Consider the following 60,948-nt stretch of genomic DNA (forward strand, 5'->3'; position numbering starts at 1 on the left):
CTTATCAGAAGGCTAATTAATTACTTTATTATACTATATTATTCTATACTATGTTACATTATATTATGTTACATCTAAACTGAATCTGCCAAGCACTCAACTCTGCTCACACTGCCCAGAATCTCGTGGCTGTCACTCACAGTCCCCACACACACCCACACACACACACCTGGTCCTGACAGGCCAAGGAAATAAAACACCATCACTGTGGGTAAACAATCTCCATGTTGCATTCTGCTTTGGCACAACACAGGCACAGCAAATGATAAGAATTGTGTCTTCCCTTTCTCTGAGGTTCAGAGGATGTGAATCTCAGAAATATTCTTGGGAAGAATTGTGCCTTGCTTTTCTCTGTGAAGAGAAATAGGGTGACATTGAGCCATCCTTAAAAGACTTCAGTGTCACCCAGTGCCCAGACACTGCACTGAATGCAGCTGCCATGGGTGGTGTTCTGAGGTCCCCAGGATGAGGTGGAAGATGAGAATTTGACTCCAAGTTCTGAGAAGGCTGATTTGATATTCTATTCTATTCTATTCTATTCTATTCTATTCTATTCTATTCTATTCTATTCATATACTAAAACTATATTAAAGAAAGAGAAGGATACAGAAAGAAGGCTAGAAAAGAATGAAAAATAAAAACCCATGACTGACCAGAGGGTCTGACACAGCTGGCTGGGATTGGTCACTAAGTTAAAACAATTCACATGCTGGGTAAACAATTCTCCAAATCACATTCCAAAGCAGCAAAACAGGGAGAAGCTGAAGCTTCCCAGGAGAAGAAATCCTGGTGAAGGGATTTTTCAGAAAATATCACAGTGATAGTCATGGGTGGCTCAGTGCTGGTTCCTTACAGATACCCACAGAGATGCTCTTTGCCTGGGGATGGCAGAGACATTGATCTGTCAGGCCACAGAGTATGTGGGTCACTGTATTTTCTCTGTCTGGGCTGCAGGAATTGACTGCTTGGACAAGGAGAACACGGCAGCTGAGAGCACTGTGTCAAGAATTGCTCCCGGTGCCTGAACAGTCAGGTTTCAAACAGCATAAAAATGGCTTGGACTGATATCTGTCCTGTATTATTTCCATATGTTGCCTCTGCTGAAGGGAAAAACCAGAATATCTGCTAGGCCTTTGGACAAGGCAGAGGAAGAAAATTGGCTCAGAAATCTTTGCCACCTTTTTCAGTATTAGATGAAAAACTGAACCACACTTCCTAAGTAGGCTGGCCAAGCTCAGATGTGATGAGGTATTAAGTAAAAAAAAGCTCAATGTAGGCAACTGAGAAATTAGTTGTGTAATCTAAATATGCAGTCTTTGACAGTACTGGGCTTTTTGCTTTGGTTTTTGGTTTTTGGTTTTTGGTTTTCTGTGGAGGGGTGAGGGTGGAGCATAGCACATTTGCTCCAAAAGGTATACAGAAAATCAGATGGAAATTTTTTATCTCCTATATAACTTATAATTCCACAACTGAGTGGATTGACATTGACAGTTCTGCATAATCTTTTGAGTATAAGGAAATGCCAATAGTCTGTCCTGAAAATATTGAAGAGCCATGTATTGAAGAGCCTCTTTCCCCAGTTCCATGCCTACAGGGTATTTGTTATGTGGCCTAATGCAGACAGGCACCAGCATGCAGGGCATGGACACCAGGGCATGCAATAGTAAACATGCAATTATTTTCATTAATACATGTGTTTAAACAGTCTCATTTAATGATGCTGTGAGCACCTGTTCTGTCCAGGAATGTGGCATTTCACGACCCTAAAGGCCAGACATGTTGGGCCTGAAGGGCTTCCAGGGAAGAAAGAATTGGAGATTGGTGTTGAACAACACTGGTGAGTCAGATCCAACACGCAAACATAGGAAAGACATCCACATATTGCCAAATTTACTCATAAATGCTGTACTACTCATTTAAGTAAAGTTATAAAAATATATGTCTGAGCAGTCATTTTTGTTCTTTTTTCTCAAGTGGTCAGCTTCTAACAGTTTTATTTTCTTAAGTGATTATTTTAATAACCAAATGTCTCTTGCAACACCTAATTCTGTCTACAAAGGCATGTGTTTTTCAAATTCACAAGGAATTAATTTTTTAGAGCTTCTGGTTGCATAGACCATTGGAATTCTTGGCCTTAACTCTCTTAAACAGACCCAGTTGGGCAAAACCCGAGAAGCAATTGTGTATGGATACTCAATCAGATTTTTTAACATAATGGCCAGGATATGCTTAACAGAAATACCAGAAACTGTAAAAGAGTTACAGCTATTCCTGGTAGCAACAGTAAAACTTCAAAAAGCCATTCATCTACCCTTGTCCTATAATTTCATCTTCTCTTTCTCCTTTGTGTATATATCTCAGACAAAATGCTAACAGTAAAATCATTCCAGACATGTGTCTTCCATTAACTTGTTGAACTCAAGAAACTTACAATGCTCCATTAAAATGATTTCCCCTCTCCCTAAGATGCCCTGTCACAAATCATAGAGCAACTGTAAGCATTACTAGCTTATTCCTGAAAGTACTGTAGTCCTGAAAAAAACAATGAAGATCCCCTTCCAAAAAGAGAAGTTCAATTCTGAACTTTAGCTCAGAGGCATTGCAGGCTTCTGCTCTAAATTATCTTAGATGAATTTGATAGCCTGGGGTTGTGTTAGTAGAGATTGATTGAAACATTAGTTGGGTTTAATCCTGCTGCTTGGGAAAAAGGAATATAAATTGGAAGCACAATGGTAGCCCTGACTGAGATGATCAATACAGACAAAGGTCTCCCAGAAATCTGAGGTATTACATTTTACATTAAATTATTCAATAAAATCTGTGCCAAAATTAATATGATCCATATCAGAAGGGAATGATTAATGTTTTTATGAAATTTTACTTGAGCAAGTTTAAGTTCATTTTTCAAAACTGTGATCACACTTGCTATTTTTATATGGCTCCTTGAAAGTATTTCCCCAGAATCAATCCCATGAATTTTCTTTTGTGTGAATGCAATAGAACCTTCTAGTTAAAAAATGATGAACAGTAATTAGGACATAAATTATTTAAAGGTCTTGTAGTTTAAGCAGACATAAAAACTGGCAGGCAATTAAATCCATGGTGAACTCCAGGGGATACTGGTGGAAACAGGTGGAAGCAAGTATTTTATGAGATCTTAGGACAAGCTTAGGGCTCAGGAGATGGTGACATGTGGATGAAAACTGGCATTTTTCAGTCTAATGCTGGCTTAACAAGATGTATAGGAAACCTTATTACACTGGGGTGGATGTCCCCTGTGGGCCAGAGTCAGGCTCCACATTCATAGCTCCAGATGGGAACAGCCAGCCCCCCTCTCCCAGTTTTCTCTGGCTTCCATCCCTTTATATGCGCAAATATCTGTGCTGTGCAATGGCTTTGGAGCCTGGCTTCACAGCCACTGTGAAACCAAGTGGAGCAGAGAGCATCCTGAAAAATGAGCAAGGCTTGCCAGCATCAAGGAATTTAGAGGAGGGGATTCTGTGGCTCTGATGCTTTGTACCTACGCTGCCCACATAAAAGCAGGAAACTTAGGATAAGTAAATATTGCCGAAATCTCTCTGCCTAATCAAAAAGCAAACCTAATTTTAATATTTTACAGCAAATGATGTTTTTTAATATTCATTTTTTATGAATATTATGTTTTTATGTTATCTTTTTATGTTAGAACATCTATTATTTTAAATTTCATTTAAAATTATTTTATACTGACTTATATTTCTTTTAAATAAATGTTCAACCACAAATCTCTTTTTATTAGCTGTATGAACATACAGTGTGTACAAATCTATACATTTTTATTCTCCTTACATATGTTTTGCATTTGCAGTAAACAGCAGGAAATCATAGGTGTGGTCAAACAAGCTGGGTTAATAAATGTATACATATTTAATATTTTCTTTATACATTGAGGCAAAGGTTTCCTTAAGCTGCCTGCCTTTATTTGTGTGAGCAAGATGAAGATGTGCAAGAACTGACTACAAGATACCATGAAGCTATACAATGATTCTCTTCAGATTGCTAAATCTGTCTTGTTATTTTAGAATATTTCAAGACATCATCACTTGGTGGGTTTGTTTGTTTGTTTGTTTTCTGATCCTGGGCCTGCCAAACAACAAATATAACACAGATCTTGCAACTACCTTATGTGACAGCACTTTTGAAAGTATTATTGAGACTCTGCTGGATCTATTACTGCCTTAATGGTTTTTTGGTTTTTTTTTTTCATGCTCCCAGGAGAGTGGAAATTGCAGCTCAATAATACAGGTTTTTAATTACTTCTTAGCACACCAGTCCAGTGAGGTTGTAGACCAAAGATGGTTGTTCTTTTCTGAGCAGGTGGAACACTCTAAATGCTACACAGAAGACTGAAAATTCAGCCTGCAGAAAAATGGAGACTTCAGCAGTTATTCCTATTCAATTTAGGGAAAATGTATCTAAAATTCAGAATTTCTTAAATGAAAATCCTGGGAAAACAAATATTTTGAAACATTCTATTTTGTTTCCACTCGGTGTGTAAGAAAAACCACAAACTTTCAGATCAGAAGTGCCAAAACAGGTTGCTTTATTCTTGACACCTCTTTTGACTTTTAACTAAATGATATTTCAATGAAAGCAGAGTATTCCAGCTTTTGGCTGAGAAAGGCAAAAATATTTTCTTTTTCTTAAAAGACAGTATTATTTCTATTTGGTTTAGTTGGCCTTGCTAAAAAATCCCTTCTCTGTCATGTCCAGACTCTGCTATTGGAAGCAAGCTGAAAAAACTTTGAGTCTGACTCCACAGAAAGGCTCTGTGGCAGGTGTCTTCAAAGGACTGCATAATTTCTCTGTATTTATCAGTTTCTCTGGGTCTGGATTGAAGGCACTTGAGACAGTAATTCATGTTTGGACTCAGGTGTTTATTATTTGTTATCAGTAAAACAGTCTCACTCTGTGAGTTCTGCAGCTTTTCATTAGAAGGCACAAAATGGCCAACAATCTCTTGGTACAAGGTCTTTTAAGACTAAACCATCCAATTAAGAACTGACACCTGGATTATTTTCCCTTTTAACCCAATAACTGATCCCACAGAGCCCCCAATGTGGACTTTTCTGCCCAATTACAGAATGCCACCCAAACCCATGGAGAAGAAGGAGGAAGAAGCATGAAGGAGAAACCCAGGATGACACCCTGTGCCCTCCATCTTGCTTCCATCCACAACATCCTAAAGATCCCAAACCCTCAATTTCTCACCCAGTGATACACCCACACTACTCTCTATAATCTATTTCACACTTTGGTGGATTCCAGTCTATCTTGAAGTCTGGGAAACTTTCTCCATGAATGAGGGTCAGAGTCAGTGCTGCCCTGGGGGGTCAGGGCACCCCAGAGCAGACAGAGAAGTATTCCCTGTGGTGCCCTGGGTTTCCACATGTATTGTTTGTGCTTGCCTGCCTACAAAGCTGCAGTCCTGAAGCATCTCTGTAGAACTCTGCAAATAATGAACTTTCCCTCTGTAAAAACCTTTTACCAGTCCTAGCATTTCTACAGCTTGCTGCATATCAGACATCCACCCTGGAAGGCAGATGTGATAATACATCAGAGGCTCTGGACTCAGCTCTGGGAACACCCAAACTGGATGAAGTTCAGGTCTCATCTCAGGGTGACCAAGAAGAGGTGGAACCCTAATGAAAGTGGTATGGCCTAAGCCCATTTACCTTAGGAAACTGCAAGAGGCAGCACTGAAGTTCATTTGAACGCCTTCTTCTGAACTGTCTGCATTGAAAATGGAACCATGCTTAGCAGTTTTGCTGAAAAAGAAGCCTTCTGATTCAGACAGTTCTGTGAGAGCTACCAACTTCTATTGAAAATAAAATGCCAGTTTCAAGTCCCCATACATCTGGAAGAAAGCTGGACAGCATAATGTAATGGCATTGTTATGGCCCAGAAAGTTAAAAGTGAAGTCTCATCACAGGCAAACAGCTGATTAACTAATATTTGACTCACAAAAATTTTTACTTTTTTCCCTGAAAACACTCAGTTTTTCGTGCTTGACTAATGCTTTGTGAATGCTAAAGATTAAATATTAAATTCTGGATCCTCTGATTCTGTATGCTCAAACATTGTGCTAAAATGCAATGATCCTTAATTTGGTAAGGGTTCTCAAAAGTAGTAATCCTTCCTTTAGCAGAACTGCCCTGGTCCATTTCCAGAAGGCCTCTCCATCTTTGGAGCCAAAGGTGTACTGGGCCCCTTTGAAAACTTTGCTGTGTTGCATAGAATATTCTTATACTATACATGTCTTTGAAGTATGTTATAGCCCAAAAACATTTAAAGTCATTTTCTTTGTGTTTTGAGGTACTTTAACAATGATAAAATCGATGAGGACCTGTAGAAGGGCAGATTTAGGCACTATACTATGCACTATACACATTGAATTGCACAATTTCATTATACAAAATAACACTGTAAGCTATTAGGGCACTGTTTCCTGTTTATAATCCACATCTGATTTCTGTACTGCAGAAACAGACTTAAAAGCTCCAGAACCCCCTAAAGAATTTATTATTTTTAGGTCTTTGGAGGCTTTGTGATCTTTAAATCCAGCCATATTTCTTTAACTAAATCTGGTTGTTTGTAACTGTTAGTAACAATGAACTATTTTAAATACCTAAAAAAAGCTTTTAGTTTGCATTACAGCTCAGCACAGCATGCACAACACATAGCTGAGCAAAAGTAGTTTTACCACTCATGACAACAGTCCTATATTTGACAGGAATTTCAATGATAAAGTCAGTAGGCTTACCAGCACTTTTATTTCTTTGCTGTAAAATCAAAATACAGCTAAATACACAGATAAATAATGCTTACTATTGCTGGGGAAACAATTTCCTTTTCAGCTTTTTATACATTGCCATAAATCTTAAGATATAGTTTTCAGAGTTGCACAGGGTATTTGACTATATCCTTCTTATTTAAATTGCAAATGAACACATAAATGCCAAAGGCCTGGATTTTTAAAGCACCTTGAGGGACTGCTAATCTTATTCATGATTCTTTTTCCCATTTAGGGAAGAAAATATTTGAAGTTAGGATACTAGCAGTGGTGTCCAGAAATACCACAATCTTGAAAGTATTTTTCTCTCTGTAAGACAGAAAAATATCTTAAAAGTATATACTAGTGACTAAAAAGCCTCATTTATAAATTAAACAGTGGTCACTACATTGCTAAAGCTACTATAGCCTGTAACTGTGATTAGGACCCCCTACACTAAGAATTGTACATACAGTGTAGAATAAACCATACCCCCAAGAAAGCATAAAATCCCAGAAATGAAACATGAATGAAAGCATTGCCCTGATAAGCTCACATATGGGATACTGCATGTACTGCTGTGGAGGCTCCGAAAGCACCACATATTAAAAATACTTATTATGGCTTCATCCTTTGTGCCAAGATTTACTTCATTTGGGAATTTAGGTGCCATGTAAAAAAAATGTTTACTTTAAAAATAATGAGCCATTTTATTTCTATTTAAGAGGAATCCAATAAGTTTGACATCTTCACTGTTCAACAGAAAGCCATTTTATATTCAGTTCCACTTAGAGACTACAGTGGCAAGGGTTCCTTGGGTCTCATGATGCCAGCCTGGCAGATCCTAACTTGTTTTCTTTGCCAATGTGTGGAAATCACAAAGTTACCTGGGACTGGCACACCACAAAAAAAGTCAGGCTTAGTGATGATGTGCTGTGCAAAGGCAGAAATAGTAGACCAAGGAGCTGTAAAATGCCAAGAGGAAATCATGATGAGAAAGACATAGCTTGAACTCATGTCATTTCTGGGAATTAAAAAGATGACAGGCATACTGATGCATTGCTTCCCGCAGTTCAGTCCTGAACTCTCCATGGGAATCAAGCATTGCAGCTTTTTTTTTCTGACTTGAGGCCAATCTTCTTTCAGAACAGAGCAGAAGCAGGTGCTCAAAAATTAATCTAATAACTCAGTATTAGTATTAAAAATTAATCTAATAACTACTACTAATGTAGGCTACAGACTTGAATTCCCTTCCTTCCTTCCTTCCTTCCTTCCTTCCTTCCTTCCTTCCTTCCTTCCTTCCTTCCTTCCTTCCTTCCTTCCTTCCTTCCTTCCTTCCTTCCTTCCTTCCTTCCTTCCTTCCTTCCTTCCTTCCTTCCTTCCTTCCTTCCTTCCTTCCTTCCTTCCTTCCTTCCTTCCTTCCTTCCTTCCTTCCTTCCTTCCTTCCTTCCTTCCTTCCTTCCTTCCTTCCTTCCTTCCATCCCTCTCTTTGCTTCCCATTTCTCATTCCCCTTTCTGTTCCTCTCTCCCTCCCTCCCTTCTGTTTTTAGCCACCAGCCAGTAAAACCCTGTACAATAATCCATTGTCAGCATCTGTTGCCTTTGCTGCCCCAAGCTATGCTGAACAATTAAAAATTCATGGAGGTCTGCAAGAGAGAAGGCAGGTTTGAGACAAGGGGAGAGCCTACAGTCCAGAGAGCATTAAGTCAGGGAGGGTGAGATTTGCTACTCCTTTCCAATCAATAAGTAATATAAGAATTTAATTATTTATTGAAGTAGATATTAGGAACCTGATGTCTCTTCTCCATGTGACACTGATATGTTACTATTTCTGGTCCTCATTTCTGGAGTGAATTATTTATATATATAAACTGCCTGTGAGACTTTGAGTTTATTTATGTGGTGTCACACATAAGGGGAAGATTGTTCCACATTCATGTACATTATGATGGGCTCTGAGATCAGCACTACCATTTAGGAACAAGGCATTGGAATCATAATATAGAGATGCATGCTATGTCCAGTGCTCAGCAAAGGTCAAAAAGAAAATCAAACATTTGAAATTACATTAATAGGAAAAGATAATGAAAGAAAACAGTATTAAACCATTGAATACATCCATGGTTCAATACCAGAAGTGTCATGGACAGTTATGGTCCTCTGACCTCACAAAATATATACTGGAACTAGAAAACCTTCAGAGACAAGGAATTCTAAAGAATAGAATGACTCAAGCAGACAATGACCTTCAACATGGAAATTAGGGCAGCTAAATCAAGACAGAAGTCTTCAAAATCATGTGTAGGATAGTGAACTGTCATTTGTCTTATCCAACATAAGAAAATCAGGACCATCATATTGGGGTGGGAGAGGCTGACAAAAACCAACCAAACAAAAAACCCGAAACAAACAAAAAAATCCCAAAACATTAAAAGCAAGAAGGAAGTCATGGTTGTATTAGGCCTGTGAAATTGTTTGCTTTAGGGTATCTTGGATGACAAAATGTATTTTGCCAAGAGGAGACTAACAAGCATTTGGGAGGGAGATTAATTGATGATAACTAAGTGGACAAATACCAGCAGGCTTTGGGAATTTTCCAAGCTGAAAATTGTTGGAAGCTAGAAGAGTATGAACAGGGGAATTACTGCATATTCCTGCCTTCTTTGAGCTCTTCCACAGGAGCTCACTTTTCTCCACTGTTGGAGTCGAAGCAGTAAGATGTGGTCTGACAAGGACAGCAATTCCTGTCCTCTGTGATCTTCCTTGAGCATGGATCTGCTTCAGGAGTAAAGACGAAAGAACTGGAAAAAATATCCTCATAGCCAGAAAAGAAAGGGTAGATGTCTTGCATCACACTTCAATGACCTTCAGAACATGCACAAGAACACACAAGAAGCCTATATAACTCTATGGAGCTCAGTTTCAATCTTTCAAATCTCAGAATAATTCTTTAGTCATTGTCCAGCAGAGTTTGTTGCTGAAAATTCTGTGGAATAAATGACATAATTTTGTTACCTGATAATTTTGTAGCCTAAAAGCTAACAGCAGTAAAACTTTCTGGTGTACACCCATTGATTTGTTGAAATATGTGTAGGTCAAATGATTCATCTTGATCCTCACAGACGTTTCTCATACTCTTGAAACTCAGAGGATGCACTTGGTTATTTAGAGATTAAATTTTTTTTCACCACCAGAAAACATATGGGCAAAAAAGAGAACAGATACTGTTGTACCTGCCAGTCTGAATCAGCAATTATGGAAAGCTGCCTGCTGTTACCATACTTGGTGTGGACCTGAAATCCAAATAAAGGCATACACATTGATTCCAAAGCACAAGCAGACCCAGTTTTAATAATTACTTGGTGAGAAACATTTGGAGCAAGCCCTATTCAGTCTGAAGATTAATTCTTAGGAATTCTGCCTTATAAATTCACTGTAAAAGAAAGCCAAAGACTATAATTTCTTTAGCAGAATCCAGTTTACTAAAGAAAACAATAATAGCATCACATTGTGGATGTGATGTCGAGAAGCCTGCATGAAGAATATTTCCCAAAAGTATCTTTTTCCTTTTAGAAGTAATCTCACATGTTGCTAGGACTAGAGATAAACTTGTGAATCCAGATGTGTACTCTGGTGCTCTTCAGACAAACACATTGCATACTCACTTCCATTACATGATCAAGCTTCATCTTAAAAATATTAAGGTTTCTTTCCCTCAACAACCATACAGAAAATTGCTTTAGTATCTTGTTGGTCAGATAGTTGGACAATTGATTAACTTCTATTAATATAAACTAGTTTATAATTTAATCCTTATCTTGCACTGTTTCAGGCTTCAGACACTTCCCAGATTTGTATTGCTGCTAAAGGATATTGAGATACGATAGATTTTCAGATTTCTACAATGATAGAATATATTCCTAAACATCAGTAAGTGATGAAGGGAGGATCCCATTTACACTCATTTTTAACATAAACACTTAACCACTTTCTTCCTACAGTCTTTAGTACCTTAATGTTCACTGTGGCTGATTTGAAAATCTTGTGTTTTTTATAATCTTTGTAATCTTCATGGAGATTCCAAGATATATCTCTGTAGTGATCTGACTGATATTATTTTTTCCATTCTTTTAAGAATTAATTTTTCACTAGGTGTAAACCAGTTCTTGTCAACATACAGAATCAACACACAATTTTAAAATACTTTAAAAAGTATTTTAAATTTACTGACATGCCTTCTGGTTTGGGTTTTTTTGTCAATTCCCTACGAGTTTAATGTTTAATGATAACTATAATTTTTATTCTGGTAATTTGTGTCTGTCAATCATTCAAAGAGCTGGAATTAAATACTGATTATATCTGACATGCCAGTAGCATTTCCCCTTCACTGAGGGTTCTCAGTGTTGTTGTTCTTATTGGAGGACCTCATCTTTATTATACTCTCAGGTTTTTGACCAACTTATAAATTCTAATATCCTCAAAATTATCCTTGAATATCTCATTGCAATAGTAAATAGTTTGTGTTTTCTTCATCAAAGTCATTATATTCAATTTCTTTCACAATCTGCTTTGTGGTTAAGAAAGAAAGGGGCAAACCTCCAGAGGTGTTTTTCAAGAGCAGAGGAGGTTTTTCACATTGCAAACTGGCAGTGACATTATGCAGTGCTGTAGGAGGTGTTCTTTTCATGGACAATGCCCTGGTGGCACACACCAGAGGAGCAATGGCAGCAGCAGGGGCAGCTGAGGTGGTAGCATGTTTTTAGTGGATGAAACACAAGAACTTGCCAAAACTGTGAGAATGTGACCCACAGGAGAACTTGTTGCCAGCTTCTTCTCTTTTCTAATTTTTTCTCTTTCTTCTTCGTTGTATTTGACATTTCCTGAGACTCAGTTTTGTAACTCTAAGTACCTTATGGTGATGAACAGGAGAAATGGGGCCTGCTCTGATATGGAAAATAGACAAAGAAAATATGCCAAAAAAAAGTTTCAAATACTGGAAAAAGCATTTGTGTAGTGCTTATGACCCTCCTTGTCTTCAGTTGCTGGTAGAAGCTGAAGCTCTCCAATTTTTGCACAGTTGTTTGTACACAGAATAAAATACTGTTAATTTCTATCCCTAATTAGAGTGGCTTTATTTTTCTTTCCCAACCTTTGCTTGAAAAAGAATATCAGCCTTGGCTCTTTGTAGAGAGCAGCAAAAGGCTACCTATGGACTTTGGTGCTCCACATGCTGTGAGCCATGCCAAAGCTCAATACCTGCATTAGTGGAACAGGACATGTGGGGACATGGGTGAATAGGTGGCCTCCTTCATCTTCTCTCCCAGCTATTTCCACACATGTAAGCAAATATTCAATGAAGCATTTTTTATTTTGTCTGTCCTATCATGTCACACACCAGGCATTTTCTCAGATCAGCCCAAATGAGAAGTTTAGAGAGAGTTTTCTAATAAAAGATTGCTTCACAGGTGAAGACCAGAGCTCTGTTCTCAGATGGTGAAGCAAGGGCTATCCCTTAGGTTGAAATGCTATATTTTGTTTGAATAATTGGGAGGATTTTTTCACACATGTTTAGGTTGTCACTGAAGACTAAAAAACATTAGCTAATGAAAGTTATTACTTCCACATTTGAAAAAAACCCCCAGAATTTCAAAATCAGATTAATTCTGCTGTTTCTCTGTGACTGAATGAGTTTATTTTAACACATGCAGATACCTTTTTACCATGTCTGTCAAGTGCTTTCAGGCCTATTTTACAAAGGAAATAATTGGAGGTTTTTGTTACATTTATTTTCAAGGTATGTGCAATGCTCTTTGCTCTGCTAAAGAAAAAACAATTCTGTCCTAAAATTTTAAAATCTAATTAATCATTTCTGCTCATTTAACTAGTTATGTGCAAATGTGTTTTCACTGTTACAGTTGTACAGCTTGAGAAGTCTTCACATGATTTTTTTCTCTGCTAACACTTTCACACCTGATGAAATTAAAGATGTACTGTACAAGGACACTTATCTAAAAATTATTATCTGTTAATTGTGTGCATCCATGCATGCCTCTTTAAGGAAATGCTCTGTATCTCTGCAACAGTTTCTGACTATCATGTGATGCAGGAATTACCATGGTAACTGCTTGGAGGCATTTTTTATTGTACAGCACAATGAGAAGGTAAGAAAAGCTGTGAAATTTGGTGGCAACACAAGTTACTGCTACCCTTGGTTTGTGTAGTAAAGACCTTTTATCACTCACGGTGATAAAAGTATTGCTGTTATCTTAGGATAGAATGTTTCTGTTCTATGCATGAAATCCAAATTAGGCATATTTTATTGCAAAATTAATTTGATTTTTTTTTGTATATTTGTGATTTATGGCTCCAAGAAACGCATTTGCTTGCTTTTAAGAAAGAGAAAGTGAAGAGGTCTTTTGCTCATTAATCTCAAGGATAAACTATTAGGCTTTCTGTAGTCTTCTGCAGCATTTGTATGGAAATGAATATCTTTCTCAAGAAAGGAATTCACAGACTCCTATTCCTTAAGGGAAATATTTCATGTTTAATGCTCTTTAAGAAATATGAACACAGAAAATTCAGTAAAATTGCATTTTCTTATATAGGATTACCATGCTTGATAAAGCATTTTTCTTTGAAATGCTACATTTTGAGTGAGAGGTGTAGAACCTGAAATACAAGTTGATTTTTAGGAGATAATAGCTGTATATGCCCCTAATAATATAATTTTAATATCTTGTAAGAGTTGTTTTGTGTGAGTGTTACCAGGACAGAGCAGCAGCCTGTGCATGTAATCTCATTCACTGGCAGTTGTTCTGATCCCTCAAGGAGCATTTGTTACTCACTCACTCCATATCTGCAGAGCTAAGCTCAAAGAGGTTTATTGAAGGGCCCAGTGAAATCTTGTTTCTTGCAATTCACTGCTGAAAGGAGAACAATAAAAATATAAATGGAAAAACAAATCTGTGCCTTAGAAGGGAGGCTCCAAAATGGAGATAGAGAAATAATTTTCCCCATTACATTATTATTTAGAACTGGTTTTAAGTCCTGTGAATTGTTGAACATACTCAGCACTCACAGCCTGATGTTACAGGAGTCCCATTTACAGAAATGAGTGTAGAGAATGTACTTCCCTGCAGCTCTAATGGGTCAAGCGCTCTATGAGAATCAATAATTAAATTGGACTGAAATTAATCAAACTTCAATCCAATTAATCCAAATATGGGTCTATATTTACTTCTTCCTCAAAAACATAGTTTTCTAGTGCTAGAAACTGGGAACTGTCTCTAGCTCTGCCTACCACATAAATTTGTCCTGGTCCTTTCAGTTTGCAGTTTTCTGAACTTAGTTTTTCCAACCCACGATAAATGCTGCTTTCACAGTGATTTGTGCTTGTACTGGTGTTTCATATCAAGATTGTTACAATTTCACATATGCTACTTGAAGGATATTGTCATAATAAAATTTAAATTTCACAGGTTCCACAGTTGCCACATCTGAAGCTAGAACCATTGCCTCCATGTAAATTCTAAACAGGCGAGGGCAAAGAAAATGAAATAACAAAATATTACAACTTGCCTGAGTTTCAACAAAGAATTCTGACATTAAAAGTAAACTATCTTTTGCTCCCAGTGTTTCTCCCTGTCAATATCAGAGTCTGCCACCTGCTAGATTGAAAAGCCCCACAAAGCTGCATTATTTTCCAGTACTGAGCCATGAGCTGATGTCACTCCTTGTATAAGACAATAATCAACTGAGTTTTCTCATCAGTTAGTTCCAGTAATGAAATTATCTATGTTCACAGTACTCACCGGCAATGCACAGTAACTGCCTCTGCTCAAGGGGTCTCTACTCTGTATTTATTTCTGTGAATTTTTTTTCCAAACTTGCACTGATTTTTATTTGGAGAAAAAGATTTTACTATTAGTTTATTAATATATGTCTTCTTCTCCTACTTAAGTATTGTTAGAGATAGTGACCTAAAGGGAAGTATTTGAGCATCAAGTTGCATACCCTATGTGGTAATGCTCTAAAGGGAAAAAGGAAGCTCCATGTGTCTGATGTTTCCTACAGTATTGATCATTCTCTCAGTCTGCAGATCCTCTTGGGAGGTTCACAGTGATAAAAGCTTCTCTGGACAGAAATGCTTTTACTGAATATTATAAAACACTGCCAAAAAAAAAAAATTAAAAACTACCAAACAAAAATATATTAAAATTACTGTTTAAATAGTGATTGTTTTAGGACTTAAAATATTTGAAAAAGCAGAACTTAAAATACCTTTAGAGCTCTTAGCAATGTTGTTCTTCTGTACATTTTGTGGGCAAAATCAGCACCACATGTATCAACTGATCCTTAAAAAAACCTTATCATACATGTATAGAAAGATATACACACTGACATTCCAGAAGCATGTCTACCTCATCTATTTCCTAAATGTCAAGTGCTTAATTGAAACATTCTTTTAAGAACATTTCTACAATATATTTACTGTGTATCTGGTATCTTTAAAAGGAAAAAGGCGAGAAAATCTCATATTGTGTGAGGTTTTAGCAGACTTTGCCTTGTACATTGTCAGGGGGGAATAAATCCTTAGACAGTATGTTAGTGCCACTAAAAATTACAACATAAAATTCTGTATGTTGTAATCCTGAAAGGGGCTCAATCGGAGCCAAAAGGCATTCAGCTTTCTTCATGTCTTGCTGAAGGAACTGTGCTCTGCCAAGCTAGGTAAGAAATGGCTGCTTTGCATATGTTCTTCATCAGATGACGAAATGATAGAAATGTTTCCTGATGATCTCACAGCATATCCTATTTCCCAGTTTTGACAGTGGCTTCCAGCAGTTTCTACAGGTTCTCTGTACAGTATCTGATATGGCTGGAGTGATTGTGCATATCTGTTTGCACACTGTCCATATAGTAGAACTAGTTGGCTAATTATGACACTTTTCAGTATTTTTTCCTGAAAAGAAAAGATTGCAGCAAAAAATTAGGATTTTATAACAGTGCAGGCTTTGGGTAGAAAGAATATAGAAATATATATATATATAGAATATAAAAAAAAAAATTTATGAACAAAGGAAATTAATTTGGTCCAAAGGTTTTCCTCTGTGTGTAATTAATCTACTTCCTAATAGAAAATATTCTCAGAATATTAACAGAATGTTTTGGGTTGGAAGGAACATACAAGGATCATCAAGTCCAGCTTTTAGTGAATGGCTCCTACTGAACTCACAACCTTGGTGTTATTAGTACAATACTCTGACCAACTGAGCTCATCTCAGGGCCATGACATATCACATACTAGTGACATTTTCTTTTTTATTATTATGTTTCATAACCTTTTCTAAAGATTGCTAAATGTTATTTCAGGTCCAACAATATATATTAAATATGTAATTTTGTTTTTACATATTTTCAGTCTGGTAATTCTGGAATAAGAACAAAAGGAAATCACTTAATTGGGGTGGCATTCAACCACCTCAAGTAAAACATCATCCCCTTTTCCTAGTAACTCGCTAACAATCATCTGCCTCAGCCAAAACACATTTGTCAATTAATGGAACTTTTAATTAATTAAAAGTTGGTTTTAATTAATTAAAAGTTGTTTTTTCTTCATCTGCATGAACTGTTTTCTGTGTAATCAATTAGCCAATGATCTTTATAAGAACACCAGTGCTACATTAAAGAGCACCCAACCAAAACTGAAACAGTGATGTACATGTAACAGCATAGCTATGCCATAAAGATCTCCAAGATGCATTTTGGAGATACATGTCTCAAGCTAATAACCTTTCATGTTTCTCCATTTCATCTGTATTTTGTCCTCACATCTGCCTCCACTGGGAGCAGTATTCATATTCCAAGCCGTGGGGCAGATGGTAGACCCTTCCCATTATTATGATTTTATTTTTAAAAAGGCAGCTTGCCATAAAACATGCCATGTATTTTAAAATTCTCATGTGAAGGGAGTGATGAGTAGCAGATACAGGTTTGAAGACACAGCTTTTGTAAGGAATCCTTAGTTCTCCCTCACTGCTCCAGTGACTAATTCTTTCTCCTCCAAATGCCAGATTTGTTACATGAGCAGAGCATATGACTAGGGGGACAGGGAAAAAGTCATGTATGCATGCTTAACTTTGGTGGTGAATATAAAAAAAAAATAGATTGCTGTTTATTTGCAAGGCCTTTTTGTGCCGGAGTCCTGACAGAAATATTTTGAAATGGAGAAAAGGGAAAAAGATTTGGTTTAATAAGCTTTTCTGATACAAGCAGAAACAGGTGTTCATGAGAGAATAAAAATGAAACTCATACTTGCCATATTTGATGTTGAATTCTGTTTAAAATTTTCACTCAGGCAAATATTTTTCTTCTGAAAATCCCAAAAGTAATTAATTTTTCTGAAAGGAAAATCTTAATAGTTGCCATGTCAAGCTCCCATCATAGAAACAGAGAATGGCTTGGGTTGAAATGTCACCTAGTTCCAGCCCCCCTGTCGTGGTACTCGTTCTTAGTATATGGAATTCTGTATCTAATCAGCTTGACCCAGAGTGAGTAGATTAGCAACCTTCAGGAATCAGAGATAAAGGATATGAGACACAAGTCAAAGTATGCAAAGTGTGAATAGCTAGAAGTACACAACTAGACTTTGGACAGTTTGGCACATCATGTTGCCAGCTCTTCTTTGATGTTATCAAATATTGTAGCCACAGTGCTATTTTTTGTACACTCAGAAAATGGAGCTACTAGCTAGTAGTTAGTAGGAGCTAGTAGCTAGTAGAAAATGGAGCTAGTTTAAAAACAGGTGTTTGAAAAAAGAGATATTGTTAGCTAAAAGATGGGCAGGCAACTCAGAAATACCAGAGAAAGATAGAATACAAAATTCATACTCCTGCAAACATTTCATGTTTTATCTAAACAAAGGGCAACACCTTCAAACTCTATACTTCATCACTATATTGGTTGCTGTGAGATAAAAAAATATTTTTATATTCTCAGTTACTATTAATTTGATATTCAGTATTTTTCTCAGTATTTGGATGTCAAACTACTCTTTGTCAGGTGTACAGTATGTACAATTTTCCCTCTTTGCTCAGAACCATTCATAATTCATTGCCTGAATTTGACTAACTGTATCTCTCATGAATTTACAAATAAGTGAAATTTCTTATACTCTAGTGGCTCCTTGTGGAGTTGCCTTTTTCAGACTAAACTGCGCATGATTCACTGTTTGTTTAAGGGGTTTTTCTTCTACATTTGCTATAATGTATATAGAAGTTTTGATTCTTAAGTAAATAGCTAGGAAAAATGGCCCAAATATTTGAAGACAGAAGTTCTTTATAAAGTAGTTCAGCAGTTTCATGATATATATTTTTAAACTGATTTGTTACTTGGGGTTTTCCCTGACTTTTTATTCATTGTTTGTTAACTCATTAAAAAATGTGCATAAATGAAATCTTCCAATATTTAAATTACAGATGTATGGAGCACTTATACTTATTAACCTGGCCTGAGTCACCAGAATAGAGTAGAGCTGTTCTATCAAAGTTGCATGAATATCTCTTTGCAACTCTGCTGCTTTGTTTCTGTCAACATCTCCCCATCCCCTTTTGCCCGTTTCTGCAACATACAAGAAAAAATGACAATATTCTTTCACAGAATAGAAAGCAAACCTTTCAGAAATTGATAATTACTAATTTAGAGAGCTAAATCTATATGCAATACTTAAAACCTCAAAATTTTTGAAAGTATCCAATGAAATATTTGGGCTCCAGAGTCGCATGTACAATCACTACATTTGTCTACTGAAATTTTGAAAAAAGATGCTCCACTTCATTGTACTCCAAGGCACAAACATTTATCTGTGTGCAGAGTTCCAGCTCCTGAAGACTCTGCATGGAAAAGATTCCATGGGTGATGGAGACCACTATGGCTGCTCTCACCAATCACAGAAAAGACTGACATATGGACAGATTAGAGGCAAACCTTTTGCTGTCCAAATGGTTCTTTGGATTAAGGAATCAAATGAAGCCGAGATCATAGATCTGGGCTGGTGATTGCACTTTGCAGATTTGGTCTGTTGGGCAGTGAGTCAAGGAGCACAAGTTGGGAACTGGGCACTGCTGCTCTCATAAAGATCATATTGGCTAATTGATTACACTGAAAACAGTTCATGTAGATGAATAAAAACCAACTTGTTCCATTAATTGACAAATGTGTTTTGGCTGAGGCAGAAGATTGTCAGCAAATTACTAGGAAAAGGGGACGATGTTTTACTTGAGGTGGTTGAATGCCACCCCAATTAAGTGATTTCCTTTTGTTCTTATTCCAGAATTTCCAGACTGAAAATTAACAAGCCATTAAAAAAAACCAGAAGCAAAACTCCTCATAGATATTAAATAACTGTATTTCTTATTTCTGGCATGATTGAGAAGATGCAGCTGGATTTTGGTGATAGGGTGCATCTGATTGATGGCAATAGAGCATTTGTAACTGCAGCTGATATGGGGTCTGTGTTGTAAACTTTAGTAATTTAATTTATCACAAATTGCTCTTAAACATCACAATTAAAGCTCTCAAATTAATGCCCTATAAGTTAATTACAATTTTTGTGTTTTGATCTTGTTTTCTATTAAATATGCAGTCAAGGCCCTCCGGGTACATAGGCGCTGAGGAAATGTAGATCAAGCACTAGGACACTGTAGTGGTGAGTACTACTGAACTGTAATCATGGAAAATAATAATTCTGTCTTCAAATTAGGATTTAAATGGGCTGATGACACTGAACAAGGAAAAGAAAACATATTCATTAGTTTATGCTATTGCTTTGTATACTGAGTGACATGGAGATGACATGAAAAACTATATTAATTCATTGTGCATTTTTTCATCATATATGTGGAAAAGAAACCAGTCAAGGTTGTACATGCAAATTTTAATTCTGATGTTTCCTGACTGCTAGCACTTGCCTTTACAGTCTTCAGTCTTCACACACACGCATATAAGCATACAGAGTAGTAACCAGAATTTCCAGTGCCTCTGTTGCACATGCTCAATTTGAGGTCTGAGCATCATCTGGGGGCAGCAGAAGACAGGAGGAATTAGAAGGTGGGTTTATTCTTCTGTCTGTGGACTTTAACCTCCTTTAAAGCCTCAAGGGGAAAAAGCGAGATTTTATTTTCTTTAGATTATAATAAATTCAACAACACTAAGTAGTAAGGCAATTGCAAGTGCTAATGCAAAGGGCATAAGGTGAGTTCAACTAGAATTAATAGAGTTTTGAAATCAGAACTGCTATTTCATGTAGGCATTTTCATTTCTTCCATTTAATACATAAATTATGTCATATTTTTTGTGCCGTATCAAAAGTTTTGGAGGATTACCAAAGAGTGGAGGATTACCTGAAATATGTTGCTTTTAGAATCAATTAAGTTGGAAAAGACTTCTGAGATCATCAGGTTCAGCCTAATACCAAACACCACCATGTCATTCCACTGGGAATTCCATGGAGTAGAATGACGTGTCATTTCCAATATGGAAATAGAATGACATGTCATTCTATGTCATTCCATTCCCATATTTCCACATGGAAATAAGTTCCACATCCAGTCTTTTCTTAAACACCTCCAGGGACTGTGAAGGTAGGATTGGTAAAAGAGGATCCTCCTGAAAGATGTAAAGTCTAGGATTGCTTACTTGGTAATGTGGCCTGCTACAGGTTAGTTCAAATCATGGGATCAAATCTTAATGGTAAAGTATGCCTGTATTTTCTAAGTAAAGCATTTTATCTTTTGCAAATATAATATCAGCATCTTGCAAAATTTACCCCAAACTGTGATAACTGTCAAAGTTGCTACTGACAATCTATGTTCTTTCTACAGATAAAGACTGAGGAAAATGACATCTGCAAACCAAAGTGTCCTTTCATGAATGCCTTATTAGGAATATGATGCTGGTTTTTTGTCATACATTCTATTGATCACAAGAAAAACAGAGGCTTAATTAAATTTGTTTTTCTTACCGCAACAAGATAAAAAATGCTTTTGAGATTAAACTGTAAACTTGTTCTTATTAGTGCCCAAAAGCAGATCAATAATTAATCTCTATTTCTTCCTGTACTTTGTTGTTAATGGCCACACACACCAAATGAAGTGAGGGACTGCAGTATTTTTCCTCAGGAGATCCACATAATTTCATTTCAGATGTCACCAGGTGGCTCCTGCATTGTCCATTCAGGCAACAGAGGCAAAGCCACATTGTCACACCAGGCTTCAACCTACTCTGTAAACACTTTTTGTTCATACATACTGTAATGTATGCTCATCAAAAAAAGGTTTTTAAAGAAATTTTAATTCCTAATAAAAATTACATGGACCTCTTATTCTGGAAGTGAATGAAGTTGGCCAGAAGAGTTTTAATATGTGACAGGTTTATACCCTGTTATTAAGATAGTTAAAAATCAGCAATAGAATTTTACTAATTGATTTTATTGTCTTCTCTGATGTTTGGTTTTGCATCCTGTTTTGATATTGACATTTAAATCTCTCCTCTGAATCATCTGGAGTAATCTTTTCTGTCCTGTTCTTTCTCACACCTTCCTTTTTCTGCATTTCTTTGTGAGATTTTTGTGAGATTATTCCAGGAAGAATCACATGCTATGAGATTTCATTGTAAAGGAAGGGAAGCCAAAGCTGCTTGAAATGAAAGAAGCAATTCCACAGGGAATGGTTAAGCCATGCTACCAACATCCTGCTGTTAAGAAACTTGTTTATGACTCCCTGTTTCATTTTTATAACATAATCGAAAGTGATATATTTTCAAGATTAAATCAACCAATAACAAAATAATAAATTAAGCATTTCCAGGCAGGGCCTTCAGATCACTTGTTAGTCAAACCAGGAGGCTTTTTTTCTGATATTTCTCTGGGCCGTTTAATTATTTATGGGATTGTCTTTCTTGCATGACTTACCTTTTTTACTACCGACAGAAATTTAGGTGAGCATTAAGGCATATTACCTAAGTGATGCTGTAACCAAAACATCTGGAACATCTGTCATTTGGGCACCATGGCAAGTGGAGATGGATACATCCCTTGGTGAGCAAGAGCCATACCTTGCCGTCTTTTGCTCTGTGTCACACAAACTTCTGTTTTCTTTGCTTCAGGTGCTCTCACCAACTCATGCTAAGTAGAGACAGGAGATTGCAGAAGATCAATTCAGTGACAGAAGGATTTGAACATTTCTTGGAGTATGAGAGACTGATAGCTGAGGCTCTGGATTCACTGCAGCCACAGCCCCAGCCCAGGGGAACTTCAACACTGTGAAGTCCTGTGAAAATAAATCTTCCATTCTAACAGACAATTAACTAATTCCAGGGGGTTTGAATTTGAGGAAAATATATAGTAAGGGCCTTCTCTCTATTTCTTCTCTGTTAAAAGAGAACGCAGAGTGAATTCTAGTGAGCAGAAGCACTGTGGAAACTCTCCTAGGTGGTGATGACAGCTCTAGAACAGAATTTCAGAGCTTGCCCAGTGCCAGTTTCCAGCAGTGCTCAGTGTGACAGGGACAATTCTGAGGAACTTGGGTTATCTTCATTGTAGTGACATCAAAACACATTGCTTCCATAGGAGCAGAAGTGAATATTTTGGCAGAGGAATAGCACTTGATTCTCCAAAGTGTCATAGTCTGTGCAATGTAGTATCAGTTAGGGAATTGATCTTAAATGAGTGCCAATAGTTAAATGTTAAATAGTTATTGTTAAATATTTTTTATTTAACATTATGATAAATACATAAAATAAAATAAATATATATGTTTTATTTAGCATTAGAAATGCTGCTATTTCAACACAACTCAAATTATTTCAGCTTGTATGCTTTCTGTTAAGTAGTTTTTGTGTCCTCTCAAATTAAATTAATGCACAAGAACAAATAAGCCACTGATGGCCCAAAGGATTCTATTCTAAACAAAAAGTGGAGTGTTTACATTTAGTAATATAAACAGTGAATTACTGTTGCATAAGGCTGGCCTTGTATGAGCAAGTTTCTAGGCTAATAAAAATATTCTAAGGCAAGAATATAAATGAAGTAGAAAGTGCTTTTTAGAAAACTACCTTTTCTTTTTACTTATATGAAACACATAGACACACAAAAATGTCCTTTAAAATAATTTGCCTAAAAATTAAATTCTGATTTCTTGGATTTTCATTTCTGTCTTTTTCAAAACTGAATGGCTTCACTATATAAAAATGAGAGAGAAGTGTCTATAATTGGGTGAGTATGATTGAGATATATGGAAAAAAATCAAAAGTATGTTTGCTCAAACACATATTTGGGAAGTAGATTTAATGTATATCATTTTTAATGTATTTCATTTTCAGGTTATTTAAAATGAGCCAAAAAAATTTAGAGTTTTGTCTGAAATTATTATTATATTTTTATAATCATTATTATATTTTATTTATTTTTTATTATTATATTTTAAAATTATATTTTATTGTCACAATAGGACACAAAATAAAATGACGCGGACACTGGACCTCCAAGATAAGAAGAAGGGAAGTTTACTTTCTGACTCCAACATTTATAGACTTTCAAAAGTGACAGTGCATTGGAGGATGAAAGTGCCACCCCTTCAATGACACTGGACAAGACAACAGTCCATCAAATTTCTCCTCCTCCAGAGGGGAATAATTAAATTAAACAATAATAATATACATAAAAGTGAGTGAGAAAGTTCATTACAAGAATGTAAACAGCAGAAGGCTTAGAAGAACTTAGAAGAACTTAGAAGAACAGGGTGACATTATTATTATTATTATTATTATTATTATTATTATTATTATTATTATTATTATTATTATTATTATATTTTTGTAATTAAAGAGCATACATCAACAGTATTTTAATGTTCATGCAGTGGACAATACTGTCTCACAAAGCTCAGCCACTTCTTCACAGTCCCATCACACTTGCAGTCAAGAAAAAGCCACTGAGAGCCATCACCTTCAGGGTTCCTAAGCAGAGGCAGATGGTCAGTGTTAACCCTACAGTGCTGTCTTGCGGTTTTTTGTGTGAAAAAAAACCCATACATACACGTATGTGCCAACCAGCATCTTTTATACATGCATTCATCATATATATACACACACTATATATATATATACACATATACATATATACACATACACGTTATGTGTATTGCACATCACATGCATCACAGTTCATTTGATGTTTCCTCTATGCAGGATAAACTGTTTGTGCTTTATTGACTCTATGATCAGACATAATTCCACAGAAAAACACAACTGAGAAGAAAGTTGACCTTACCTTTACTTGATTCAATTTTAATTCCACAAAGCAACATTTACAAAAAAAGAAAAATATTGGAATTTTCTAGATTGAAAATAAAAAGAGTTTTGTTGATTGTTCTGATGTTTACCTTGAAGAAAATTGTCATGTTATCCTCACAAACTCTTTTAGTGCAGGCCCATTGGTGGCATCTAGCCAGTGTTGGCACACTCAATGGATAATACAATGAAAACTCTAATTAAATGGCAACATTCCAATCTTAACAATGCAATACTTTATCTTTTATATGTTTCTCATCATTCATTTTCTGCTTCCAAGCATTATTTTTGAAGAGGGTGCAAGTGCAAGATGCTGAGGGCAGTTAAGGTCTGTAAGTGTCCCTGTGGCCCTGGCACAGAAATGTGTCAGACACAAGGCTGGGTGCCACAGAATGTGGCAACTTCTGAGCCCCCCTTAACCTCCGGAGAGAGTGACCAGATATTTAGGTCTTTGTACTCAGGTTTTTTCTCCTCACTGTCCCTTCCCTTTCAAACCATTCTATGATTCTCTGTGAAAAACTGAGGAATTTTGTCGGCTCCTCTGTAAGCTTTTCCTCAAGTTTCTTACAATGCTTTATTTCCTGTAATTTCTAACTTATCCATGTATTTAATGTCTGACTTTAAGTCTGTTTTATCCTTATTTTTTACCTACTTTCTTACAGATAAGAGCCTGTCACAGGTTAAACCGTTGCTAAAAATGTAATTCTGTATTGTTTTCTGTATTGTTTTCTAACCTCTCACCTGTGGTGTTTGAAAGAAACTGTTTCACCTGAACCAAAAATTGCAAGGATTATATGTTTCTAATGTTAAAATTTTACCAATGAGACATTTGCCAACAATAATTTTGAACATTAATTCCCAAACATGGCAGATTTTGTCTAAGCACTTGACTCAGTATAATTAAGCACACAGGCTTCTGTAGAGGCTCATAAGTAAACAGAAAATACTTTTCATTTTTGCTGTGCTTGGGGTTACAGCTGAGTGAAGAGACATCAAGCAAAGCTACAATAGCAACATAAGACACACTAGCTGGATAGAGAGGACATCCATAGATAACTAATTAAAATATCTGATTGCAGTTCTAGGTCCTTTAATTATTTACTCTTACATCTCCCAGCACAATGAAAATTATTAATGCAAAAGACACAAATTTCAGGTAGGTACAAAAGCAGCTGCTGTTAAGTAGTTAATCTAGACTTATACTGCTTTATAATAGCCTTTAAACTGCTTCACAGATTATCATGAAAGGAACAAAGCATTTCATCTCTCAGAGGCAGCAACTGAGACTGATGTTATCTTTCTTACGGTACAGCTTTGAACTGTGACATTTATTCTGACTTTCACCCTCATTCCTATTCCTAGCTTCATGCTGAAAGAGAATTTAATTCATATTTGCAGATATTCTTTTGTAACTTTTATTCAACCTTTACCTTGAGGCTTTCTTTTTCCCCTTAGGCAAGTTTTTTTTAAATTTGATCAATTGAATTTCATGATCACTTTTGAAAGTAAAGAACACTTTATGATAGCTTTATCTCTGCAACAAAGAGTATGTGTTAACAGGAGGGATCCCACTGAGGGAGATTCAAATATTTTAAGACTTGTCAATTTGACTGATACTGTCTATATGGAATCATTTGAGGACATGAAGATGAACATCTGAGGTGTTATTCTAGCCCATCTAAATGCAAAGTTTCCCAACAATTTAAATGGAGCCTGGATTCCACCCCTTCTTTTTACTTACCTCGTTGAAAAGATAACCAAGCAATAAATAAAAATGTGAGGAACAATTCCATTTTTTTTAACATATTAAATGAGCAGGGAGTACCAGATGGGGAGGAGAACAGAAATTGGTGACAAGACCAAACCATGAAGTGACTGTAACCATGGTCTGATTGACAAACAGGGGGGATTTGAGCTTCTGAGATTTCCAAAAGGGGAGGACTACACCACACATGTGCAACAGGCCTGCAGAGCAAACCTTTGAACCTCTGCAGAAAAGAAACCTCTGAGCAGAAAGAGCACAGCTCAGAAGAGGCTGAAGAGGTACATTTTAGCAATGCTACTTTATAAAAAATGAAGTGGCAAGAGAAAAACATAAACCTATTTACTGAGAAGAAATATAGGGGTTTAGATGAAGGGTCATGTCCCCTCAACTCTCCTTTTTCCTAAAGCAGACAGAGCTGCTGATGCTTGTCGTTGAAGCACCGAATTATTTTCTCCATTTCCCCCTTCTTCCTTCTCTGTCATGTTCCTGGTAATTGCTTCCTGCATTTTCACATGAATAGGAGTCTGTGAAGAAGCAAAAACCTTAGGACCTATCATGCTCCTTCTTCTTCCCAAAAGAATGGATTCTTCTACTCTGCCATTGAAAGAGGAAGTGAAGGAGACAAAGCAGAAGCAGAGAGCTAAAATAAGAATGTGGAGATTCCTTGAGTAATGTAGCACTCATAGGCAATTGTTAGGTCCTTACTGAGGTGTAGCTGGCTGAACAGTGCAGTGTCTAATGCCTAGATTAAAGTCTCTCCTTTGTTCTACATAATTCAAAGGTCTCAAACTAAGAAAAAAACCCTGCCTATATTTAATGAAAGGAAATTATTTAAATAATTCTAAGATAGAGAACTTGTAAGATTCTGAAAATTAAGAGGAATTGATTTTTAGTTAGTTTGTATTTTCTGAGCTGTCCATTTACCCCAATAAATACAACAGTAATTTTGAAGCCCCTTGTTATCCTACTTATCCTACTTTTGAATCTTTCAGGTGAAAAGCACTGGGCCTGTTACTGCTCTGGTTAGTGTTCTGAAGCCTTTTGCTCAGTTTGATGTTTCTGAATTATTCTACTTGGTGAAAGAAAATTATTGAAAAGCAAAAATTTTATTAGAAAAATACTTATTATTTAATATAGGGTTTCTTAAAGTTACTGATTGCTGTGGGGTTTATGTAAAAAATGGATGGAAAGTAGTATGTTTCACTTAAGGAACCTTGTTAGATAATCAAGAAACGGAAAAATTCCATAAACAGCAATGTGTACCTTTTAATTTTCTTTCATTTATGCCATCTTTTTCACTAACACAGATTAATCTGTCCTTCCTGGGTTCACTGCATCTCTCACACTGATCCTCCTGCTCCTTTCCCTTGCACATCTATGCCAGCCATACTTCTGAGAGCACAAACATCTGCAGACAGGTGCCTTCTCACCACATGGCTGCAGCAAGAACAGAAAATGTGAGAGGTTGGGTGTGGAGCAGAGCTCCCAGCTGAGACACTCTCTCCATGTCAATAGCAGAATTTGTTCTGCAGTCACTATAACTGTAGTCATCTACATTAAAACACATTTAAAAATTACAAGAAACTCTAGTGGTCCTTTTTATATAAAAGGATAAATAGAGCATTTTATTAACACTTTTTGCAGCAACAAAAGTGACAAAGTCCACATCTTTTTCATTAAACACAGCAAAAGCTATGGTCACGTTTTACATCACTTTGAGGCACAAAGCAAAATACTTCTTTTCTTAAGGTCAAGGTATGATTTGCATTAAAAAAAAAGGAGAAAAAACAATCCTCAAGTTGTATATTGCGGTAGCAGGGTTTCCAATCACTAGCACAATACAATGAACAGACCAAGAATCCAGAATGGATTGTTACATACAATAATATTCATTTGGTTGAATTAAGAAATGGATCATTGTTGTCATTTTAGAGTATTAAGAAGTGGTCTGGTGTTGCTAACTTCAGTTGGTTCAGTTTGGTTCAATCCCAACAACCCCAAGTATATACAACAAGCTAAATATAGGTTAATATATCATCTAGAAGGTTATGCACTTCATAATGCATTGCACTTATTGCTTGGTACACTAATGTTTCAGTCACTGTTGAGTTATGCTCAAAGGACAAGCGTGATGCTTGTTGGCTTCTTTCAACCCAACACTAGTTATTTACCACTTTGGTTTATTGTGAGATTTTAGGTTACTCATATTCAGTGTCCATTATTATTACTAGGTTTGATTGAAAGACAAATACATCTTTTATTTCAGGGATTTCTAAAATAACAACATTTTCTATAATTACAGTATCTTCAATAAACATATCTATGTATACAATTGTGGCACAATGTGTAAAAATATGAAAGCTATTAAGGGAAGAATAAGGGTTAAATTATTCTCTGTTTCTTCTATTGGTTTCAAAATATCCTGCAAAACAAATTTATCCTTTTTATAGGGCTATTTGTTCATAGTAAACTTCTCTTTGGAATTTTGTAAAAGACTATATTCTTTTCTATGTTATATTGGGGTATTTTTTTATCTTTCTAAAGACACGAGTAAAAATTCAGAATATACTGCAAAGACTAGAATAATAAAGCTTGTATTTTGATAAAAGGATTTTCCAGACTGCCTGAAAAGTCAGACTCAATATTTTATATTGTTTTTATATTAGTTGATAAATGCAGGGAAGAACATGACAACGCCTATATTTTCATGAGATTCTGTAAAGGATAGAAATAAGGATTTGTGCCCAAAACATTCAGTATAAAACTCCTAAATAATTCCTTTATTTATCACAGAGTAGCCTGCAGCATGTAATCACCATAAACATACAATATGCCCTATTTGTTCTTTAGGCTTGATACAATTACCAGTAAGGGAACTGGATCAATCCTCATCAACACCTGGGACTCAACCTTTCTTCTTCAAGAAAGCTCTTGTCCTAGACTAAACACACAACTCCTACATTGCACTGAGTAAATGTGTGTCTTTAACACAACCTCAATACAGTGTAACAAATATATAAGTGCATTTTTAATGATCAAGTAATTTTGGCTTCTAAAAAGAGCATTAGATGTGCCAACTTGGTTGCTTAGTTGTGCTTTAATCTGTAATTATGAGTTTTAGCTCTTGTATACTGTAAAGTATCTACTTGCCTCTATAGTTTTGACCAGTAAACCCTTAAAACTCTAATGTTTATAGAACAAATATAACTTAATGAAAGTGATAACATCACAACTCATACAGATTGCACTTTGATGTATTTTTTTTACAGTAAGACCTTCCTGTTTGATATGTGTTTACATGTTTATACCACATTTTATTTCTGTGTGCAAACAATCACAATGAATTTAATCACAAACACTACAAAATATACCAAATATTTAGGTTTGTTATGAATAATCTCTTTCCTTGTAGTTGTATGAGTCTTGTACTTCCTCTTGTACAAATTCCTCTTTTTTCTCCCAGCCATTAGGCCAGCCACCATTGACCTGGGTTGTAGCACCGTAAGACTTGGTGGTACCATAATTTACATAATTCTGAGTAATGTCCCCTGTCTCCTCAGCAAGTTCATCTTCATGAATAAAGCCACATTTCTCTTCACTTGTCTGTTCAGGGTCTGCCCAGGGCTGTTTCTCTCCCGAAGCAAATATGCCATAGAAGATCACACCTCCATAGTGCACCAAAGCAGCAATGAGGAAGACATACTGCCATTCTTCACGTGTCTGTAAAGAAGAAATTAAAGCAGAAATGAGGAAGACATACTGCCATTCTTCACGTGTCTGTAAAGAGGAAATTTGCCCAATCAGAGTAGCACATAGATTTACCTAATTCTTCTGAGCTGCAAGATTTAAATTATGGATTGAGGTTGTGAGAGCACAGCTAAAACATTCATGTGTCCATTTCAGAAATATTTATATGCATCTTTCTTTGAAAAATTTATCAGCCTACAAAAGCATCAACCTAATGGGCATATAGTGAAGCATGCCTAAAATTTGCATCCCTGGATGCAAGTCCCAGATTCCAGTATGGATATCTTGGCAAGTTGTATTATAGAAAGGTCTTTCTCTTGAAACCAGTTGTACCAAACTGGAAGATTTGAAAATGGTATTTCCATTTACCTTGTTCTTTGTCATTGCTCCAACAATTATAGGGCAAACCATTCCAGACAAGGTCCCGACTCCATTAGAAATGCCCATTAAAATGCTAGCATACCTTGGGGCAATGTCTAAGTGGTTGACATTGAATCCTGCAATAGAAAGGTCAGTGAGTGTTCACACCAAGAGCAGAGCAGTACTTCAGTTGAGAAAAGTGACATGACATTTTTACTATAACATATCTGGGCTGCTTAATTGCATTTCATTATCTCTAAAAGACTTACAATGCTTAAATACTCCTAGAGAGACTCTGGGTTTTCATTTTCTTTTAAGAAAATATTTTAAAGGGATACCAGGTTAAATTTCTCCCAAAACTGCAGTTTAAGAAAACCCCAAAACCTCCCAGCAGTGTCTGTGTGGAGTAGAGAACTCAGTAGATATTTAGGTAGGGAAAGAATTTGCATTTCACAGTCCCTTCCATGACCATTTCATGCTGTAAATAGCATGTCTGTTCTTCTTCCAGTATGTAACATCTTCTCTTCCTATTGCCCACATTTTTCTTTTTGTCACACAGACCAGCAGAAGGGAGTAATTTTCTATTCTTCAGTGTTAAATTGGAGAAAAAACCAGTATCTATAACTGAATTACTAATTGATTTTGAAAGACATTTACTTGTTCTCTTGCATTTTCAGCAGCACAATTCTGTTGAAAATGTATGCAGTAACTTTTTAAATAATCTAAAGAGACAGAATGAATTGTTCACGAAATAAATACTTAAATAAGTGAAATCAGAATCCAAACCTTTGGATACAGATGGTATAATGGAAAGGGCAGGCAGTATGATATGGTCAGCTTGGGGAAAGTGCAACACACTTCCCAAATTGTACAAAAAAAGAATTATACCTTGCAGAATGCGTGACATTAAGGACAGATTTGATTAGAGGAGATTTTAGATGTTTGGCACAAATGAAAGAGAGCCTGTTTGAGACATAAGGAACCAGCATGGGAGAGGATACTAAAATCACAGTGGGAAAACAAGGGGAGGCCAGGTGACTTGTGTTTGGGACGGGGAAAGGCAAGGGGTTGATGAATCAGCAGGAAAGGGGAATAGCTGAACTTTAATTCAGAAAAGAAATCCTAGTAGTTAGGCCCCAAATAATATAATACTAACAGGCCCCAAATTAATAAGATAATACAATATTAACAAAGAAATAACCAGTATACAGTGGAAAAAAATAAAAGACTTCTATTTAAACAAAATTATGTAAATCTAGGTATCATTATGTAATACCAGTCCATTTGTCTTCTATGTTTGATTTCAAGAAAAATCTGTCATGTACATTAGCATCTTAATGAGAAGAGGGTCTAATTTACTGCAATGAACATGGAAAAGATTGAAGTATTTGAATAGAAATAATCTAATATAAAATCTGTAATACCAAATGTACATTCCTTTATAATGATCATAAATAATATCTATTTAAATAAATAATATCTATTTAAATATTATATATATTTAAATAAATAATTTCCTTTGGGAATTCCAGAGTGAGTAGGCTTTTTAATTACTTTCCATGAATAAAAGCAAAGATAGATGTTTTGTCTCCTAAGATAAAATAGTTTAGTGTTAATAGTAATAGAATCTTACCAGATATGGCAAATCCACTAAAGCCTACAGCAAGCACTAAGAATGAAATAGCCACTCCTTTGCTGTGTGAATATCCCACCACAAGAAGAAGAGTTGCTTCCATACCAAAACCTGGTGAAATAATAAATAAACCAGACATTGAGTTACATTCCCTCTCAAACACTGCAGGCCTTAGGATGCCATGATATTCTATAGGAAAACAAATAAAACACTATCTCAGAGTGGGATACAATCAGGTATTTCTGTCATCTCTAAAAACCACATGTTCTACCTTTCTCAAATGATACTTATTTTACTCTTTATATGCTAATTTATTGCCACTTTCTGTCATTTTTAAGATGAAAATAAACACTTGTGATGGGGTTAGGTCATCCAGTCAACTCCCATGGGTAACCTGCTTGTGAATTTTCCAGCCCTTACCACAGCTAATATGGCTTTGACACCTCAGAAGTCAAGGATGAAATCTCAGGTTGTTGTCTAGGCTTTCTTAGTTCAGAGGGTGTTCAGATGAGGAGCTAAGGCTGAGTAAGTAGCTAAGAGTAGGCAAATTCCCCTCCAAAACCTCATCTATTTCTTTAATAGTCTAAATGGTTTTCCAAATACCAAATAACTCTATGGAAATGGCCAATGAGAGCACCTGTGTTTTCTTTTATTTAGTAACCACATCTGCACTGCATAAAAAATGCAGAAAGTATTGCCTCCTGAGAACATACAACTGTGCAGTTTGTCTCTTTATTCTATACAGAACACAAGATGAACATCAAATCCCTTCAAGAAACATTTAAATAAAATAGAAAGGCTTACCTCCACAGTTCATTATCTTTCTGACATTAGTCGTTGAAACAATCTGCCTGCTTCTTAAAAAGTCAGCAATTTGTCCCCCAATAGGAACAATAATTGTCATCACTAAATGTGGCACAGCAGATAAGATACCCACCTAAAATTAAAATTAGAATTAGCAAAGAATAAACCATAAGAAACCATAAGAAAAATCATAAGAAAATAAGAAAAACCATAAGATTCTTCATTTTCTGAAGCATTCAGCAGCTAATTAATTCTTTCTTTTCAATGTCACACTCTGTGTTAAAGCTTAAAGTCTTGGGCTATGAAATGAACAATGTGATCTGAAGATTTTATTTTATTTTATTTTATTTTATTTTATTTTATTTTATTTTATTTTATGAAGTACAGTGCTAATTTTTAAGAACTTCTGATGCCATGACACTTGTTTTTTTATAGATTGTTTTCATAGTTTATATTTAAGCTAAGGCTTTTTCCCCTCACTTACAGTCCCCGTGTCAGAATTTTCAGAAAATTCACGATCAAAAGTGTAAAACTGAATTGCTGCATTTCTTTCAGTGTTTAGTGCAGCTTTGCAGCAAGCCTCACATGCCCAGACAGATTCCCTGTGGATCATCATCATGTGCACAATGGCCATTTTTCTTTGATTTCTGACCAAGCTGCAAAGTGTATGTGGGCAAAAGATGTGTGTGAAAAGCTTTGTATATAGTGAAAGATAAAATACTGAATATTCACTGGTGGTATTCAAAGTGCTCAGCATATATGGCAAAACAAGAGGTAGTTCTTTTGTGATGACTTCTCCAATAGATTTTATAGATTTCTTCTCCAATAGATTATTCATATTTACCTCCCAAGTCTGATCCAAACTTCACATGAACCCCATGGAGCCTCAGAACACCCCTACATCTCACACTTTGCCTCTGTCTTTGCTCCTTTCTGAATGAGAAGGGGGGAGCAGCTCTCACCGCATTAAAGGTGCATATAGAAAGGTGACAAATTTATTATAATATCCTTCCTGGAACAAGATGGCCCTGCTTTTTAAAGGCACCTGGAAAAATCCATTTGTCAATGATTTCTATAAGCTTTGGTGGGATTCTGCAACCCCTGGGGCATCAGGGATAGAGTGTGATGGGTCTGCTGACACATTTCTAATACCAAGCATGATCTGGTTTTGAGAACTCAACTTGCAATGTAGCCCCAAATAAATCATCACTAAATCTCACCCTGCTTCCACCTTTCCCTATCCCATCCTTTGTCACAGTTGTTACTTCACTTATTCATGCTGGTCAAGGAAACAGGAACTGGGATGAGTAAGATTTAAGATGTAAATCCATGCTGAAGATGTGTAACACTTTTCTTTCCTATTCTTAATAAATCCTACAATACTTAATTGTAGTAATACTACAATACTTACTACAATACTTCTTAATAAATACTACAAATACTAGCTCTGATATTTACTTAGTTAAGATAAAAGCTTCACATTCTTTTTACATACCTTGCTTATTTCAAATCCAAACACTTCCTCAAAGTAAGCAGGCTGACTAATTAGCAGTAAGTAAAAAGTCCAGCTTCTACAGAAGTTTGCAACTATTATTGCATAGACTGGCATAGATGTAAAAAATTTTCTCCATGGTGTTTTGTATTTCTGAAACACAGAAAGGGGATCCAGTTACCGTCTTGGTCATTATCAACTCTCCATCTTTCCTTACCCTTTTCTTTAGCTGTGGTCCAACAAGCATATCTCTGCACAGCATATAAATGTTACCACAAAATGCACAAATGGAGAAACTCAGTGATACTTAATTGTATCAGAACACTCATGTACAAGTGCTTTTATCTCAGTCATATAAATATATACATGGACATAAGACCAAAATAGTAATGTCTTTAAATAATAATGTCTTTAAAAGCAAATGTTGCTGTATGTAAGGAAACAGTTAGATTTGACACTAACTACATGATTCCTTTCAGATTTACTGCAAACAGGTATTTTAGCATTTAAATCTTAATTGCAGTATTCCACCTTTCTTTTTTTTTTTTTAATCAAGTCTCAGTTGAAACTACTTGGTCAATATATTTTTTATTTGTATTATTTTATTTTTAAAATAAATTTCAGAAAGAAAAAAAAAAAAATGAAAGACAGATGGACAACCCTGCTGAGTCCCAGCACCTGTCCACAAGCCCAGGCTTCCACCCATCTGTGTTGATCCAAGCACAGGATCCATACCCAGATAACTGCTTGAAAATCACTTCAGCAAGAATTCAGGCTGAATTCAGTCTACTATTGATTTGAATACTGGCTTTTCTTAAAAAAAAAAAAAAAAAAAAAAAACCACAAAAAAACCCCCCAAAAAACCCCAGCCTATAGATAGATATGTGCAACACCTTGTATATCTATTAAATTACATTTAAGTGAGAGGTAAGGATTAAGTGACTTAATTACTGAGAAGCCAGCCAGAAAATCTAACTTGATGGTATGGGAAGAATTTCAGCTTAAATATTTTAGAAGCAACTAAATTATTGATACAAGATAATCACTTTGGAAAAAAAAATGTTTAATTAAAAAGCCACAGTAAAAAATAGAAATTGTACAGTCCAAATTAGAATTGTATGGACATCCTTCAAAGTAACTCATTTCACATCAGATTTTCAAAACCATGAGCCCTACTGGATACTGTTGAATATCAACTGAGACAGGCCCTCAATAACACTCAAAAGTTTCAGCTATCAAAAAATGACTCTAATATTTTCAGTTGCTTATTTAATACTAAACCAAGTTTTTAATAAGTCAAAAATTGTTAATTCCTCAGTTCAGTCAAGAACCAGTGTTCTGACCAAATAGGAAATATAATGAGGGTCTACTGGGAATGGGTAGTGTAAAAATTTAAGCAGATGAAGTGAGGCTTAAAGAATTTTTTTTATTTTCCTGAGTGAGTGAGCAAACATGCCAATAGTTTCTTTAAAACTTTTCAGCAGTTACAGAAATAAGATGATTATTAGTTAGCACAGTTGGAATGTTAAGTGGCTGGAAAATTCAGAGTTCATACATGGTTTTTAGGTCATACATGGTTCGTGAGAACTAAACCAGTACAGAACTAAGATTATGAGAGGCTTGATAACATGTCTCCAGCAAAATGAGAAATAAAGGGAATTGTTCTGAATTGTCCCCTGCAATAATGGGAAATGTTCTTATGGATCTCAAAGCATGCTCTATTGCAACTTGCAGTTTTTCTGGCAGACAAAACATAAAATAATAATGATGGGCATTTTATGGTGTTCTGGGGACCTCAAGAGACACTGAGCAGTGCTTTTCCAGCAGTTTGCTTTTAGGAAGAGGAGAACCTTCCATAAATTACTTATATAGGAAGGAAACTGACTTTTTCAGCTCAAGATATAAGAAAATTCTAAATAAAGTTGCAGTTTCAAACGTAGCTGTACCTCTGTTTTATAATTTGAAGTAGACAAAGAGGCATAAATTCCATGAGTCATCTGCTAGAAGAACTGTGTTCTCTTAGTGCAAAAGCAGAATCTACCCAGAAATCCACCAGCAGATTTAAGAACTTCCCATCCCCCAGGAACACATTTGTTCAAATTGTTCAAAATGCACTTTTCAATCTTAAGGTGAGTGTTTGATTTTTTTGTTGTTGTCTTTTTTTGGTTGCTGGGATGCTTATTTTTCTTACTATCTCATTGGAAACCAGTGTGTGGGTAATGTTCTTACTTCCATTGCACCTAGGAGGTTGGCACTCTCTCCAATGCTTTCTTCTATGTATCTCCTTTCTTCATCTGTGATTGTAGGATGCTTTGCAGGACTCTCATATGAAACCAAAAGCCAAAACATGTACCAGACTATACCAAAGCTCCCTTTGGAACAGAAAGAAAGACTTAAAAAAGAAATGCACAGTAAAGCAGCAAACAAGGAAGAAAAATCTGTGAAGCATTACAACAAGTTTAAATGGCAATTGTTGTCAGTGCTTCTTTACTGAGTTTTCTCAGTAGACATAACTCTACAACAGAGAGTTTGGTCCTGTGAATAATACTTGTGCAAAATGCATGCAGAACTATAGCACAGTGAAGTAGTCTTTGCTTTGTTTACAGAATTATTTCACTGCAAGTGAATATTCACTGATCTTAACATCAATTTGTACAATGAAACAGCTTCCATTTCATTTCACCAAACTGTAAATGAAGGCCCATCCAGCTTTAAGATGCTGATGTTTGATTACTGCATTAAATTTTTACCTGCAGAATAGAGGACTCTGCCAACTTTTTCAGCATAGCAACGCACTTCCTGAGTAGTTTATTAAATTTCTATAATGCTTCCACTTAATTCATATAAACACAGACTGAATTCCCTTTGGGCATTCTTTTCTGTCAGTGTAGGTTAACATAAGTGGTGTGGGTAAAGTTATGTAGGTCTTCAGGTAAAAATCAGGACAACTTATTCAGGGCAGGTACTCTAAATTTACAGTTTTACCGGTGTGAGAGACGTTAATGTGAGCAGAGATACATAGATCTGCCCCAGAAGTTTTCACTGCTTGTGCTAAAAGTAATGGAGGTTTCAAGGTGAGCTAGCTTTTCTTATTTTATTATCTTGCTTTCTTACATACTCTTTTTAAATTCTATTCTCTCATTGCTCTTTTCTCTAGACTGTATTTTTAGATTAAAAGTCCCACTTCTCTGGGGTTTTTTGTCCTCTTAACAGTAGCTGTTACATTTTTAGAAAAGGTAGAGGAAGGTGATACAATCCTGGAGTGAGAGGACCAGAAATGCATACCATACACATAGAACACAGAAGACCACCCAGTATATTGCACTAGAATCCCAGCTAGAGGCATTGCAATCACAGCTCCTGCATAGGAACCTACAAAACAAGACATATGGGTGAGCAGGGGGGAAAAAATCACTCATGCATTACACATGGAGGGAAGACAGAAAGACAAAGTTACTCACCACAAAAGGAGGTGGTTGCTAACCTACTCCTCTCTAATGGGGGGGCCCACTTGCTCCAGATGCCGTGGCAGGCAGGGTAGGTGACCCCCTGGGAAATGGGGGTACCACAGGTTAGCTAAAGCTGGTCAGGCACTCACTTAATTGTCTTTGCATGAGCTTTTGTCTTTAATTGCTATAAATAAGAGGTTAAGAATGCTTTGCACCTTTATAGCAAAATCTGAACACAGCCACAGAAAAACGTCAATATTCAAGTTGGGTTTTGTGTATCACTTCAAATCATTACAGAGACTGTATGAAACAAATATAAAACATGTTTCTTTTTGTTCCCCCTCCCCCTCCCAGGAAAGAATTCCAAATCGTTAGAGTATTAGTGCACAAGAACCAGAGTGAAGGGAAGGATGACAACACAGATTCTTGAAGTCTTTCTAATGCAGGACTGATTTATCCAGCCCTTATTTTTTTTAACCTAAGATTTAAAGGAAAATTTAGGAAATACTGATTAAAGTGACACTGCTCTAAAACTAGAAAATAAGATCTATAACCATTTAGAAATATGCTCTTTAGAGAAGTTTTTCACTCTGTCTTTAATGAACCTACTTGAGCATATAAAGTAAGCATTTGAATTATATTATTTGACTTTATTTTAAACCAGCTACCTTTTAGATCTCTCTTCAAAACCAGCCTTTAACTTAGCAATAGAAAAATTAAACCTGCAGTGTTGAAATTTTTAAAAGTGTTACATGAAATATACAGTAATTTCTGATTAAGATGTCCAAAAGTACACAGATTTGTGATTAGAAATTATGGTATATGCATATACACTATATATATATTTTTATATAGGTCATATAAAATAACCTATATAAAGGTTATATAAAAAAAAGGAAAGGGAAAGGGAAGGAAAGGAAAAAGGCAAAAGGAAAAAGGAAAAAGGAAAAAGGCTCAATTATTTTTTTCCCTCTTTTAAATTATGGTAAGTCTCTTATTCATTCCAACAAAAACATGGCATGGTCAGGACTTAAGATATAACCTTAGGTTTTTGTTAAATATTTACTCTGTGATGCTGACCAACAAGTAATTGTTGAGAATTACACTAGTCTAAGCCTTATGCAGTATAGGAGTTCAGTGAAACATCAATGCTAAATGCATATCTCACTGGCTTCTCATTTTGCCATTACATTTTATAGCTGAAGGAAAACCAAATAGCAATAATTGATACATTGAAATCCTTTACGCTCAACATCAGTAATAAATTTAAAAGCATTTCTATCTTCCTTGCAGAGCTACAGTTGTTAGTTAAAGGCTAACTAACACCATGACATTCACTAGTTTTACAGTTTTCCATACCTCTACAAGGCCCTGCAGGATCCTCACGAAGATGACACATCCATAGTGCACCCTGGCTGCAGATGGGATTAGCATGTTCAGGGAAGATGTCAGCAGTATAGCAGCACCAAACACTCTGCAAAGGCAGCAAAAAAAGGGAAAGTAAGTGACTTCAGTGCTCTCCCAACTGATTTGTTCTCCATACATATGCTCATGTATCAATGTAGTTGTTCCCTACATGTCTTCTTTGTGTGGGGAATATGCTGACTGCACTGGAAAAGTGTCTGCTTCCATCTAGTGTAATAATCTGTCTGTAAGACCCAGAGCAAACATGGATGTGTTCATCTATTTAGCATCATTTCCTAAGGAAATATATCTTATGCAATCACAGGTATAGATATTATACTGTTCTTTATATGGGGAATATACTGACTGCACTGGAAAACTGTCTGCATCCATCTAGTGTAATAATCTGTTTTGCAAGACCCAGACCAAACATGGATATGTTCATCTATTTAGCATCATTTCCTAAAGAAATATATCTTATGCAATCACAGGTATAGATATTAATTTCCCTATAAACACCCACTTTAATTTTCACACTAATTTCAACCAAATCTGATTGAATTCTCCACCCTCTAGAAACAAAGTTAGAATTTGTCTGCAAAGGGTGTGCTAAAAGAGATTGTCAGTAAAAGAGTTTCTCATGTGCTTTAATTGTAAGAAAGTGACACCATACATTTACTCCTTATAAAGCAGAAGAGAATTCACTTTCATACAGGCCAAAAGCATGGGGAGGAATTTTAGAGCTGGGATTTTCTTAGACAAAAGGGATAATCAATCTGGAAACATATATCTGTAGAAACCAGATAATTCTTACTGCTGTTTTTTCAGAGGCTACTCACTGAAAATTTCTCATTTTGATTCCACAGCCCCCTAATTTGAAATAAAGCACCTTACAAAGTCTAAATAAATGCGTGAAGTGGTGATTTATTTTCAATTCCACTGATTTGATGGGATTTTTATTTGATTCGATTAATATCCACCTCTTGTAGGAGGAAACCTTTTGCCAGCATTATTGTGTCTTTTTTTTGTCTAAAGCTGCATAATGCAAATACAAATCTGATGACATATGACATCACGGTATCTGATGTGGAACAGATTTGACAGAAACCTTTGACCTCCACTTGTGTTCTTCAGAAACTGGTACAGTGCCATAAGTCACTGAGAAACAGACCTTGGGCTAAAGATGCAGGATGAAAATCCTCCTCAAAGACACAATATTCCATATTCTGTATTGTGAAAAATGCATGCATTTTATGATTGGCTTTTCACAAATATTGAAATGAATATTATATGTGTTGTGTTAGAAAGTAATGCTGTATTAATTCTTTTAAGTAGTGTGGTAAATATAGTTTTAGATTATAACAAAAAACACCTAAATCTTTCAGAGAAAGAGAATTTTTGCTCCATTATCAGAAGAAATTAACTTCTTCCCACCTCGAAGGCACTGTCAGGATTCAGAGGAAGAAGCTGACACTGACCAAACAGAATCCTGTGTTTGAATGGAATTTAATGTATCATGTATGAGGTGTATGAATATTCAACAGGCTGTTGCTTTTAAAGGTTAATCCTCTGTTAATGTGGGTCCTTTTTAAGGCTCATGCTGCCCAGAAAAGGTACCCAGACATCCGTAACTCTTTGTCTCTATTGTCTCATACTGTCCTAATTCAATTTGTCCAAATTATCATTACTCTAATTGTATTACTATTTTTATAACCATTTTATTACTATTAAACTTTTAAAATTTTAAAAACAAGCGATTGGCATTTTTCACATATATGTAGAATCACAGTCTGAAACAAATCTTCAAATAGCAAACTGAGGATATGCCACTTTTGTTTGACCCATATTAAAGGACATGGTAAGGAATCTTCAATAAAAAGCCCTAAATCTCCTCTCCTCTTTGTGCTCCCTTTGATCTCTGTCTCAAGTTAAACAACATTTATCTGTCTGTACAGCATATTTCTGGCTCTGCTTGTTGGCATGTTCAATACATTTGCTGGGACTGACTGGCCGCCTGATTGTGTTGCATTGTGAGGACTATTTTGAGCTGAATTGTCTTCTACTCTTGACTTCCTAATGTGTAAGTTTCTACTCCAAAACTACATGCACTTCATTTTCTTACAATTTAACATCTCCTTATGCTCACATAAACTCCAGTGGTGTCTTGGCCTGATAAAATCACGTGAAGATAGAATATTAAAAAATGCCATCTCTTTACAAGGATGAGATTTACAAAATTGTTGCAGTAGGTAACTGTTCCTTCAAGGAACAGTTTTTTAATCCTGTATCTGAAATCAGCCTCTACTTGCACACAGCTGAAAGCTAATTTTCCCAGAACTGCCTCTGTCCTCATGTTTACTGAAGAGAAGCTGTTTCCTTGAGTCTGGTCCTTCTCAAGACAAGGAAAATGTAACTGAAGGAATGATCAGAGACATGCTTCTTCCAGACTGAAATCTGGCCTGCATTTAGACACACAAGCACTGGTGAATATTCAGTTACACCACAATTACATGATGAAATAATTCTGCAGCATCACTTGTGAGCCAATTCTCTGTCTGAACTATGCTTCATAAGAATGATTTCCTCTCTCTCCCCAAAAATCTAAGGATTTAAAAGTAGAATAAGTTAGAGTTAAATTATGATTCTTGCAAGAAATGGCTTTTTTATGCTTTTTGTGAGTCCCTATTAGAAGTGATGTCATGCATGGCTATTTTAGTGAGTCCATTTCCTCTATAGCTCAATCAAGAGCAAATAAATCTTCCTATATTTGCTTTGTATCTCTCAGCACACAATCATAAATATCATAAGCATTTTTCCTTAAGGCCCCTTAATCTTCTTAGGTTTATTTCCACAAATACTAAATTCTACCTAACAAAATACTGTAATATAGTGGTGTTTTTTATAAAACCTTACTGTTTTATTGCTTTAAATATCTCACTTAGCAATATTTATTATTATTTATATAAAATAAAACTTATTTTGAGCTACAGTCAATCAAAATATATTTGAATGCAGCTCACATTTGAATATATTTAGTTGGGAAATGGAACATTCTGATTGTTCCTAGGGCATTTCAAACTATTTTGCTGACTCACACATCAAACCCTCAAATTGTGCAATCCTTTTTTTTTTTTTTGCTTAAATTTTTTCTGTCTATTAAGGTAGTGATTTATGATCCTTTATGCTTAATTTCTGCACCTTGCTCAATTTTTCTTCAACACTAACTCCAGCAATGGGTTAGAAAGTTTAGATTTCTGATGTTGCCACAGCAAATTAAATGTGTGTGTGGTTCCACTGTCATTTCCAGCTTGTTTAGGAGTGTTTGTTCCTCTCCACACCCCACTGCGTTTTTGTACAGTCTGTACATTTTTGTACCATTTTCTACAAGTGTAATTGTACACTTTCTACTTGTACAATTTTATACAAGTGCCATTTTGCCCTCTTGGTGTTTTGGTATCATAGTGAGTGAAGAGCTATGGCCCTTGTTGGACACACATTTTTAAAGCTGCTGTGCCCTTGGTACCTCTCCAGTTGTTTGCACAGCTGGGCTCTGGAGTGAGCCCAGCCTTGCTGCAGGGAGTCCCCGGGCTGAGCTCAGCCTTGGAAATCCAAGTGGCTGCACTTTCATTCTGAGGTATCCTTGAAAATCCATTTCATTCTGGGCACACTCCAAACCCCACAAAAGGTTTTAGTGCCATGGCACAAAGTAAAACCTTTAGCAGACTGAAGGTAAACTCTGGGAAAAGGGAGTTATAGCACAGAGATAGAGCAGGTGAGCCCAATGGCACTGCCATAATTCTGGGCCCTTGCATTAGGATGGAATTAAAATGTCATGATATGTCTTCAGCAGCCCCTAGCCTTGCAAAAAAATTCCTTTCTGACTCAAAATCAGCAACTACATCTGTAAGAAAATAAACACATACAGAAGAAGACAATAAATACAGTAGTAGTGTGTCAAAGAGATGGGAAAAACCCCAATAAATTCTGGTCCTCATAAGTGACCAGAAGCAGTCCTGAAACAAGAAATTATGCTTTATTTATCTATTTCTATTTCTAGACTGAGTAGTTCTATTTCTATAGCTTATCTATTTCTATTTCTAGACTGAGTAGACTCAGTCCCAAAAATCAGAATCTAACATTGATCTTCAGTGTTTTGCTGACCCTGGCCTCAAAGGTCATGAACATGACTTAATCCTCCTGCAATATAAGGAGTAATAATAGCAAAATCATATTTCAATGCGAGACATTCGGGATAGGAGAAGAGAAAGAAAATTACTTTGACAGCTCAGGAGCAGTGCTTAGAATGGAATGACGTTGCATGGGGAATTAATCTGTTTGGGTTCCAAGTCAGTTGGCTCATTTTTCTCTTTTAAACAAAAGAAAAATAAGTATATTTTTGGATTTCTAATCTCTGCATCTGCGCTGCAGCCCTACTGTCATCCACCTTTGTCAGGAAATTCACATTCCATGAGTATTCTGCAGTGTTACAGATATTCTGCAGTGTTTTACAGATATTGTTACACAGCTGGAAGCAGAGTCAACTCCAAAAGTGATCTGAGCACAGAGCACAGGCAGATGGATGGCATATCCAGTTACACACAGGATAACTGAAAGTGAGGAGTCCTCATTAGAGGCATCCTTTTACCCCAGGGACTGGGAATGAAAATTCCTGCAAAGGATTCATGGAACATAAAACTAAAGGTCCTTTTAGGTGTGTATGTGGTGGAATCAATTCCTCATCTGAGCCTCCTGTATTTTTATTTATGCCAATTTTTTAATATATTTGATAAATACCACAATTATTGATGTCTCTATTCTCTGGATAATAACAAAACACTGAAGATCAATGTTAGATGCTGATTTTTGGGACTGAGTCCACTCAGTCTAGAAATAGAAATAGAATGAATCTTTTCTAAAGCATATGAAGTACCTTAACTAAATTTGTCCTTTAAAAAAGATTGAAAAGTAACTCTGTATATTTAAATATATTTAAATATAACTCTGTATATTTAAAATGAATTTTTAAACATTTGTTTAAACAAGAAAATTCTGTAGTTTTAAGATGTGTAAATATATGCTGTCTCAGTGAATTATTAACATAATTTCATTGCAATTCAAAATCAATAAAGAACAGTAAGTCTTGGTCACTTACAACTAGAAAACACCATTGCATGTATTTAAACAGATTTGCATGTATTTAAACAGATTTACAGAAAAGTACAAAGGTATGGAATGGCTTCCATAGAAAATTAACTCAGGACTGTAACTGAATAGTTTTTCCCTCCAAAGTGCCACTGATCATCATTTCATGGAAGATCTATCTGCTGAATAGGAAAGTTTGATTATTTTGTTTGTTTTCTAGGGAATCATAGGGTGTGGGTGGGTGTGTGGGGATGTGTGTGAAAGCATTTTGCACCACTACAATAAATTAAATTCAAAATATTATAAATTGGTTCATTCTGACTGTAAACAGGAACCTATGGAAAATATAAACCATGGTCCTTTCTGAAAAACCTCTGATTTGAACAATTTCACATGAATATTGATCATATTCTAGAGGACATTATTTTCATTGGATGAAGTGTGTGTTTTGATCAAATACTTGATTTTTAAACAGTGATAGAACATTTTCCCTAGTCATAATTACAAATTCATTAGGTAAATTTGTTAGGTAAATAGGGTGGAAAACAAAGAGGATTGAAAACACAAGTTTTCTTCTGAAGTTTTCCCAACCTAGTTTAAAGTTTAGACTAAAAAACCTGCCATTATAAAATAAATGTAATTTATTTGGATTCAAGCTGGTGAGTTGGTTTGCCATTTTCCTTACAGAAATCACATGAAATATGTTGAAGAAAGACTTATTTTATGAAACAGATATAAAAATTAAAGCTGGGTTTTGACTCTCCTTTGCTGTTCTTTCTTGAACAGTGATTTTTTGGGAGAGTCCTTGTGCAGCAGCAGCTCTGAGCAGCAGAACATGTATCACATAATGCGACTTTTTATACTATTCTGTCAGCTCAAGCTTTCTAAAATGTATTATTTTACTTTGACTCTACCTATTGTCTTTCATCTGTGACACACCTTCTCCTGCAAAGGGCAGCAATACAACATAGACGTGGCTCTGCTGTATTTTCACGCAATCCAAATCATATTCTGTCTGAGAGGTACTGCAAGAGGTACTTAATGCTGCATTAAATGCTTCATTTTGTCCAGTAAAACACAATGTCTAGAAAGAAGAAAGACAGGACCTAACTGGAATGTCTGTGGGCTTACAGCAGCTTTTCAGAATCTTTTCTTCTGTAAATGTTGCTGGCAATGACACTTTGTGATCCACACCTCAACTTAGATTTTTCTTTGAATCTACGGAAATTTCAGGGCTTAACTGGCACTTAATATTTCCCTCTTTACAAAGCATATCTCTACCTGTACCAGGTGTGATGATCAGGGCCTTCTAAGACTTTGATACAGAAAATGTGCATTTTGATGACCTCAATTTGCTATGGTTCAATCTGCCAGGTTGGAAGATAAAAAAAATCCCAAAATATTAATGAGATTTTTAGCAAAACAGAGGATTCAAGGGACTGGATCAAGCACTGATGTGAAATGCCATGCAAAGATTAAATCCATGTATATCAGCAAGCCAGAAGAAGTCCTTTACATTTCTGCCTTCTTCAAACCCCACTGATGCCACAGACTCATACCAAAACCACAAACAGTTTTCAGGCTGTGCCTTCCCTTGCCTGTTCACAGGCCTGGTTTTTGATATGTCAATGTATATTTTATAAAAACTTGGGCACTGTTGGATGACAGCATCATTGGAATGGATGCTAAATGTAAAAGAATCCTGGGTCATTAAATTCAAATTATTGTTCTTACCAGCAAGTGCATTTACATTATCCTTTCATAAAGAGATCTGTTTCCATCTGAGAAGTTAGAAGCATTTGGCCTACTTAGTAGTTTTTCTTTTTCAACTTCTCACTTCATATATCCAGTATATATCTCCTACATATAGAAGACATATATATATATATATATATATATATATATATACACAAAAGATATATATCCAGTATATGTCTTCTACCCTTGTTGTTTTATTTTAATCTCTTCAGTTTCCACAACCTCAATACTGTTTTCTTTCTTTTGCATCGCTAAGCAAATCAGATCCTCTAGATCTTGTCTTGCTTTTTTCCTTCATTCATTTGCTCACTCTGCTAATCCTCTCTTTCCTGTCTGAATTCAGCTGGGGAATCTCTCAACCTGTGGTTTTGTTTTACAGCTCATTATATCTATATATGTTTAGATAAAGCTCTGACTCATTCCTTCTAGCTCATTAGCTTTGGGACAGCTTGCTCTTTAAATATGTAATCTGCTAAATAATGTTTCAAACCAGGACTATCTCTTTCAAATCACCTTACCAATCACAGCTGTGGTTCAACTGTCTCTGCTGATTTAGAGATATATAACACACTTATCACAGCAATCACCTGTAGGTTTAATTTTAAAATATTTTGTGGAGTTATTTGGAAGGATAACTACTATGTGTTGGACTCAAAAGCTGGACATCTGTACTGCTTTTTGGGGTGTTTTCTGATTTATGGGGCACAGGTTACAGCTGATTGTATCAGGACTTCTCAGAGCAAAGGCAGATTCCTTCAGAGCACAATGACAGTGACATTAGTGGTTTTATGCAAACAACCTAAATAACATTTTGTTGCATCAAACCTGGTGTACAAATTGTTTTGGACTGAAGTAACAAAGCAAATAGAGGTGATTAAGGATACTTGTTGCACAGAGTGTGTGCAATTAATGCTCAGAAGCATCCCTGGGTTTTGTTTCAGTGACTTCTTATTATTATTATTATTATTATTATTATTATTATTATTATTATTATTATTATTATTATTATTATTATTATTATTATTATTATTATATTTATTAGATACCACTGTAAATGCAGTGAGGATTTGTGGAAACTTGGGACCAGAAGAGAACTGGGGGAAAAGTTATTTGACAGCATTGACATATCTGGATGATATAATCCTAATAAATAAGAAGTTTCTTAATCAGCTGGTTCTGAAAGGGGTGTTCTGACATGGGGGTTGGAACTGGGGGATCTTTAAGGTCCCTTCCAACCCAAACCATTCTAGGATTTTCTGAAAGTATCTGGTGTAATTTTATGAAAACTGTGTAGTGGATTTTATACAAATAAAGATTTCAAAGCATTTTCATCAATGGAGGATGGAATGTAAAAAATAAGCTCAAATTTCAAACATAACCCTACTCCTGTAGCTATAACTCAACAAGGAGGGTTAAATTCAGAAAATTTTAGATTTAGTCCTGAAAAAAATTAGTCAAGGATAAATGTGGTTCTCTGCATTTTGTGTCATGAGGATTACTTCCCTTCTGTATTTAATTAGTTCCAAAATTCCACAGTTGTCAGTGCAGTGTTATATAGTTGCTTCTCAGCACCAGAGAAAATAACATTTTAGCCTATAAAAGTCTTGCATGAGGTGCCTTGAAAGCTAAAAGTTAAGCACCATTAATGATGGTTTACCTGTTTCCAACGTAGGTAAACATAAACTGTACCCTTACTGACTCTGAAAAGGTTATTTTTACTTAATAAATAATCAAGGAAAAATAATCTTTCACTGACTGTGAAAAGATTAATTTTTCTTGATAATAGTGTGATTTTTTTTCTTTTTTTCTTTTTTTTCTTCAGCTGTTCCACATGCATTTTCTGCTTTTCTTCATATTCATCTCCTTGACTGCAAACTGTGAGTAGCCACTCATTTGGAAGATTCACACTACCTGTATTGATTTTTTTAAATTATATACCTATCATCTCACTTGTTCCTTTGTAACCTAAATACTCCTGATAATATTTGTCTTAGTCTAGTCTTTTTCAGTCTGTAATCACTCTGAGAACCCTGTGGTAATCACATATCCTCTGGAATCCTATCCCAGGATTTTCCTGGGAAGCTGGGAGAAAGCTCAGGGAAAGAAATAAAAAAAAAATATTATCTCTCTTTCTGTAATTGTTGTTTATAGATATGATTCTCTAGTGGTGTTCACAGGGGTCCCAGGATGAGGGAAGAGGTGAGAATCTTGAGTCCATGTTTCAGAAGGCTGATTTATTATTTTATTATATATATTATATTAAAAGAAAATTATATACTAAAACTATACTAAAGAAAGAGAAAGGACACATCAGAAAGCTAGCAAAGAAAGGAATGGAATGATAATAAAATCTTGTGACTGACCAGAGTCCCAACACAGCTGGACCTGTGATTGGTCATCAAGTAGAAACAACTTACTGGAGTTGTTGGACCAATCAAAGATGCACCTGTTGCATTCCACAGCAGCAAATAATTATAGTTTTTCTTTTCCTCTGGGGCCTCTCAGCTTCTCAGGAGAAAAAATCCTGGCAAAAGAATTTTTCATAAAATATGTCTGTGACATGATTCTCCAGAGTGTGCTATTCATAGTTCACCAATAGTGTGAGAGAAGATTCCTAAAGGCCAATCAGGTCTTAGGTCCACCATTGTTTCTATAAGAACTGTAGATTTCTAATAATAAAGTGTCTTTTCATGCCTCCTGAAGATGGAGTCTCTGTATCACCTTTGGCTGTCCCAATATCCCTTTGGTGATAATAACCCTGCTTCTATTAACTTTTACTTATGTTTATATTTCAAATTAACTAAGTAGAACTGAAGCCATTGTGGGGAGACGCTGTTTAGCTGTTCTGTGGCACATACAGTCATTCTGACTAGTACAGGCTCTTTCCTGATGACTCTGTTGACCCATCTCCTGTAAACATCTCCCTGTGAAATGCTCACCCTGACAATTTATGTTTTCCTAGATGATAGACAGAATGCAGTGTTCTATTCTGATTTGGGCCTTTAATTTGCATAAAACAGCACAGGGATAACAAAACTGGGATTGTGCCATGAATATTGGAGTGGTAGATGAACTCAGACACCCAAAAAACCAGAGACAATAATCTACCTTTGCCATTAGAGATGAACACTTGTTCCCTAGGCTGAACGTGCTTCGTAGGAGAATTGCTTAAAACTGAACTTCTTTAAAAACAGTCTGTGGCCAGAAGCCATAGTAGAACAGCTTTATTTGGCTTTCTTAAATCAAGATAAAGCAGGTTATTTTCATTCCTATGTGTGTATGGGAGGAGGGGGATGTGTCTCTGTGCTCCTCACACTAAATCCTATTACGAGCCCTTCATGAAGCATTAATATGTAAGAGCCGACCTCCCGCCATCTAATCCAGTTTAATAAGGGCTTGGATACATTATTAATTTTTGTCACACATCTGAGGCCCCCTTTTATCAAGCAAAACCCCCACGCAAATCCCTTGTTGCATCATTAAATTGTGAAAACAGCTTCATCACTCATGACAGAAAAATGGAAGGTCCCTGAACCATATGGCAGAGGGAGCAGCAGCACCAGCACCAGTTTCCCCAGTCCCCTTCTTGGACAGACTGGGACTCAAAGGAGCCTGCAATGCAGCAGGGTGACAGAAGCATCCTGGGGGTTTTTTTGTGCAATTTTGGCTTCTTTGCCTGGGAACAGATGAGCCCCACAGCAGTGCCAGGGTCAGAGAGCAGCTCAGTCTGCAGGATTTGGGGCTGGATATGAAAGGTGGGGTTGGCAAGTGCAGCTCTGTGGGTTCCCTCACAATGCAAGGTCAGCTCAAGTCCTCAGAAGTTCAGAAGCTGGCACTTGTTTAATCAGCCACTAATCCCCTGCTCATGCTGTGAATTAATCATTGTTTGCAAATCAGAAAACACACAATACACCTGCCTGCTAAAAGAATGGAACAATTTCTCTTTTTAAAATAGGGAAATGTAAAGATGTGGACTTCTGGACATCTTTCTACTTGTATTTCTAAAACAATACCTTACCTTAAATGTTTATGCTGTTGTAATTAAGGCAGAGTTAGGGAGATTCTGATTTCACTGACATGCCAATGACAGTTTCAGTGAAAATCTGTGGGACTCTGAGACAAGATGCACTGACAGTTTTCTGAAATATCATTCATTTAATTCATACAAATAATCCTATCAGATTACTTGCTGGGAAGAAGGACTTAGCCTTTAATAACACGAAGAATGGCACTTCAGAAACAAAGATTAATTTGAAGTGAAATGTTAATTTGCATAATTTCATTCAGATTAGAATGACAATGATTAAGAGTTCAGCATAGATGAGAGATAATTATATTGTGGAGAAATGCAGTATAGTCATGTAGTTACATTTTTTAATGTGAATACTGCCAGGATTTGAGATTTGACAGATAATAGGAAATATATGTCATTGCCACAGGTGATTTTAATTTTTAAAAAATTGGCATTCTATTCTGCCCTTTGGATCTCTTTGTGTCAGAAGGTTCTCATGTTTGAGTACACACAAATGAGCTAAAATGGTTACTCAGCTTCATTGTGTAAAAAATACCCTGTGATTATTGCAGATTTACTTTTGAAAAAATGCTTGGCACATACAGTCAAAACTGATATTTCTATTTTAAATTTGTAACTGCATTGGGAATTGATTCTCTATTGCATAACCTAACAATGCCCTATTAATTTCAAAGAATCTTTCCTGATTTACAGCAAATTTTTAAACAGCTCACTTAGGAAATCAGTGAGGAAATACTGCCACAGCATTTCAGTACTGCTTTTGGTAGGGCAAGGGGTTTGTTATAGATTTCCAACATAAAGGATATTTAAAGGGTGGATCAGAAATTTAAAATATAATGATAGTCAAATTATCTTGAGATGAGGTGATAAAACTGAGCACAGTTTCACACCTTCCCATATGTGTGTGACAGCATACCAGATAATTTATTCACAGACAGCTGCAATAGCATGAATGTGAAATAGGGAATATTAATTTCAATTTATTAAATTTCTAGATTATAAACAAAACATGTGATTACTTATGGGACCATGTAGCCTAAAATTCATTGTAGCAACAGCCCTTAACACTTGTTTATCCCTTATATTTTGCTTATTGCTTATCCCTTATAATTTGCTTATTTCCCTTATTATTTGCTTATCCCTCTACTGCAAACATTTCACAATAGCTAAAACATAACTTCCGTTATAGGAATTTCAAACCCAATGAAAAAGACTACAACATAATTTCTCTGGTTGGGCCAGTGGTGGTAGTCACTATTGTTACTATTTAAGCTTTTTTTCATTTGCATGGCTGTCAACTGCTGATTCTTGTCATTTCTTTCCAGAGGACTAAAGCATACACTTATACCAAGCAATTCTTCCAGTGGAATTATTATGCATACTTAGAATCAGATTACCTCCTAGTAATCTTTTTATATACATGTATCCTGAATGCATAGTTCTTGCTGTTTATTTCACTAGGCATTGCTTTATACTGTCATTTTTGAAGCAATTAAAGATCTCTAAAGCAATCTCTAATTTTTCAACACCCATACTACTACTGTATACTGTTTCTACTGTAGATCTGTCTAAAAGCTATTTATCTTGAGGAGACCATTTTTGTTTTAGCCACACTCTCTCCTTCCTCTCAGTCTCAAGCACACATAAGCCATTTTAAAAGCAATTGCAGATCTCTAAAGCAATCTCTAATTTTTCCACACCCATACTGATATGAATGTGTCCAAATTACCCACAAACATCCAAGGCCAACATCATTGACTTAAATACACTCATTGCACTAAGTAAAGAAAAATAAACATTCTGGGATGACACTGATTACTTCAGTAGAGTCATGTTGAAAGCTTGTGATGTGTTTCTATTCCCACATGGCTCAAAATCCCACTCAGTGAGGCTCCTTTTCAGAGGGGTCCTTCCCTCTCTGATGTTACCTTGCACTCAAGTATTGAACAGAATTCAGTCAACCAAAAGTTTAATATATCATCTGAACAACTGGATCCTTTGGGACCCACAAGTTTATCAACACTTCTGCTTATTCCCCAAATGATGAAATGTGAAGACCACAGCAAGTATCAGCAATATCATGATGGAATCTGAATTTTGAGAGGTTCATAAACTCTAGATGATCAGATAATCATCAGTCTCCCAACGTGAAAAACATCACTAGTCCAGTTACAGTCACTGACTTGGCTGTGGAAAACACAAAAAGAAGAGAAGGTGTTCCATCACCCCACGTGGGGCAGACACCCCAGGTAACCTGGGCTCCCCACAGGATATTTGGGCAGTGAGATGCCTAGGAATGATAAAATACACCTGAATCATGGAGTGCTTCCACAGGAATAATACCTAACTAGATAAAATACACCTACCTTAACTGGAGTAGTCCTTAGTTACTGTCATAAATGTAAATGTTTGTGAAGAAGAGAAAAATCTGATTTGATATGACAACTTGTGTGCTTCTGCTACTGACTTTTCCTGGCAGTGTCCCTACCATTGTCTTGCAAATCTCTGTGGTTGCATCACTTTACATCTGAATTGGTTCAAATGGGTGTGTTCTGGTGTTGTTTGGGGGAATGAAGACAGCTTTGATTCTCTGGGTCAGATTCTGCAGCCTTTACTCAACCAAAACTCCAATTAATCCTGAGTAGTTACAGACAGTGTAAAGATGCGAAAATGATTAAAGGAGGAAAAAAGGTAAATAACCCTTTAAAAGGCTGTTAATGGCTATTTGAGAAAGTCTTTTAGATTTCTGAACCATTATCTTGTAAACAGAAAGACAATGGACACCCCAGTTTAAAAATTATATGTTTTGATTTATTTGTTTTTAAGGGTAGGATATTGGTGTTTCCTCAGTTACAGAGCATCTCTCTGTTTGTAAATACTCGTTTCTACTGTAGATCTGTCTAAAAGCTATTTATTTATTTATTTATTTAGGAGACCATGTTTTGCTTTAGCCACACTCTCTCCTTCCTCTCAGTCTCAAGCACACCCAAACCATCCTGTTCACCAGGCTGAGCCTCTCTCCCCATGCAGCCTACCCTTCATGCTGCCCACTCCCGAGAAGAGCTAAAGCCATATATGGCTGAGTTTAGCATCCATTTGCACTTAGTGCCGTGCTGGTTTGAAGAGTGGCACTAGGACCTTTGCTGCTTCTGCAAACGATGAGCCTGTGGCATTAAGCAGGGATGTGAAAGCCTCATGTGTCTCGAATACTCAGTGGATCTAATTAACAGGTAGAATCGCACCCTGGGTGCTTGAAAAAATGCCAGACACCATAGAAACGAGTCCTTAAGTCCCCGGACCATCTGCACTTTCTTTTCATTGTGGAAGTCTCATTTAAGCATGTTTTTCGACCATTCTAAATTCATTTATGCTTTAATGAAAAATTCCCGCTGACGGTTTTCCTTTTCATTAAAACAAAAATCATGAAATTCTTTAATTCAGTCACAGGAGAAAAAAAAAAAAACAAAAACAAAAAAAAACACCTCTCTCAAGCTTTGATGAAATAATGAATCTTTGAATTTGCCTCTGAACACGTGTTGTTTGAATATCGTTGCCACAACCCCCTTAAGTGACCGTCTAAAGGAAAAGGAAACCAACATGAGAATTTCCCCCGCAAAGCCGGGGGGTTGCTGGAAGGAGCATTGAGCAATATTGATGAAATGTGAAGCATTGCACCATCACAGAGGAGCTCCCGGATCGCTTGCAGGCTGTCCTTCCCTCCCTAAGCGGGGTTGAGTTTGGGGTGCAGGGGAGCCCCGGCTGTGCGGGCTCAGCCCCTCTCGCATCCCCTTTAGGCACTATTTTTAGTTGCTGTTACCTGTTCGCTGCCAGCCGGGATGAGATGTACCCTCCGGGGATCTGCGTGATGATGTACCCCCAGAAAAAAGAACCGTGGATCATGCCGACCGTTTCAGGATCCCAATTAAACTTCGCTTTCTTCCAACGCAAGGCAGCGGGACAGAAGGAGAGAAAGACAAGATGAAGCTGTAATTGTGCCCCTCGGGAGCTTTCACCCGCAGCGCCATCCAAGGTGTCCCAGTCCTCCATGCCAGGTCAGCAAACAAACCCAGAAGAGCGATGGAACCAGCACTGCCCTTGGCTCCGGGGACACCAGAGGGGCCCGTGAGCCCCGAGCCGCTCGGATCGGCACGGCTGGGCACGGCTGGCACGGATGGGCACGGCTGGGCAGAGCCGGGCAGCGCTGGCACAGCCCGCACTCACCTCCTGCCAGCCCTGCGGGGCTCGTCCGAGGGGTTTGGGTGTTTAAGACTCATCCGCGTTTGCCGCATCTTTCTCACCGCTCTTTAACTCGCTTTTAACCGTCTATGATCATTTAACGCCTTTTGAGAAAGCCAATTCGCCCCGGTGTTTTCAAACATTCCTACTAAACCTCCCCCCCTCCTTTACGAAGAGATGCACCCGCTAAGAGCCCCTTATTCGATGCCCTCCTTCTCCCATCCCCTACGTTTATTTTAGGAGATATCTGCGGTTTTCAAGGCTGTGTGGGACAGGCACGGCGTGGGGCGAATTGCTCGCACAATAATAGCACAAACTGGGGCTAGGAACTGAAATGGAAAAGCAGAAATAATCGGTAGAAATTGTTTCTGCGTCAGGAACGGGATTTCCGTCCTTGGAGGGGCAGCGGCGGGGCCGGGCAGGAGGAGGGACCGGGGCTCAGGTGGGGAAATGCCGCGGAACCACCCAGAGCCCGTCCCCACCTGTGCTCAGGTGTTTGACTGCGAGTTGTACTGGGGAGGACGTGGGATTTACGAGGGAAAAGTCCCCACCTCTTTTATAATTTTTCCTCCTCGGTGTATGGTGCTGTTATTGACCATATCCACGATGGCCACTCCCAAGTTACAGCGGATCCCGAAGGAAATGCAGAATCCCAGTCCGCTCATGATGGCAATGATGTACCTCCGGGGCAGCCCGAAGCACGTACAGTCGCACAGCGGGGCTTTCTTTTCGGGCACTTCCATGGGCTTCCCATCTTCCGTCAGCTCGATGGTGTCCCCGGGCTTCTGCCTCTTCTCTAGGACTCTGCCCGACACAAGAAGGAAAAGTCAAGGCCCGGCCGCCTGAAGGCACAACAATTTCGGGGAGCTGGAGGCTTAAAATTCACCGTTCCCCTCGCTCCTCTGGCTTGGAGATTGATTCGAGGATTTATTCCTCGCTTCCCATTCACCTTCAACTGTTCTTTAGCAATGACCTGTGGGAGTGAGGATTAGTCATCCCCAGCTCCCCCCAGCCCTCCGCAGCAGCCCAGGGAGGAGCTCTGGCTGGGAATTGCTCATCTATCATTAAAGACTTCTGCTGAAATATGTAGGGCGCACCAAGCAGACATCATCTGTAACCACTGCAGAGGCGCCATGTTGGGCAGCCAGAGGCACAAACACAGAAAAAGGAGGTTTTGTTGCCTCCTGGAGGTTTTATTGCCCCCTCGCTGTGCTAGAAACGCCAAGGGGGTGATCTCGGTGCGCACCTCGCTCCAGGTCTGCTAACAAAAGAAATGTTAAGAGAGAAAGACGGGAGGGAGGAGCGAGGAGGAGAGGGCGATATTGCTATTTATTTTACATTTGCAAAATGGCTGTCAGTGAAAAAAAAACAAAACAGGACCGAGAGCTGGCATCGCCGGAGAAGGCTTCCCCAAAGATCTGCACGCTGGGAGCGTGTGAGCGCTCAGCAGGTTTAACCTTCCCAGAGCAGCTTTAAGCACTATCGCCTTGCCCTCACTCCCTCGGTTTTACTTAGAAACTGTGTCTCCTAGAGAACGATCTGAAGGAATCTGAAGGTTGTTTGCAGCTGTTTCCAATCAGCTGGAAAATACCACGAAAGGTGATTTAGAACATTCAGATTTTGATTTTTTTTCATCTTTTTAAATGCTGGGTCGGTAGCAAGAAAATCAGGTTTATAGAGCAAGTATCCCATATTGAATCCCTTAATCTTCTTCTGAAATCACTGAGATATTTAAAAACCAGAAAAGCTAACCAATTTTGTCGTCTTGAGAAGCAATTACGTGACACTCTGGACTCTACAACCGCTGCCTCCCAACTCTGCTGTAGAAGCGTTTTCCCACTCGAAGGAGCATCTCTTTCAGGTTAACTCATCCGGCTGATAGGGCAGTAACAATTAGCAGAATAAGGCTTAAAAGGTTATCCGTGTTCGGGAGAAAATACAGGGATTTTCTCCATAAACTACTCAGCTGAAATTCTCCTGATTTTTCTTTTTTGGGCGTGTTATTTCCATGCTTAAAGATCGCGGCATTAAGAAATGTGTTGAAGTTGTGAATAAAATAAACTACCGTAGGTTTCTGTTTAAAATTCGTTCGTATGGATAAAGGGTAGGAGTGTTTTCTCCCTGAATGGGCGTCTTGTCTTCGGAAATAGACTGGAAATCAATGTGTAAGAGACAAGAAAATGGTTTAGATTCTAAGAAAAATGAACAAAGTACTTAATTGCCGCGAGCTGAAAAAGATTAGCAAATCACGCGTTTATTACTCGAGGTGTGAATTCAAACGGAGTTTTGCTGGAAAATACAAACACCGTTTCTTCATTATTCACTGTGCAAGTAGTAGGGATAATAGTTTTATTTAAATGCTGTAGACTCTATAAGAACGAAAAGAAGGTGTATTTCCTAAATTATATTTTAAGCAGTTATTCTGGATTATCCTTTTTTATTATTATTAATTTTCAACTATTGAAAATGACTTAAATATAAACCAAAAACCGTAGGAAATTAATTGCCTTGTCGATGACTTTAATTTTGCTTTTGGCTTTTCTCAATGGTACACTTCCTATGAAAATGGAAGGCTTAATTTTGTCTATATCACTTCACTGATATGTCCTCTTCCCTTAAAATGGCAGCAGAAGTTGTGACTCATGCTGTGAAACAGCCTGGTGTCTGTGCCGCATAGATATGGAAAAAAGATTTTTACGTGACCTACCCTGGGCAGACAAATCCGCAGTTACCTTATAGCTGCAATTCGGAAAAAAAAAACCAAAAAAAACAAACCCTAAACAAAAAAAAAAAAAAAAAAAAAAAAAAAACCAAACAAACATAAAAAAACCAAAACTAAACCAAAACAAAACAAAAAACCCAAACAAACAACCAAAAACCGAACCAAACTAACCAAACACCCCAAGCCAAATATTTCGGGGTCATTTCTAGCAGACGGAACAATCGAAAATTGTTGGAATTTCACAGACTATTCTCAAACGTTGTGGAGGTCACTAAAGTCACCAGATTGGGTGGAGAACGATGTGTGAACTTTAGTGCATGCACTCATAGGTATGCAAGAATCTGGGTTTATTTATCTGTGTGCACAAGGCTCGACGACGATAGAAATGTTCTTTACACACAAAAATATAGAGAAGTGATGCTTTTGAGTTTAGCAATTGCAGCTGTATATAATTTATAGGACAAGCAGATGCTTCTAAAGGCAGATGGATAAATAATTAAACACATTCCTCTATATGTTTCAGCTTCAGGAGAAAAAAAATCGTTCGGATATCAATTATTTATACATCTCCATGTTTTCCTTCATCCGACGAGGAATTAGACAAAGGACTAATCAAAACCAGAATTTTTAAAAAATATATTTGTTAAGGGCAGGAGGCAAGATCCTGTAGGTGCATTGGGAAAATAAGATGGAACAAAAATACAGGTTGCTGCTCTCTCCTGATTAGGATTTCAAGATGGGATCCCGTTTTTGTGGAAGAAAGGTGGGGTAATCTTTTGCTGCATCTTTACTGACACCATCTACGAGTCAGATAGGGAAGTTACGAGGGTGCCATATTGAGCAGCTTCAGCACTAGTTTCCAGGATCTAGATTATATCCAGCAGAATAAGAACAGCTCCCAGCCCTGCCACCACTAACCTCAAAGCATTCCACCTCCTGCAGCAACGGGCGCTTACGGAAAGCTTCCAAATTTTTCTGGGAAGTAGAATCCTGTAAGAGATATCGCTCTTACCTGTAGAGTTGACCAAGGGATTTTCCAGCAAGATTCTTCAATCCTTCCTTGCCGGGAGTCAAAATCCTTTGTTTTACTGACTCCATTCCTTTGGGGATGCTCGCCGGATAATGCTCTGCTCTGGATACGGCACCGCTACGAGCAACGATGGTTCATATTGGTTTAACCTCTTAACTTTTCGTCCTCATTCAATGACTATCGGTTCACCTGCGGCTAAAGGCAGAGCGAGAGGAGAGTGCGCGTGTGTGTGTGAGAGTGAGCGAGGTGGAGACGGCGTGCGGAGCCGGGGGGGGAGGGCGAGGAGCGCGCCTGTGTGCGGCAGCGACAGGGGCGGCGGGGAGGGCGCGCTGCGGGCGGCCCCGGGGCTTCCGCCGGCGCGGAGCTGCCGGGCACGGTCACAAACTCTCCTGGGCCTGGCAGGGCTCGGCCGGAGGCAGAGCCATGCCCGGCACGGAGCGTTCCGAGGCGGTGCGGGCGCTGCGTGTCTCTGGCGGAGGCGGGGTGCGCTCGCCGCCCTAGGCAGGCGCTGCCAACTCCCCGGAGCCGCGGCCAAGCTGCGCCGAGCCGAGCGGAGCCGCGGCGTGCCCGCTGCCCCCTCCCTCCGTCTGTCCGTCTGTCCCTCCGTCCGTCTGTCCGTCCGCGCAGCGCTGCCCCCGGCGCGGCCGCGGCTCCGCTATTCCCGGGCGCTCTGGCCCTTCAGCACCGCGGACAGCGCCGCGCCCGCCCCGCTCCGCGTTCAGCTCCGAGGACAGCCCCGCTGTCCTCGTACAGCCCCGAGTACAGCTCCGCGTACAGCTCCGCGTACAGCGCGGTGCTCTGCGTACAGCCCCGAGTACAGCTCCGCGTACAGCGCGGTGCTCTGCGTACAGCCCCGAGTACAGCCCTGCTGCCCTCGGGCAGCGCGGAGCGCAGGCAGAACGAGGCCTTGTGCAGGCAGCCCCGCTCCTGGGCGCGGCGGGCAGTGCCGCAATAAAGCTGCTGTGGTGCCATAAATAGATAACACCCGCTGTCTGCTTAGACAGATACAGGGATAGTTTTATACTGGTATATAGGTGTAGGTTTCTATAGGTATATAGGTTCAGGTATAGGTTTATATATTGGTATAGGTTTATGTAGGTCTAGGTTTATATGGGTATAGATAAAGGTTTATATAGGTATAGGTTTATATAGATATAGGTATAGGTTTATATGAGTATATAGGTACAGGTATAGGTTTTTATAGGTATATAGATAGAGGTATAGGTTCATATAGATATAGGTGCAGGTTCCTATAGGTATAGGCTAATATCAGTATGTAGATACAGGTATAGGTTTATATAGGTATATAGATACAGGTATAGGTTTATACAGATATAGGTATAGGTTTATATAGGTACAGGTTTTTATAGGTATATGGGTATAGGTTTATATAGGTATATAGATACAGGTTTATATGGGTATATTTACCTCTGTACCCACATTTAAAAAGCAATTTAATATTTTCCACCTCTTTTTTGGTCCTCTGTTTTTGTGCCTCTGAGTAGGCCACTGTGACACTCAATCTTGGTCTGTGGTGTTTACAGCACTGGAATGAATTGAGCATATTCTGAAGAGAATTATTTTTCCTTTCAGAATCTAATAATAATAAACTTTTATCTCTTTGAAGAAAATGTAAGATGCAAAAATCAGTATTTCTAAGTCGTAGCCATTATATTTCTCTTATTTCATTTTAAAGTTTCTGTAATGTGCTACTTAAAAAAAAAATGTGTTTTAAGCAAGTCCTTCTGATATTATTAAGCTCTTTCACTTGCCCAATGGGTAATCAAATGCAAACTGTATTTTCAAAGGAAGATTCCCTGATGAAAACATATGTTGTAGTTGCAATTTCTGAAAGGGAGCTGCTCTTTGGGTTTATAGAAATATTTCTTTCAGATGTTGCCCTCTGCTGGAGGGTGAATGAAGTTTAACAGCGCCAAAGCACATTTATACAAGACCAATTATTTTAATATTGAAATTCCCATAATGGCTGATCCACGTAGAATTTCAATAATTCCTTTCAAAATAGTAAAAGAATTACAAAGCACTAGAATAGAAAATAAATTATAAATAAACCATGTGAAATGGAAACGTTGCTAATTAGCATCACAGCACAGCCCTGATTTCTGCATCCCAGTAGCTATGGGATGTGGTTTGCAGCATTGTCACAGCCCTTGCAAACCTGGAAGGTTTTTCCCAGAAGAGGAAAAAGGAAAAGCTGCACAGTTACATAAGCACTTCTTCCCAGCGCCTCATGGCTCCACTGTGCCATTGCAGATGCTCAAAGGAAACCCCGATTAATAGATTTTCCTGAGAGGCAGCAGGAACAGAATATTGTTTCGCAGGGATGCATTAAATGGGATTGGATTCTGTAATTCAAGCCTTTCAGAAAGGTACTGAATCCTTTTCTGAGCTCGAATTTGAGGCTCTAAAGCCTGCTGGGCTTTGTTTATTTATGCTGTGCAAGGAGCTCTGGCCCTTTTTTTAGAAAGCTCATCCCTGGCATGGCTTTGATGCTATGGCTACTAAGTATTAGCAAAACAATAGCATTTAATAAATAAATGATGATTGATTTGAGAAAGATAAATAATTTATTATATCACACCAAAATGAAAAAGAGAAGTCCAGATGGCACATTCCTGCTTATTTCTCTTACTAGAGGAAAATTAGATAGTCCTTAATGGCATAAAATATGTAAAAAAGCAAGCAACCCTGATACAGTGAAATCCTATAGTGACTAGGCTCCGATGCTGTAGGTGTCTGAGAAAGAAATTTTTTGTCTATCAGATGGTACATCCAGATATTACTGAGTCATGTCCTGATCAATCTCAGCTGGTTTGGCTTCACATGAGAGCAGTGAACTAATCTCATTAGTTCTACATAACTTGTACAGTCTTCTCAGCTTTTAAAACGTAATATATTGAGTATTTACCCTTGGTAGAATAAGCCATTTCTAGAAGAAACAGCACATAACATTAATCAAAATTGTTATTGGTAGTTGTTTTTATAACTAATACCTGTCCTAGACAGACCACTCACAAAAGTGCACTCAAACTTCAGTGAAATCAAACTGAGTCCTTCCACTGGTGTCAGTGGTAAAGGGAAATAGGAAGCTATGCAGAATATATATATAAATATATATTAAAAATATATATATATAAATAGGAAGTTGTGCAGAATATTCTAGTCCAGGTGATCACTGCTGAATGTTCCCATATT

General features: G+C 37.2%; 1 protein-coding gene and 1 long non-coding RNA gene across 3 annotated transcripts; one reads left to right on the forward strand and one right to left on the reverse strand.

Moving 5' to 3' along the window:
• The first annotated feature begins 12,864 nt into the window (after positions 1-12,864).
• On the forward strand, positions 12,865-28,773 carry LOC143694294 (uncharacterized). The gene is made up of 2 exons (XR_013182656.1): positions 12,865-12,972; positions 19,455-28,773. It is a non-coding gene; the product is annotated as an uncharacterized LOC143694294 (long non-coding RNA).
• On the reverse strand, positions 27,508-57,848 carry SLC17A6 (solute carrier family 17 member 6). 2 transcript variants are annotated; one of them, XM_054634639.2, is made up of 12 exons: positions 57,715-57,848; positions 54,532-54,784; positions 53,562-53,680; positions 38,767-38,881; positions 37,420-37,507; positions 37,244-37,330; positions 36,188-36,330; positions 33,962-34,111; positions 32,467-32,599; positions 31,663-31,773; positions 30,039-30,166; positions 27,508-29,642 (listed from the first exon to the last, which is right to left on the reverse strand). In XM_054634639.2, the coding sequence occupies exons 1-12, from the start codon at positions 57,798-57,800 to the stop codon at positions 29,310-29,312; spliced, it is 1,746 nt and encodes a 581-aa protein (XP_054490614.1). In that variant the 5' UTR covers positions 57,801-57,848; the 3' UTR covers positions 27,508-29,309. The 2 variants fall into 2 exon arrangements, with proteins under 2 accessions (XP_054490614.1, XP_077035681.1); XM_077179566.1 differs by having other exon boundaries at positions 27,508-29,699.
• Positions 57,849-60,948: the final 3,100 nt, after the last annotated feature.

This window comes from Agelaius phoeniceus, chromosome 6 (genome assembly GCF_051311805.1).
Source record: "Agelaius phoeniceus isolate bAgePho1 chromosome 6, bAgePho1.hap1, whole genome shotgun sequence".
Lineage (NCBI taxonomy): Eukaryota > Metazoa > Chordata > Aves > Passeriformes > Icteridae > Agelaius > Agelaius phoeniceus.

Coding starts and splice junctions, on each gene's coding strand:
- SLC17A6 (XM_077179566.1), bottom strand. CDS start 57,800: ATGGAGTCAGTAAAACAAAGGATTTTGACTCCCGGCAAGGAAGGATTG. Junction 37,508..38,766: donor TCCTGCAGGGCCTTGTAGAG/GTATGGAAAACT, acceptor CCCATTTCCCAG/GGGGTCACCTACCCTGCCTG. Junction 32,600..33,961: donor TTGGATTTGAAATAAGCAAG/GTATGTAAAAAG, acceptor TTTTAATTTTAG/GTGGGTATCTTATCTGCTGT.